The 72,089-nt window shown below is 43.3% G+C and overlaps 1 protein-coding gene across 7 annotated transcripts; it reads left to right on the top strand.

Annotated features, from left to right (window-relative positions):
* The first annotated feature begins 28,215 nt into the window (after positions 1-28,215).
* LOC125543231 lies at positions 28,216-36,301 on the top strand. 7 transcript variants are annotated; one of them, XM_048706504.1, is made up of 12 exons: positions 28,217-28,472; positions 29,157-29,336; positions 29,428-30,057; positions 30,162-30,314; positions 30,401-30,595; positions 30,676-32,269; positions 34,700-35,085; positions 35,162-35,248; positions 35,329-35,465; positions 35,588-35,691; positions 35,766-35,838; positions 35,942-36,301. In XM_048706504.1, exons 2-9 carry the CDS (start codon positions 29,157-29,159, stop codon positions 35,416-35,418), a joined length of 3,315 nt encoding a protein of 1,104 aa, XP_048562461.1. In that variant the 5' UTR covers positions 28,217-28,472; the 3' UTR covers positions 35,419-35,465; positions 35,588-35,691; positions 35,766-35,838; positions 35,942-36,301. The 7 variants fall into 7 exon arrangements, with proteins under 7 accessions (XP_048562466.1, XP_048562467.1, XP_048562464.1 ...); XM_048706509.1 differs by lacking the exons at positions 30,162-30,314; positions 30,401-30,595 and having other exon boundaries at positions 28,216-28,472; XM_048706511.1 differs by lacking the exons at positions 29,428-30,057; positions 30,162-30,314.
* The last annotated feature ends 35,788 nt before the right edge of the window (positions 36,302-72,089 follow it).

Below are 72,089 nucleotides of genomic sequence, written 5' to 3'. Positions count from 1 at the left end.
TCATCAGAAATAACACTGAAGTGGATGAGATGATAAAGCAGTTTAAAAGCAGTCAGACACTGTGTTTGTATGTTAAAGAGGGGAAATTAGATATAAAGCAAGCACCAGTTAACAAAAGTGCAGAAGATGAAGAAGTGGACCCAGATGAAACAATTGAAGATTTAACAGTGGACCCACCAGTTGTATTTGCTGTTAATGAGTCAGGTGTTGTGCACAAAACAAACACTGATCATGTTGGCTCATCATATTTTGTTGGTACACAAGAAAGTGTGAACTTCTCTGCCAATAAAATCAGTTCCTCCACCATGCCAGTTACTGCTTGGGACACAAGATCACCCAATTGAGCCAGAGATGGTAGATGCAGATGAGGAAAATAATGCATTGCAGCAGGTTAACACTCAAGTTAGTGTTAATTATGAGATTTAGTTTGATACAGGTGAGGAGGAGCATGCAGGAAATGAGGACACATCTGATGAAGATGATGACTCAGTATTTGATGAAGACTTTGTAGCTCATGAAGACCTCCCAGATGCAGTATTCAATTCCATGGACTATGAAGAAGAAGATAATGTAGCTAGAGAAGAAGAACAGAGGAGGAAGTGGACAGTGATCTAAGAAAGACACAATTGCTGACATTAAGAGGAGAGAGCTCAATACATGAGCAGTACACACTGTGAAGGAGACACAGACCCTGAAGATTTATATGACATAGACTTGGAGGAAGAGGATGATGATGTCAAGAGATAGCAGTTCCCGAGCCTGTTGAGAAGAAGATAAAGAGGCCTGGGCCTACTAGTAGGTCCCACTCTAGTGCTAACAGAAGCATGAATGAGGACTGGTATCCATCTTCAGAAGAGGATGATACATGCTTTGAAGCTGATGATGATGGCAATGAACCTATGTCTTTTATAATCCCCTCTGGTAGAAAGAGCAGAGCTAAGAAAAGACCACCTAGGGTCTAGGTATGATGAGCGGCAGGCCGCATCATCCTAGAGCAGCAATTCTAGCTTAGGCTTTGTTTCAGAGATGTGTACCAATTTAGAGAGGCTCTTGTGAATTTGTGTCGAAACAACTTAGAAGATACAAATATCACAGAAACTGCAGTGATAGGGTAATAGTGTGTTGTGATGGAGAGGGCTGTCAGTTCCACATGGTTGCAGCAAAGATCAGTAATGAGCCCACTTTCTGCATTAAGAAGATGGTATTGGAGCACACATGTCCCACCCAATCTGAGAAGACAAGGATCAGCTCCAAGTGGCTTGGCAACAAAATGCTTGAAACTATCAGATCAGACCCCAACACTACTCCGTAATCGACTATCGTCGACAAGTAAAAGGAGCAATTCTGGATCGCTCTGCGCGGATAGCTCTACAAACGATGATGATGCCATCGGCAGAGAGCGAAAAAATGACAAAAGAAGAGACCATGTGCCCATATTGGAGATACTTAAGAAGAGAGCACATCAACCACGATTGAGGCCATCGCCACAATATTCTTTCGCGACGACTGTGCAAGACTCACAATCTGCGAATCAAGACAGCATTCGTCTAGAATACTCACAAGCAGCTCGAGGATAAAACCAAGAAAAAAGCAGTAACCACTGGCCAGACACAAGGTTTCATGGTCTTTTTTTCTGTTTGAATGGCATGTGTTGAGGGATTTTTGAATGGATGCAGGCCATTCATAGGCCTAGATGGTTGTTTCATTAAGTTAACTAGTGGGGCACAAATACTAGCTGCTACTGGAAGGGATGCAAACAACAATATGTACCCCATAGCATTTGGAGTGGTTGGAGTTGAAGACACACCAAATTGGTCATGGTTTTTGACTCAACTCAAATATGCCCTAGGAGGGACTGAAGAGGGAAAATTTGGGAAGTACACATTCATGTCTGATAGACAGAAGGTGAGTTTATCTACATCTTCACTTGTCCCTAAATTAGTACTCTAATTAGTTCATTAATTTGTTTAATTAGTTATGCATTTAGTGTATTTAGTCTAATTAGTTCTGCATTTAGTGTATTTAGTTCATTAATTTGTTGAACACTTACCTAGTTGGCATGTGTATAGTGGTAATGCATCTTGTTCGACAATTAGGTCAAGAGGGCCTATGGGCCCAACCTAACACACCCTTTGGCATGTGCATTCGAGTGGTAACGCATCTTGTCGAACACTTCGGTCAAGTAGCCTAGGGTGACCCTTATGGGCCACCATAGCCCAACCAACCTCCCACCTACCCTAGTTGGCATGTGTCGAGTGGTAACGCATCTTGTCGATACTTCGGTCAAGATAGCCTAGGGTGACCCTTATGGGCCACCATAGCCCAACCAACCTCCCACCTACCCTAGTTGGCATGTGTCGAGTGGTAACGCATCTTGTCGACACTTCGGTCAAGAGGTAGCCTAGGGTGACCCTTATGGGCCACCATAGCCCAACCAACCTCCCACCTACCCTAGTTGGCATGTGTCGAGTGGTAACGCATCTTGTCGACACTTCGGTCAAGGTAGCCTAGGGTGACCCTTATGGGCCACCATAGCCCAACCAACCTCCCACCTACCCTAGTTGGCATGTGTCGAGTGGTAACGCATCTTGTCGACACTTCGGTCAAGGTAGCCTAGGGTGACCCTTATGGGCCACCATAGCCCAACCAACCTCCCACCTACCCTAGTTGGCATGTGTCGAGTGGTAACGCATCTTGTCGACACTTCGGTCAAGGTAGCCTAGGGTGACCCTTATGGGCCAACATAGGACAAGCTACAACAATTAAATTGAATTAAATCAATGTAATATTAAATCAATATAATATTACTACAACAATTAAATTGAATTAAAATTTGTTTTGATAATTTATTTCATTTTAACAAATTCAAAATCCTTTGCAGGGTCTGTTGAATGCAGTCACAACAGTCTTTCCCAACTGCCCTCATAGGTACTGCTTGAGGCACATTTATGCCAACTTTCAGAGAGCAGGATTCAGAGGAGAAGACTTGAAGAAATGCATGGATGCAGCTGCATATGCTTACACTGAACATGACTTTCAGTTGGCAATGGAGAGCATGAACTTGGCCCCCTAACAATTATTACAGACGCAACATCAAACCACATGAGAGGTGCAAAGCAACAATCATCCCGGAGAAGGATCACTGAGAAAGACATGTGATGCAGCACCGCACATTACGCTCTTATACACCTCGCACAACACAAACCATCACCAACAACTATTCAGTTGGCACACGGCCAAGCGAGACCCAACTACGAGGCGCTGCAGTATGCCAAGGCCGACTAGCTGTGCGGCACAGTCGAGATTATAGTACAACGGACCTCTCAAAACGTACTCGGTCAACGAACAAAGTTCTACATGCAGTATGTCAATAACTACAAAACTTGAATCTATGTTAGTTCAGATAGGCACATCGTTCACGTGTACGTCTTCTAATTAACTCACATATACTTGACTAGAGAGGTAACCAAACCTCATTCTCGTCTGCACTCGACTGCTCAGCGACAGGGATCCATAGCGACAGACTTCTCGGTAGGTATCAACAAGAGAGCATGAGGGTAGGACATCGCTTTCCAGATGAAATGTCACACCAATCTTATTGATGATGAAAGATCTAGCATGATGCACCAAGAGATATCCATGGACTGACATCATTGAGAGAGTGGCATCCACAGATCTATTTCCAAAGATGAGATACGGACGGACAAGAAACTACCAGAATTCAACACTATAATCTGAAACATGTGGTTGTAGAAGTAGATCACTCGTGATGAACTACCTTAGCAACCACATCGCGATTTGTTTCCATGCACATTCTACGGCTGCAAAAACAACTACACTAGATTTGGTAACCACATTCATACGGAGCACATCAGATAAAGATCATTCTGGTCTTCAATTCGCGCCACGGCATTGGTAGTATACACAGTGTGGACGTAGTCAACTACAAACACTCCATCTTATTTACCACCCCAGTTCCTACGGTCTAGACTCTGTATTCGAGCGATGCCAGTCGGGTCAGGTTGGTGGAGGATTAGATATGGACACTCGTCGTCGGAACTCTGCCACCCTGAACATTGACCGACCCATCTACACATAGCTCAACTACCCTAGCTCAGCCAAGTGCTACGCGAGAATGAAAGAGTGGACCGAGATCAAGAACATGAGGAAAATACCGGAGACAAGGCAGTCACCTGAGCCATATCCCTCAGCCAAAACGCAACCGCAAACATCAGAGCAATCATCTCAACCAGAGGTAGTGGCACTTTCGTGCTAGTACACTGCTCCAGCCCACAGTATGCGCAGTGCTACGAGAGAATACAACAGCAGCTCTGTAAGAACACACTGAACAGACCTCTACAGATAGGACCTTTCAGAGCATTCTCTCGCCCCCATATCCTTAGCCGATCGCACGCATTGACACGAACACATGGTATTCACCGTTACAACCAGCATCTTGCAGACACACATCTGCCCACTTACACTCTACCTGAATCAGTCGTCAGGAAGAGTGCTATTTACTGCGCTCTAAGGGCACTTGAGGCGCACAAATAACGGTATGATAACACTAGACGGTCATTAAATTGAACGACTCGACTGAGATACATATCACTGCGAACCAGACGACCACTCAGCTCAAAACATCCATAGCGCACACACTGCAGCACCACAGAATAGGGTACGAGAGCATATCATTTGCGTGCGCATCTAGAGAGAGAGCTAATGACGCTCCAAACATCATATACGGTATCAACCCATACGCCTTAACCGGGGGTGCACTAGAACGGCACTCAACACATCTACTGCGGAAGGGGATCTGTTGAAGATTCGGCACTTCAACCTCGCCCAGCAACCCATCAGAGGGTAGGGCAAATCTCGACTGAGAGCTCGCTCACAGGCTATCGATTCTCAGACTTCGCAGCTTGACAAGCTGGTCACCTATACTCGTTCAAGCAGCCAAATTCATTATTACGTCCCTTAGTTGTCTCAGGATGATCTCCGGCCCAGCGATGCTTGCTTCCATACCGATAAGAAGCAATTCCACGCGCACGAAGCGCAAGAGGCGTGACCCAACCTATGATAGCATGGCCGTGCAAAGAACCATCAATATCAATACCTCCCAAGTATATCTGAGGACTTAGAACGAGCTATGAAGTGGGCTTACCTCCAATTCTCAGCCCGCATCAACAGCCGAATCAAGGCTGAGTCCGCGAAAAGGGTCAAGATACCACACATTGAAGCAAGACGCGCACTTGGACGAGGGTACCTCTCCATTCGTCTACTATTCCAGTGACGGAACTATCTGCAGAGCTCACCACATCTACTTAATCTTTTGAGATATGCGAAACTTAAATGTACGTACTATACAAGTGTGCCACTGTGTTGCTACCATCAGTGGACCAACTTGGAGATAGCTACAATATTTCATTCTATGCCAACCATGTAATATGAATTTCATTGAAAACATGAGTGTCTACTACTTACATAGATTTTCTTTCTCTCTTCTGATACGTAAGCGTGAGCCCAACTATTCCGCCTGCAACTGTTTCAATGATTAGCCATGTCAACCGGATTACGGCACGTGACACCATATGTATCCATGGCACTACTGCTTATATTCCGATTAATGCTACTGCACCGCGCACTACTATCTATTATCACTCTTCGTGTACTGCTTATGTTGGAGACTTGCTTCAATCCATCAACCTATCTATAACATTATCCTACTGAGCACCTGCCGGCTACCTTTACTACCTGTACTTCTGGCTAATAGAGTTGTCTACTGCACTCACTACGCCTGATAATCACATTATGTGCATTAAAGATTAATCGCCAGAAGTAATGCACTATGCATATACAGCATCATCCATAAGGTTACTAGTTTATCAATTTTGCGTGCACACGAATATTGTGACTAATCACACCAGCTTCTTCACACTGCGCAGTCGAGATAACTATTCATATAGATTCAATACACCATGATACTTATAGAATCATCACAATTAGTTCCAAATATTACTATGCACAATATAAGTATTCAACAATATTCTAGCCTCCTGCCACGAGATCAACGCAATAATTCAGTCTAAAAATCTTAAGCCATACAACAGTCACACATTGCAGCTTATAGTAAGGGCTGAATTATCAGTGCAACACGAATGCACACCTACACGCGACGTTACGATGCCACTTATAATTAAATTTCATCACATGATTCTCTTCTTAACTTCTTGATACGTGTGCTGTAGACATGCTTCTGTTTCAGCAAATCAGAGATGATGTACTCTAGCTTTTTCTTCTCTCTTTCAGTTGGTCCCTCTCTGTCACACTTGGTCTCTCTCTACCACAAGCTTGTCCCTCTCCTTCTCTGCCTTTGCCCTAAGTACCTGATGAAGATTGGTACAACCATGGTCTGCCAGCTTCTTCTTCTCCATCTCCTCTTTGAGATCACTTAGAGCCAACCTAGCATTGCCCAGCTCTGTGAATAGCATCCTCCTTGTCAGCCACCATTTTTGCAAAATCAAGTTTGAAAAATCTCAGCTCTTCTTCCATCTTCCTCTTTTCTCCAACTAATTTGTAATTCTGATCACCAAGCTGAACATGTGTCTCAGCCTATCATTGATTTCTTTGTCATACATGCCCCACAATTCAGTTAGGCAGAACTGCATAGCCACTGACCACTCAGGGTCTATCCACTCCAGATAGTTGCACTTTAGTTCAGCCTATAATTCAGAAAAAATATTGTCAATCATACTACACAAGAGATGTTCTCAGTAAGAAATTGTGTTCATTTAAATGCACAAACAATTAAGAAAGCCTATCAAATTAATATGTGTTGTCAATAAGAAATTTTTGTCACTTTTAACAGCATATAAACTAAATATATGTTGTCATTAATAAGTACAAAATTTAGTGCTGGCACTAACAATGTTGTACACTACTTAATTATTTGAGCAAATTACACTGCCATAGCATAATTTCCTACTGGCACTAACAATGTCGTACACTACTCAAAAAAAACAATGTTGTACACTACTTAATTATTTGGAGCAAATTACACTGGCATAGCATAATTTACTACTGTCAGAGCATAATTAAATCCAACTGTGGGCAATGACAATTGTTCACACTAATAAGCAGAGCAAAATTTCCTTCTGGCATTTGAATGGAGCAAAAACTAACTAAGGTTAACTAAATACAGTACTAACCAACATACCTTCTCCTTAGTGCAAGCAAGAAAACGTCGGCCAGTGTCCGTAGATTCAAATGGTACTAGCCTGAGGCAAGGCTCGCGATGCAGACAACGAGAGGAGAGCTCATGAGCAATGCCACTCCATTCATAGCATGGGATAGTCCTAGGAAGCTTAAAACCAAAGAGATTGAAGAAATCAGCGACTTGGTAAGAAATCCCCAACTCAAGAACCCTAACCCTAAAATGTGGAATCCCCAAATGAACGTACCTGGCTAGTCACTGACTCGTCGTCCGAAGAAGAAGAGCTTGACCCCTCGCTCCAGGAAACCATGGCGGACCGGCGGACGGCGGCGAGACGATGGTGGCGGCGGCGGCGGTCGTCGAGGTCGAGACAGAGGGGTCGGATGTGCTCTGGTGCGGTCTGGTCCGACGAGCGACCCGCACGGCCCACTAATACACGGTCGCGGAAATGGCCGTCCCCCTCCGTCTAACGGCGTCCGTCAGCCCGCGCACGTCGACCCGACAGGTGGGCCCGACCTGTCGGTTTCTGTTTCCGCGGCTAAAACGGCTAGTCAGTGCTCCGCGGTACCGATTAGTCCCAGAGTTGGTGGTTTTTTGTGACATGGCTTAAATGTGGTACTGACCGGTTACCCTAGCCCCAAGTGTGATGGTTTTGGGTAAATAACTCCTGGACAAGCATTTATCTGCACAAAAGGTCTCTCAGCGCATGATTTGGAGGTGCATTTATCGAGAGCCTTTCTGGCAATAGGTATCTGTGCGCCAGCTGCAATATTAGGTGGCGTGTTCCGCAGACGATGCTCGAATAAGCGGAGAAAGAGCGCGTAGCCCTTAGAAGGTTGGGGGAAATGAATTAAATTATTCATGCAGAGCGATTAGCGTACTACAGGATTGAAATGCGGCTATGCTGGCTCTGAAGAGTCTAGGGAATTGAGAGGTTTCTTATGCACTGCGTGGATGCACCGAGTACTTTATATTACGGCACTTTGTTGTAACTGTGGATGACAAATCATGTTTTTGAGAAATTAATGTGCAGACCAGTGGAAAACGAGAAATCCCGAAGCAACCCTTTTAGGGCAGAGGCTGCTATAGGAGAGGCCGCATCGATAATTAACGTGTCATCTGCGTACTAGAGTGTTGTGGGTGGTAGATCCTCAAAGAGGGGGTGATGAAGGAGAGCAATGTGAAGATGTTGAGGGATGAGCTGCTATAACAAGTCGGCCACGATGATAAATAGATAAGGCGAGAGTGGGTCGCCCTGACGTAAACCATTTTTACATGTGATCCAAGGCCCTAGGATGCTGTTGAATAGAATTGTAGTTTTGCCAGTTGAAAGGATGTTTTGTATCCATAACCTAAATTTATCAGGGAATCTTCTAAGAAGAAGGATTTTACCCAGGAGGCCCAGAAAATCGAGTCAAAGGCTTTCCTAAAATCTAACTTGAGCACGGTAGTGGATAAATTTTCTATTATGATAGGTATTAATTAGATCAGCAACATATACGAAGTTTTCAGCAATGTTCCTATCGGAGATGAATCCGGTATGATCTCCATGGACAAAGTTAGGAAAAGGTCTTTAACCTATCTGTAAGAAGTTTGGCAATGTTATGCTGTGATCCAAATTCAAATATAAAGATAAATGCTAACTTCTAACGAGAGAGCGGAGCGAGACCCATCGCCAGCAGGCTTGGGCCGAAGCGGAGCGTAGCGAGGCGAGAGGGCGTGGGGCCGGAGAGATCAGCGATGGTGGTGGCATGGAGGGGCGTCACAGAAGTGGCGGAAGTTTCCCTCCAGCCAAATCGCACATGAAATAGAGGGAGTGGCAAAACAGAGGGTAAAAACCGAATATTTGACGGATGTGGGCCAAAATATGCAGCTCACTGCAATTTTTTTTACAGATCATACCATTTTAAAGGATCTAGTTGGAACGAGTTCTTCTTTCGGTCCGTAAAATGTCAGTTATTTTAGAGGAAAGTGGGGATATAGCGCATCCTAGAGTTGCTCTAGGTAGGTAAGGTATAAACATTCTTTAGGAAATCTTTGCAAAAACCGGTGGCGGCCCGGAATTGCATTTGTTTGCAGTTAACAACACCATACAAGCCCCCGCAAAAAAAAGAAAAGAAAAAAAGAAACAGCATACAAGGAACTGCCCTCGAGATACCAAACCGTCGCGCCATTTCCGTCTTGCATCGCCAACTTCCTCGCGTCTCCTCTCGCACGCGTGCAGGAGATACGCAGCCATGGGCCGCGCTTCCACCGACCACTCCACCTCCGGCCAGGACGCGCCGCCCCAGCGGCCGCGTCGCGGCGGCCGCCTCCGACTTCGGCGCCGCCGCCGCCGCCGCCGCTCCCCCACGCCAACCTCCGACGACCCAAGTGCAAGCTCCCAAGAACGCACCCCTTCGTTCTCCGAGGCATCAGTGTCCGCGCCACCCTCTTACATCCCTTCCCCGGACATCCCTGCCGGCACCTACGTCGCCGTCGCCCCTCTCCCCGTCTTCCGCGGCGACCCTGGCGAGTGCCCCGACGCCCACCTCGCCCGCTTCGACCGCGTCTGCCGCGCCAACAACGCCACGTCCACGGCCGACGCCGCCCGTATCTTCCCGGCCTCCCTCGACGCCGATGCCGCGCTGTGGTACGAGCTCGCGGCCCCCGCTTCCTCGCCTCCGCCGTGGCACGCCGTCCGCGCGGCCTTCGTCGACTTCTTCCGCCCTCCAGGCGCCGCCAACCGCGCGCGCGCCGAACTCATGGCGCTGAGGCAGCGCCCCGGCGAGGCTGTCAACAGGTACCACCTCCGCATGCAGGGGATCCTCCGGCGGTTCCCGGACGCCAGCACGGACATCCCCGACGCGTTCCTCACGTCCGCGTTCGTCCACGGCCTACGCGCCGAGTTCCAGGACTGGGTGGCGCCGCAGCATCCGGAGGCGCTGGACGAGGCCGTGGCGCTGGCACTGAGCTGGGAGCGCGCCGAGGGCTTGCGGGAGGCGCGGCGCGCGGCGAAGGCGTCGGTGGCCGGCAACGGTGGCGTCAGGTGCGGCTTCTGCGGCGCGGAAGGGCACGAGGAGCCGGGCTGCGAGGTGAGGAAGAGAATGATGGAGTTGTGGCTGAGGAGCAGTAGCGGTGGGAGGGGAAGCACCATGCTGGGGACGATGGGGGAGGAGGCCGAGGAGGGAGGCGGGAGCGCGAGGCTCGGGCGGCTCAGGAGCGCGGTGAGCGCGCGCTCGGCGCAGTGCCAGTGCCGCAAGCATCAGTGCGGGAAAAAGGCCGCGCCGGCGAGCGAGGTCGCTGGAGGCGGCGAAGCGAATGGCGCGGCCGCGGACAAGTGAATTCAAGTGTTCTTCGCAGTTCGTAGTACTTTGTAATACTCTGTATACGTATGTAGTCCGTGCACGTTACCCATATCTAATGGCATACACAATAACTATATGTGAGTCGCCTGAATTTATATTTTGGGTCAGTTGATATTTGAAAGAAGAAGGAGGCTGGCCGGAGGAAAGGAAGAAGCAGCTGCCGGTGATCTATATTTGGGTGGCAGGCTCGCCGGCAATCTATCTTAGGGTGGTAGTGTGGCAGGCTCGCTGACAATCTATCATAGAGTGGCAGGCTCGCTGGCGCTATATCTTAGAGCATCTTCAACAGCCGCGTAAAGCGCCACGCGCTAAAAGTCACGATACAGCGCCGGGTTAGTCAGCTTTAGTGCGCGGTGGTGCGTTGACTTCAGTGGCCGCCACAAATTAAAGTGCGCCCATGCCGTTCCAACAGGCGCGCTATATTTCAGTTTTTTCCTACTATAATTCGATACATATTTAGCTTCGTGGGTAGTTCTACTAATATTACTCGTCCGACTCGGACTCTGTCTCGGTGATGTCCTCCTCTGACGTCGGAGCGTAGGCGTCAAGAAACCGCTCGTCGCCGGAGTTCCAAGAAGACGCATCTCCTAGCGCTTGGTTGTATTTAGCGACCTCCTTCCACGTTCGCTTGTCCTTGTGATAGTCGGCTCGCTCCTCCCTCCTCTTCTCCCTCTTTGCCCTCCTCTGAGCGAAGAACTGTTCCTTGTTGGTGTCGTCTGAGAAGCGATGGCTCCACATCGCCATGGCTTGCTCGTCCATCTCGGCCAGCCTGAGACGATGTTCTCGCTTCCGGTGCTTGCAACGATCCTCGTTGGTGAGAAGCCACGGGAAAGGCGCCAACTCCTGTGCACGCTCCCGCGTCGCCACGTCGGCGAAGTTCATGTCCTGACGGGACCGCAGGAAGCGCCACGCCGCAGCGTCGTACGCACGGGTGCCCTTCTGGGCGGTGTCGAAGGTTCCGAGACGGAGCCGCATGTCACCGCCCAATCGAATCTCGGCGGAGTAGGTGCCGGACGGACGCACGCGAACGCCGCGGTAGCCCGTACCTCCCCGGCGGCGAGGCGGCATGGTGGCGCGGTGGTGGCGTGTTGGCGGCAGAGCGCGACAGAGGGCGATGGAGAGATGGAGAGAGCGGCAGAGGGCGCTGCAATTTATAGACGCGCTGGACGCGGCGCGCCAAATATAGCGCGCGAGCTGTCGCCTTTTCCGGCGCGCGCCAGTTTCCCGCCACCGCTGAAGCGCGCGAAAACGTCCCGCATGCGCTAAAACGTCAATTTATCTCGCACGCGCGTCTTTTGACGCGGCTGTTGGAGATGCTTTTGGCAGTTCGTGGAATATAGGTTCGCTTGAAAAAATCTGCTAATTCTAAGTTTAGCAGGATGGCCAGGGGCGGCAACAACACATCGGTGGGCGGCGGTTGGGGGAGGACGTGGCGGTGAGGCTAACGCGGGAATGCCGACGGCCACGGACGGGCGACGGTGGTTAGGTATCTGGTGGCTTGGTCGGTCTGGTGGTTGAAGAAGGGTCTGATCATCCATTTTTGATCAAACGGTTGGAAACCAATTGACTAACTCAAATAAAATTTCCGGTCGAGTGGTCTCTAGCCAATCCTAGTGGCATACGCTAATTCCACATTGTAGTAAACCTGAAGTACTCCCTTCGTTCCGAATTACCTGTCTTAAATTTGTCTAGATATGAAAGTATCTAATACTAAAATGAGTCTAGATATATCTGTATGTAGACAAATTCAAGACAAGTAATTCGGTACGGAGAGAGTAGATCATATCAGAATGTTGATATCGGTTCTAGTCAATTCTCTCGATATTCAGCTTGGCCCTATTGTAGTGTGATTACGAGCGCGAGCGCTCATACCGCACCCTGTCCTTATCTGTTGTATAAGGTGGTTGTTCAGCTGAATTTTGGTACGACCGCTAGTATGAACGAAAACGGTCGTATTGCACATCTCTTCTCTTCTAGAATGGTCGCTGGCCGCCATCGGTACGAGTGTCTCTCCTCATACCGCAACTCGTCTTCTCCTTTGGACAACTTTCTTCTTGTGGCTAGAGTTAGTACGACCATGAGTGGTCGTGTCGCACCCCATCGTCCCCGAAGCCACCAAACTTCACCATATTTTTTGGGCTTTCTCCTTATGTCGTGTAAATAACATTTGCAACCAAACTACAAGGAAGTGTGCATCAAAATAGAATAATCGAGTCAGCTGATACGTTAAAATTTTATCTTTCGAAGATTAGTCGAAAACCAACTCTAATAGTAAGTCATGCAAAATGAAAGTGTCAATGCAAAAAGGAACGCAACTAAACTCAAAGACCAAAATCTAAGAAAGACATTTAATGACTTTCAGGTTGCCCCGTAGCCAGCACTTTCTTTTTTAGTCACGTAGCTAGGCTTCGGTGCTCCATTTATCCATCTGAATCTCAAGGGATATCAATCCGAGATAAAATTATTCTCACCTCCGGTCGTGGTTTGGAGCACCTTTGTAGCAAATTTTGGTCGAAGTCGTATGTGCTTCCAGTGCATCAGCATCATATAGAAAATTAAAACTCACACTTTGGTGAGTACAAGTCGTGCGATGGTGTCTGGAAGGTTAGTAGCTGCAACTTTTTGAGATTTTTGTAACAGAGAGTAATTTGAGCAATACGGTAACCATAACCTTCTTCACCTTCTTCACTGTACCTGAGAATATTAGTATCCAAATTTGCAAATTCTGTTTCAAGGCTACTGTTATCTATAAGGCATTGCAACTTACTCTCCAAAGAGTGTTATGAAGAGCTTGTACAAAATCAGCAATCACGTCATTATGATCAACACCCGAACATGTAATTTTGGGTTTATCTAGTATTGACAATTCCAAAGGCATGGGGGAATCATCGTTCAGCATTGTGGTGGTTGCATCATTTTTTTATATCTCATGTAATGTAAGCAACTCACCTTCTTTTTGTGTTATCTTGTCCCTAAGGTGAATGACAAGTGGTGTTTTGTCAAGATGAGTCATTAGAGGTGCATCTGAAAAAACGCAAATATCTAATATTTATGCTTACCGAACAACAAATATGAAATGTTATCTCTAATTCATGCTTACCAATCTAATTCGTGCTTACCAATCTAAGACTGCAAATATCTAATTTATGGTTCCCAACAAGCAAATGTTAGCTCTAATTCATGCTTAGTTGCTTACCAATCTGAAATGCCAATATCTAATTTATGCTTACCAACCAGCAAATCCTAATCTGTGCCCGCGGTCTTCACCCGCATGGGGGTTTCGCTGGGCCACACATGTTCGGGCTTCTGCTGGTTTTCTTTTATGTTTTTTCTTTATGGTTTTTTGATTTGCTGTTGTTTATTTTTCGTCTCTGTTTTCTCTCAGTTTAGCTCTTCTTTCCTTTCATTTTTTATGTTCATTATTTCTTTATTTTTATTTTTCCTTTGCTGTGTACATGAACTTCTTATAAAAACGTTAATTAACCTTTTTTTTACAAAAGCACAATGAATATTTTCTTAGTACGCAGTGAACACTTACAAAACATTATAAATACTTCTACAAGAAACGGTAAATGTTTTCTAAATATGTGACGAATTTTGTTTAACATTTTTCAAATATTGGATGGACATTTTGACACGACGAGAATTCTTCAAACAGGGGAAGCACACATTTATACACATGAACATAACTTTTCTTATTTTCCACAATAACTTTTCCCATTTTTAAGACGCTCCTGCCATTTTTATTCTTTAAATCTATGAAATAAAAAATTGCAAAACAGGACATGGCCCCAGTCAATTCCTGCTTGGGCGAAGCATCAACTATTCATCAACTATCTCATGTAATGTAAGCAACTCACCTTCTTTTTGTGTTATCTTGTCCCTAAGGTGAATGACAAGTGGTGTTTTGTCAAGATGAGTCATTAGAGGTGCATCTGAAAAAACGCAAATATCTAATATTTATGCTTACCGAACAACAAATATGAAATGTTATCTCTAATTCATGCTTACCAATCTAATTCGTGCTTACCAATCTAAGACTGCAAATATCTAATTTATGGTTCCCAACAAGCAAATGTTAGCTCTAATTCATGCTTAGTTGCTTACCAATCTGAAATGCCAATATCTAATTTATGCTTACCAACCAGCAAATCCTAATCTGTGCCCGCGGTCTTCACCCGCATGGGGGTTTCGCTGGGCCACACATGTTCGGGCTTCTGCTGGTTTTCTTTTATGTTTTTTCTTTATGGTTTTTTGATTTGCTGTTGTTTATTTTTCGTCTCTGTTTTCTCTCAGTTTAGCTCTTCTTTCCTTTCATTTTTTATGTTCATTATTTCTTTATTTTTATTTTTCCTTTGCTGTGTACATGAACTTCTTATAAAAACGTTAATTAACCTTTTTTTTACAAAAGCACAATGAATATTTTCTTAGTACGCAGTGAACACTTACAAAACATTATAAATACTTCTACAAGAAACGGTAAATGTTTTCTAAATATGTGACGAATTTTGTTTAACATTTTTCAAATATTGGATGGACATTTTGACACGACGAGAATTCTTCAAACAGGGGAAGCACACATTTATACACATGAACATAACTTTTCTTATTTTCCACAATAACTTTTCCCATTTTTAAGACGCTCCTGCCATTTTTATTCTTTAAATCTATGAAATAAAAAATTGCAAAACAGGACATGGCCCCAGTCAATTCCTGCTTGGGCGAAGCATCAACTATTCATTCATCACTACAAGCAAGAATATGACGTGCCTAGCCAATGGGCTAGCGACGGGTGGAGGCGCGGGGGTGGAGTGAGCGAGCCATGATTCGGCGCAGCTACTATTTGTCGCAATAAGCTTACCAGGGATCGATCCTTGGTTGCGCACGAACAAACGCAGCACACTAGCCACCGCACCACACCAGGAGATCTTGATAATTGCTAGGGCACGACCAACTTCAAGACAACGTGCCGGTTTTCTCCTCTCTTTTTTTCTTTTTTTTTTCTTCTCCATCTTTTTTTTCATTTCTTTGCTTTTGTTCCTTCAGTTTTTTCTTCTCCGTTTTTCTTCATTTTTTCATTGTCCAAATGCTTATTCGACACTTTTCAAATACTTGTTGCACATTTTAACACTTGTTCAACACTTTTCAAACACTCGTTCAACACTTTTCAAATTCTCATTCAACATTCTTTTCAAACTTATTCAACATTTTTGTTTTTGTTTTTCTTCTCTGTTTTTTGCATCCTTTCTTCTTAGACCAGATTTGTTTCATTCTTGTCTGTTTCCTTTATTTCTCCATTTTTTGTTTGGTTTTCTTTTTTCTTCTTTATTTTTTGTTTTTCTTGTGTGTTTTCTTATGTTTGTTTCTGTTTTCTCTATAAATTTTTGTACATTTCAATCTTTTTCTATAACAAGCGATCAACATTTTTTGTATACACGTTCAACATTGTCCGAACGCTTTTTCAACATCTTTCAAATACTAGTTCAACATTTTAACAGTTATTTAACAAAATTAAATACTTGTTCAACATTTTTAATACTTATTCAATATTTTTAAATACTCCTTAACATTTTTTAATACCTATTCAACATTTTTCAAATAGTTATTCAACATTTTTAATAGTTATTCAACATTTTCAAATAGTTGTTGAACATTTTTCAAATTCTTGTTAAACATTTTGTAAATACTTGGTCAACATTTTTCATATACCCGTTCAACATTTTTTTAATACCTATTCAACAATGTTTCAAATAATTGTTCAACATTTTTAATATTTATTCAATATTTTTTAAATACTTGTTCAACATTTTTCAAATTCTTGTTCAACATTTCTTAATACTTATTCAATATTTTTCAAATGTGTTTTTGAAGAGTGTTTTTTGTAATATATAAATATATATATATATATGTGTGTGTGTGTGTGTAGAATATATTAAAGTATAAAAGAAACATACAAAAATAACAAAAAATGAGAAAAGAAAACACAAAGAAAAAACAGGTTGTGGCTCCCGTGCGGCTGGGCCTCCTGTCTGTGGCCCAGTCGGGCGATTCCTTCAGCGAGGGAATGTTGGGAGCCACTAGTTAACGAGCGCTCCTTCGGGAGCCTCGCAACGATCATCATCACTTGGTGCGCTCTCTGCCATTCGCCACATGTCGCACTCTGGGTGCTCCCTCCGGATTTTTTTTAAAATTTTTCCGCATGCGTTTTCGGCTATTTAAACGATTTTTTGGTTTTTATTTGACATTTTGGTTTTCCACCGATCTTCCTTAGCTTTTCGACCCAAAAAATTACGGACAAAATTTTTTGCGCGAAAAAACACGTTCTCTTTTTTTTTTCTCCTTTTGCGAGAGTCACGTTTTTGCTTCCGCGAGAGACACGGTTTTGCATTCGCGAGAGTCATGGCCGTGCCTCTCGGAACCGAAAAAATGCGTTTTCTGTTTATTTTTCTTTCCGCGAGAGTCACGATTTTGCTCCCGCGAGAGACACGATTGTGCTTTCGCGAGAGTCATGGACGTGTCTTTTGGAAACAAAAAAAAACATGTTTTCTGTTTTTTTCCTTTCGCGAGAGTCGCGGTTTTGCTTCCGCGCGAGGTACGATTGTACTTTCGCGAGAGTCACGGCCGTGCCTCTCGGAAATGAAAAAAAACATACTTTTTATTTTTTCCTTTCGCGAGAGTCACGGTTTTGTTTCCGCGAGAGGCACGGGTGTGCTTTCGCGAGAGTCACGGCTGTGCCTCTCGAAAACGCAAAAAAAAGCGCTCTCTGTTTTTTTTCTTTCGTGAGAGTCACGTTTTTGCTTCCGTGAGAGGTATGAGTGTGCTTTCGCGAGAATCACGGCGCGTGCTTCCTTGGAAACGAAAAAAACGCGTTTTCTCTTTTTTTGCGAGAGTCACGGTTTTGCTTTCACGAGAGGCACAGTTGTGATTTCGTGAGAAGCACGGGCATGCCTTTTTGGGAAAGGGAAAAACCTGTGCTCCCGGTTCGGTTTTTGTTTGTGAAAAAAAGTTTTTCAAAACCTATCAACATGGGATCTAATTTTGAAGATCTTGACGTGAAGAATCTAATAGTGAAAGCGGTTTGAGATTTGGACGTACGATTTGAGAGATAAAACGTTTTGAATAAATAGGTCTACGAAAAAAGGAAAAACTCCCAAATTACGACAAGTAGCATGCTGCATGTGCGTCACTTATCGCAATTTGAAAAATTGAAGTGATCTTTGCAACAAGTACTCCACAACTAGTGATTTCGGGGAATGCTCGTGGCTCGCGTAACGCGACAAATAGTCGCACCCATGCGTGGAGGCTGTGGGACAACGCGAGCAATTGTGCCGGCCCATTAGAGCACTTCTAAAACAAAAGGGTGAGAAAAAGAAGAACGTGCAGGGATCGATACCGGGGAGCTCCTAACCGGTGCTCTTAGCGCCGGTTCGGCAGCGCCAGTTCGGCTTACTGGCGCCTGGAGGCGACGCGATTGGGCCGGCCCAACAAAATTTTGATCGACAAAGCTAGCTCATGGGTAGCGCGAAAAAAAGCAACCCAAAGAGTGGTTCCCGACGAGGATCAAACTCGCGCTACGGCAGTGGCGTACGAGCTTCTCTAACCACCAGACCCGCTGCTTTCTACTGAAATATTGCAGAGTGAACACCTTAAAGAACATTCGTAGGCGCGTAATTTATTGCACACATGTCATTTACTGCAGCGTTATTATTTTTGAATTATTTGTAAGCATTTTGAAAAAATATCATGAATTACAAAACGTACATTGGTTTTAGAAAAAACCAAATTTTGAAAAAAGTTCAGCAATTTGAGAAAAGTTAATCCATTTTGAAAAATAGTTCACAAATCTTGAGAAAAAAAGTTCACGGATTTCAAAAAAAGTTCATCTAATTTTGGAAAAAGGTTCATTGATTTTGGAAAAAGTTAATCCATTTGAAGAATAGTTCACAAATCTTGAGAAAAAAGTTCACAGATTTTAAAAAGTTCATCAAATTTTGCAAAAAAGGTTCATCGATTTTGGAAAAAGTTAATCCATTTTGAAAATAGTTCACAAATCTTGAGAAAAAAGTTCATGGATTTCAAAAATAGTTCATCAAATTTTAAAAAAAGGTTCGTTGATTTTAAAAAAATCACCATTTTAAAAAAAATCATCAATTTTAAAAATAAGTTCATCGAAATTGAAAATACCTTCATGAAATCTGAAAAAAGTTCATCGAAATTCAAAAAATGTTCATCAATTTTGGAAAAGAGTTCATAGAATTTGAAAAAAGTTCACTGATTTTTGAAAACAGTTCATCAAATTTGGAAAAAGTTCACCGAATTCGAAAGAAGTCCATCGAATTTAAAAAAAGTTCATCAAATTTGAAAAAAGTTCACACTTTTGGAAAAATGTTCATCTAATTCAAAAAAATGTTCATCAAATCTGTAAGCAAAGTTCTTCGATTTTTAAAAAAGTTCATTGATTTTGGAAAAGTTCATCAATTTGTAAACGAGAAAGTTATTCTCCTGCCGACTGGCAGTTAGCGACAGATACATACGATCGCACCCGCCAGTTTTTTTTCTTCGATCTTTCTTTACGATCGCTCCCGCGCCCGATCGCTCTTTTTTTCCTTCGATCTTTCTTTCTGATCCTGTCGCTCCTGCCCGCCTTTTTTTCCTTCAGCGCTAAAAAAATATAAGTGCTACGTGTAGGATTCAAACCTAGCACCTATTGTGTTTATACAGATCATCCTTACCATTACAACAACTAGTACTGGTTGTTCTCTATCAAAAGATAACGAGGTATTTGTACCTTTTTTTACTACTATATGAGAAAAGAAATGAAAAAAAATTCTTGTTCTTTTTCTTTGGATTTCTCCAATAACTCACGTACAATCATCATGATATCTAGTTTCATGAGTCTCAAGTTGATAACACCCTATTAATTTTCGTGCGGGGGTGGGGGTGAGGGGGGAGTTGATGAAACATCCACTCGGTATCTTTTTGTGTGAACAGTTGGTAACTCACACATCATAGACCTGATAACTCGTATATCACAGATCTGATAACTTATATAACTTAGTCCTGATAACTTTTGGCGTAGGGCTGGGTGTTGATGAAACATCCCTCGGGAACTTTTGGTGTGAATAGCATGATAACTCATACATCGAAGACCTGGTAACTTATGCAACCCGGTCTTGATAACTTTTGGCCAATAGAGGTGATGAAATATACTCCGATAACTTTTATGTGAATATATGTATGTCATTTACATCCCCGGCGTATCGAGGCCGCTTGAAGGCCCCGCTCACCCGAAGTGATTTATAATTTTTTTTCTTTCTATCATGGTAACTCACACATCGCTGACCTGATAACTTATGTGCATAGGTCTTGGTAAATTTGGCGACCGGGTGGAGGGAGGCACGTTGATGAAATACCCCTTGGTTATTTTTTGTGCGAATAGCTTGATAACTCACACATCGCAGGCCTGATAATTTTGGAAGAAAAAGATGTTGGAAACAAATCTTGATGCTAGTAGTTTCCATATTGTAGTTTCGACCTTGTAGTTTTATAGCCTAAAAAATCATGATAAAGCTGATAATTGAACTCAAGACTTCAATATTGAGATCTTAACACACTAGCCAACTCACCCACTACTTGGCTCCTGTCAAGTTCAAATAAAATACCACTTTTTTACCATCTGAGGTGAACAAATTGTTAAAATATACCCCCGGTAGCTTTCTGTGTAAATAAGATGATAACTTACGTACAATTAACCTGATAACTTGCATATAAACGCATTGATAACTTTTCACCTTGGGCGAAAAGTTCTAGAAATATGCCATGCTAACCTAGTGCAAATAGCATGGTAATTTACGCACCAGAGAACCAGTAACTTACATACAACACATTTGATAACTCTTTACCCATGTGAAAAACGTTACTGAAACATGTCCCGGTAATTTTTTGTTGTCAAAACATACCCCAGTGTGAAGTTACCACTACCCCATGCTAAAGTTATCGTGCTTCTCATCGTATAGTCATTAACCTTCTCATATTATAGTTATCAGGCTTATCATAGTATAGTTATCATGTTGCTCAAGTCATAGTTATCACGCTAGTCATGCCAAAGTTACCAAGCAAAAACAATTATTATCGCCGATATGACAGAAAAAAGAAAGGTTAAAGTAACCTTGTTTATATTCAATAGACAACAACTAAGGGTGGCTTAGTTGGTTATTGGGCTCAAACTCTAATGAATAGACCTGGGTTCAAGTCCCATTTCTAGCACTTTTATTTTCTTTTCATATTGTGTAGCCAAAAACCAGAAAAACCACTAGCGATTTACTATTGGCATATACGGTTTTCGAGAGAAGAAGAAAAATCGATGGAATCGAGCGTGCGGGTCGCGAGAGGAAGCTGGGTTACAGTCGTGCGGATCTATAGCTAACGACCAGTCCCAGTCGACTGGTCGTTAGCACAGCCCATTTGTAAAATAGTTCATTGAAATGAACAAAAGAAAAAAAAACATCAAACAAAACCCTTCTGAATAAAGAAGAAAAACGAAAAAATAGACATGGAAGAAAAGAGTGGAGAATATTTTTTGAAAACATGAGCTAGTAGTGGTGGGGTGGTTGGTGTATGGTGCGAACGAAGAGGAGGTCGCGTGTTCGATTTCCGCCCGACGTGTTTTTGTTTTTGTGCTTTACAACAGAAAAAGAAGGGACGATGGGCCGGCCCAAAGAAGACGCATGAAGGAGGGAGAGGTGTGCGCCCGTTTGCGCAGATGCCTATAGCGGGCGCAACGGGCGCTGTTTAGGGAATGCCTCGATAACGATACCTCCAAGGAAAAGTCCGACGCTGCTAGCCACTCTGCCCGCTTCATGTTCATGGCTAGTAGTAGGGGAGCGTCCTTCTTGCGGCAATTTGAGCCAGTTTTTTGAGGTTTTTTCTTCTTTTCTTTTGTGTTCTCCGATTTTTTAATTCTTTTTTCATTCTCTCATTTGTTTCTTTGGTTTGTTTGTTTTTTGGTTTTTATTTTTTTGGTTTTTTTGTTTCTTTTGGTTTTCATCCTACATTTTGCTTCTGTGTGAACAACATTTTTCTAATACCCGTTTAACACTTCTTCAATACAAAATTTACATTTTTTTGTATATAGTCAACATTTTTTATGTACATTTTAAACATTTTTAAATGCTTGATTTACATTTTTCATATACAAGATTAGCATTTTTTAATACATGGTCAACATTTTTCTATACATTTTGAAAATGCTTGATTAAGATTTTTAATACATGGTCAAAGTTTTTTCTATACATATTTAACATTTCCCAAATGCTTGATTAACATTTTTGAAATACTTGTTAAACATTTTTTTTCAAATGCTTGATTAACATTTTTACATACATGATGGAAAAATTTCATCATTTTCGTAATACATGATCAATAATTTTTCTATACACGTTCAACATTTTCCAAATGCTTTATTAACATTTTTTGAATACTTGTGTTCAACATATTTTAATATATGATCAACAATTTTTCTATACACGTTCAACATTTTCCAAATGCTCGATTAACATTGTTTAGATACTTGTTCAACAGTTTTCAAATGTTTTTTGTATAGTATTTTTTTGTAATATATATATTTAGAATATTTCAAAGTATAAACAAATGTACCAAAAATGAAGGGAAAAATGAAGACAAAAAACGTATAAAAAGATAATAAAAAGAAGTGGTGTAACACCCCCAGTGTCATGCTACAGTAATCCTCTGTTAATGGTGCCATGTCATCATGTTACTGTTGCTAATCTTCACTTGATCCAACTCACCATTCAAATTCAAATCCAATCTAAAGTCAAAAATTGAAATTTGTCCAACATGAAAACTAAAATGTTCAAAGTGTGGAAAATAATCCCTGGATATTTTTCATGTTGGAACGACCTCTTTTGGTTTCCCAAAGTGCCCCTGAAAATTATTTAGTGGTCCAGTAGCAATTTAAATTGTCCTTTTCAATTTCTAAAAATGTTTAGACAACTCCTTTTTGCCTCAAACTTTTTGTGACTCCTACAAATAATGTGTTTGATTTATGTGACAAGTCTCATATCGAACAAAACTCATTTAGTCTTGCAATTAAATAGAAAACAGTAGCTAAAATCGAAAACAGTAAATAAAATATAAATAAAAAGGAGAAAGGCCTAATCTACTAGAAGGTTTGGCCCACCTAACTAAACAGCCAGGTCAGCCCATCCTGGCGATCCCTCCCTTCTCCCCGTTCACGCGAGACGCGACCGGGTCGCTACAGGGGCAGGTTGCCCCGAACCACCTCGCCGGCGCCGACACCGGGAGGGGATAAGGGCGACGCCTCGAGCGCCCCTCCCACTCCCCTGCCACTCTCCTCTCGCTTCCTCTCCCTTTTCCCTCTCACACGAATACTCGTGCGCATCCGTTGCCGTGCCGACGCCATGGACGCGGCCACCGCGCTCTCCCTCGCCGGAAACCACGTCGGGGAGAACCTCCACCGTCCGCCACATCGCCTGAGCCATCGGGCTCGAGCACGGAGCCCTATTCAGGCCTTCTCCGAGCCCACTGCCCGACCCTTCATCCCCACTGTGAGCTTCGCCGTCGCTTCCCCTCTTGTCCCCCTTGTCCCGAACGCCGTAGACCACCGCACCGCGCCCGAGCTCCTATCGAGCTCGCGCTCGCCCCGCCTCTGACCGCACCCGCGCCACGCCTCGGCTGCCCCGTCCGCGCTCCTGACCCACGGCTGCCTCGCGCCCGCTCGCACCCACGCGCCGCGACGTTCCACCCGCGCCCGCCTGGCCACGCCAAGGCGTGCGCCCGCACGCTCGCAGCCTCGCCTCCTGCTGCCGCTGTGCGGCTGCTGCGGCTCCGCCGCCGTTGCTGTTGGACGCCCTAGCTGCAAACCGCGCCCGCACGCGCTCCGGCTGCTAGCCCCCCTCGCGCCGCCACTGCTAGTGCCGCTCGGTGCCTCCCGCCGCTAACTGCTCTGCTACTGCAGCGCCTTGACTCGTGCCCGCACCTCGCGCCTGGCAGCGCGACCGCCTCCGCCCGCCGGCGCCTGGCCGCGCCTACCAGGGCCGCCGCTTGGGGCCTTCCCCTGCTCCCCGCCCTTCGCCACTGCTGAGCGAGGCCGCCAGCGCCTTGCGCCCGCGCAAGCCTAGTCGGCCCCCTGCCTCGGTTAATCAGGGGTTAACCCCCCCCCCCCCCCCCCCCCCCCCACTAACCCCACTGAATCCACTAACCCCCCACTAACAACTTGGCCCCAGGTCACTAAGTAAAACCTGTTAGTTTTAAAAAAAAATATTTAGGCCATGAGTCGTTGACAGGCGGGTCCCATCGAACCAGTTCAACCGTGGACCAGTCAACTGCTGAGTCATCAGTTGACTGGAGCCACTGGTCAGTCACACTGGTGCATTTCTAGTGCACTGCACCAGGTGCACGTAGCCTTTTCACATTTTTTAATTAATTAGATTAAATTTCAGAAATTGTTTAAATCTCTGATAAATCATAGAAAATAATCTGTAACTCGGATGAAAATGTTTTCTACATGAAAGTTGCTCAGAAAAATCCAATGAATCCGAATGTGCGGTCCATTCATCTGTCACATGCCCATAGCATGCTGAACATGGAACTTTCCCCTCTCTTTCATGTGTCCGGAAAATTCCTAACACCAGGAAAACCCCTCCGGATGTTTTCCCTCTCCGTCTTCAACGTGTAGTACAGCGCTAGTTCACCTCTAGCACCGCGTATTGCCATGTTATGCCTTGTCTGCTCGATATTTACTGTTTCTTCCCTCTCTTCTCTCCGATAGACCCCGAGACTAATGCTGCCCCTGTGATCGACTACGTCGACGAAGACACTTCTTCCTTTTCAACAGAGCTTCCAGGCAAGCAAACCCCCTTGAGCATTCCGATATCGCCCATTTCTTTCCCTCTCATGCTTGCATTAGAACTGTTGTTGCTTTCTATATGATCCTACTCTGATGCATAGCCTGTTTTTGTTACCTGCTTATTGTTACCTTGCCTGCTTATTCTAAACTGCTTAGTATAGGTGGTTAGTGACCCATCAGTGACCCCCACCTTGTCCTTGTTACCCCTGCTTTATCATCGAAGACCCGATCAACGGGATTGAAGACCAGGCCCCAGCACCGCACATCACTTTCCCCTTTTGTTGCTTGACTCTGCAGAGTTACCATCGAGTGCCGAGGGTGGAACCTCTTACATCACTCCTGATGAGATCTCTGTAGTATAGCTATTCGGTCGTGGTCATCGAGGGTGATTTCCTCCTTAACCACTTCCGATACGGCTCTGTCGTGCAACCCATCAAGTGTGAACCTCGAGGGTGGATCCTCTTACGTTCACCTTGGTGATTACATCGAGTGGAATTCACCGGGGGTGATTCCTCAGGTTTTCCCCTTGGTGTTAGACACACAGTTACTATGGTTACTATGAATTTACACTGAACCATGTTACTAAAGACGGGTCGGCCCTGAGGGGTACCCGCGCGAGCTTAATAGTGAGTGATGTGGAGACGGGTTGACCTGGAGGGTGCCTGCGAGATAATTACGATACGTGGCCGGGCATTCTTAGCCCTTGCCGCAAGTACTCGAGATGGGGCGACGGGGTCACATCTTTCGTGAGTCTCTGCTCGTGACCGCACTGCCAACGCACTAACGGTTTGGATATTTGATCTGAGGGGCCTCTGGCCTGATAACACTAACCATCACGTGGGCATTGTATGGGCGTTCTGCGTCGTATACATCAGCCGAAGCTTATTAAACGTCAGCGACTGAGTGGTGCGCGCCGGTTTGGACTGGTAAGCTCCTGCCTTTTTAAGGAGGTAGCTAGGTCTGCTCACCGGCCGCCCACGCAATGTGCAGGAGTTCTCGGGGTGATGGCCCAAGACCCCTGGGGGCATAGGTTTAGTCCGACGTGCTGACCTCTCTATCAAGCCTAGGTCGGGTTGCGGCGTATCGTTTGGCCGAGGCCGGGTATGACCCAGGAAAGTCTGTCCGGCCAGAGTTAATCGAGCGTGGTGGGTAAGTTGGTGCACCCCTGCAGGGAAGAAAACATCTATCGATAGCATGTCCTACGGTAACGGACACTTGGAGTTGTATCCCGATCGATACAACTAGAACTGGATACTTGTGATGAGAAATGGATTGTGAATGAGAAATGTATAGTATGGCTCTGGGATTGCTTTCTCGCAGGGAGTCGAGAAAGGATCTCTGGCCGAGGTTGATACTCTACTACTTTACTTTATGCTACTCTTATCTCTCCTGATGCTGCAAGACGCTTGAAGATGCTAGTCTTTGATAGGACTAGCTCGTCCCCCTCTTATTCTGGCATTCTGCAGTTAGTCCACAGATACTACCCCTTTCATTGATACCGATGCATATGTAGTGTAGATCCTTGCTTGCGAGTACTTTGGATGAGTACTCACGATTGCTTTGCTTCCTCTTTTCCCCCTTTTTCCATTCTTCTCGGATGTCGCAACCAGATGGGGGTCCAAACGCCACCTTCGATGACGACTGCTACTACACTGAGGGTGCCTACTACTACGTGGAGGCCGCCGACGACCAGGAGTAGTTAGGAGGCTCCCAGGCAGGAGGCCCTGCCTTTTCGATCAATGTTGCTTTTGTGTTAGCCTTCTTAAGGCAAACTTGTTTAACTTATGTCTGTACTCAGATGTTGTTGCTTCCGCTGACTCTTGTGTATTCGAGCTTATGTATTCGAGCCCTCGAGGCCCCTGACTTGTAATATAAAGCTTGTATTATTTTAATTTTATGTCTAGAGTTGTGTTGTGATATCTTCCCGTGAGTCCTTAATCTTGATTGTACACATTTGCGTGTATGATTAGTGTACGGTCAAATCGGGGGCGTCACAAGTGGCCTCCCGTGCGCGTTGGCCAACCCATCTCGCTTGCCCCTTCAGCAAGTCGGAAGCTGGGCTCGTTGAAGGCGAGTTTTTTGGAGAATATGAAGGCGAGATATAGGGGCGCCCGTGGGACAACGGCAGATTATGTTTCTCCCGCAAAAAAACCCAGCAGATTATGTTTTTATGGTTTTTCCTTGGTTCTTGTATTCTTTGGCTTATTCTCTAGTTTCCTTTCCTTTTGTTTCCTTTTTCTTTCCTGTTTCTGTTTTTCATTGTTCTTTTGTGTTGCATAGTTTTTTTTAGAGAATCGTGTGCTCATAGTTTGTGCACATGTATTGCTTAGTGTGCACTTATTAACTCATGGGGAGTATAGGCGCACTATGGAGGGAGTACATGTTGAGCTACACGGGGAGTACAAGTTGTGCTATGTGGCGATTATAAACTGTCTTGCATAGGGAGTAGAAGTTGTGCTATGGTGGGGTGGCGAAGTACATGATGCGCTATATGAAGAGTACCAGTTGTTGCGTGGGTAGTACATACTGCACTGGTGTAGAGTACATGTTGGATGTACGAGGGTATATATTGCACCACACTGTGATTATAGGTCACACTAGACATTAGGCACAAGTGCCGTATATCATGCGAAGTACAAGGTGTATATTGCATATAGGAAAACAATAGGTCACACTACACATTAGGCACAAGTGCCGTATATCATGCAAAGTACAAGGTGCATATTGCATATAGGAAAACAATTTACCGAAACCTAGCATATCTAATTTTGAACATATCCTTATCTCTTGCTTAGACTGAGTTAGATATGTGTGATGTTGATCTTAATTAACTTATTATGCTCTGTCCTCCAGAGTCCAGCTTGTGGGATTTCTCAGGAGGGAGAGTGGTGTGTGTCTTCCGACTTAGTTTTCTTTTGGGCCGGAGGTTGCAATCCTGATGGGTAGCGGGGGATGCCCAGTTCTACATCGTTAGGGGCACGCATCATTTCGATCTGTCAATGTGGTCTAAGTTGGCAGTGTAGTTTATAGTATTGATCGTTCTGGTAGTTTGCAAGACATGGTGATTTCGGATAGGAAATCAGAGAGGGGGCTCTCTTTTCTAGAAGAAGAAATTGAACATATCGATGCAGGGAACTTTGAGCCTTGCGGTTCTCAAGTTTTCAGACGTTTTGTAACTGGGTAACTTTTCTCTTTAGCTCTCTTGATCATATTTCAGCCGTTTTGCAACTAGATTTGTCTATAGAACGCTTCGACGCCCTTCTGGTGAGCACTACGACATGCCATTTCGACGGCTGGACCCATGGCCATGGCGGTGTGCGCTCGTGGCCTGGTCCATACCATACGGCAAGGGAGAGGCGTCCGAGACAAAGGCCGGTCGAAGGAAGGACATGCGTGGTTGGAGGTGATAGCTGGACGTGATGAGGCTAGACATGAGGCAGACTACGTACTACGGAGTACTATCATTTCCCAGCGATGCCATAGTTGTTTCATGCGTGGAGGAGCAGTCCTTTCGTATCTCTCTCGGGTCACACCGCAACAACTTCCCTTCTTTGCACCGGTGGGATGCACGTACGAGATCCCCACAACAGAGTGGGCCCGCAAACTCCTTTTTACCGAAGGCGGGATGTACCGGAGTTGCATCCGCCGTTGGCGTTGTTTGCGATTCGTGCCACTCGATGGCCACATGTTTGTATATCAATGTATTCCATCTTCTGGGCCGCTGTATTCACCATTACATCCTATCAATTGTTGGCCTCACTTGTTTTTAACCCCTTGTGTTTACCCCCCTCAGTCCTCACCCACCCTAGCCCCCTTCCATTTTTACCGCAATCATATCTTCTTTTCTGGGGTGTCGATGATTCATCCGCCGCCGGGTCCCGTTCTTCACGGCTGACCGGGCTGATTTCTTCCCCGCCGGCTCCGCGGCCGGGCCGCTTTCTTCGCGGCTCACCGGGCTCATTTCCTCCCCGTCGACTGGCTGCCTTCCGCCGCCCTGTTCGTCTGCCCTCATTAGTCCATCAAGGTTAGCTATCCATCTTCATTTACTCATTACTTTGGCTACTCATCTTCGTTTGGAGTTTCTAGATTTAGTTAACTTGGGAAAGATATGTAGAAATCTGACTGGTCCAAACCTACATTCAGGATTTTATAAATGCTTTGCTTCTCTAACCCTAGATCCCCATGTGTATATTCGAAAATGGTGGAGCTCATTAGTACTGAGATGTTCGAACTGAAATAGTTTTTTGGTACAGAAACTGTGATTGAAATATGTTATTTATTACCCTTAACATGAATCTGATCGTGCTAGTGAAATTCCTATTCTACAAAATTTCTGTTTTCATTGAAACACAATTTTGAAGTTCAGAGTGTCAATTGTTATTGAAATAAGATGGCACATAATTCTTATTGAAATGTTAGATATAGTGTTTAGATTGTACTAATCAAATGTCAGTACCACAGCATTTCACATGGTACTTAAAAATGTTGTAAACACTATAATTGTATTCAGCACAGTAAACTAACCTAGTGACTAACAAGATCTGGCAGAAAGGATTCTGCATAGTAAACTAACATAGTAAACTAATCAACTACCCAAACTGCTACATCCGTACTGAAATGTTCAAGTTACTGTTAACTGAATCTTCTCTTTACCAATTTATTAATTCTACCTTAGCTGATTCTTTATTTCAAATTATAAAATTCACAGATGACTAATTCCGCACGCCGTCGCCGGAAATCTCCAAGCTTTCATAAAACCAACTCTGATGAAAGCTGTAGTGTGGACATGAGTGATAGTGATGTTTCCTCTCAATCAAAATCAACCAGGAATAGCCGTAGAACATCTTCAAAGAAACTTAAGAGAGCTGCTACCGCCGAAGTTAAGCAGGTATATACTTACTACACTTAATGTTTGCTTTGCGTTAAAAGATACGTTCTGATGGCACCACTAACCTGGTGCTACCCGCACATGCATGTAGACCATCAACTGGAAATGCGATCCAGTGAAGATATGCGACATTATAAAACAACTATGTCCAGAACAGCTAAAATGGATAGAAGAATTGGGATTTGGATCATTCATCGACATGATTGAGTGCAAGTTACCAAGAAAGCTAACTATATGGCTGATGAAAAGAGTTGACTGTGACAGCAAGTGTCTAGTATTCAGAAACAGGAAGGTTTCTATAGTACATGCTGTTGAAAACCTGTTGAAGTTACCTGCTCTTGATAAAGCAGTTCCAATGCCCCGTCCCGGTAGGGTTCGTGACAAGCCTTTTAGAGGTAAAACTAAATTCAAGTCTGCTACGGCCGGAAGAGGAGAATCACTAAAGGAAGCGACAGACATGATGCTAACGTACAAAGAGGAGAAAGACAAGGACAAGTTTTGCTCATGTTTCATGAAAGTCATCCTATGCGCCTACTTAGCTCCAACGACTGGTTACCAAATTAATAGAAGTTACCTGCTAGGAGCTTTGAAGGACTTGAGTGACATACCTCGTATGAATTGGTGTCGTTTTGCTGCTGACTACCTTATCGACGCAATTCGTGACTCAAGGGGAAACAAAGTGCACAACCTGAACGTCGGTGGATGCGTTCATATTCTACATGTAAGCTAAACCTTTAAAAAATTCCACATACTATGCTTCCACTACACATTCCACATCACTGGGGTACTAATAAATCCTCTTTATATTGTGTCTACTTGTTCCAGCTCATATATGCGGATCTACTTAAATCAGATTTAGTAACAATACCCGAGGGTTACCCAAGGATTAAATATGTGAGCTCGGTAGTACTGGAACAAATCGATAATACTGGAAAAAAGAAGACACAAGACCATTGCAAGTTCTTTGAGAGCTTACTAGTATACAATTCATGTACTTATTCATATTCTTCATTTTACCAAATTGCACTAACTTATGAACTGAATCTTCGTGTACTCTATTGAAGGACGATGAAAAGTTAGAAATTTTCCCAACTGTGGAAGACCATGATGATGATATTGATGATAACGCAAAATCTACACATTCCATGCCACTAGTTACAGCTACTATAAGTAATGTACCTTGCCAAGAGAAACATAAACTTCCGCAAAAGGTAGTACAAACTTCAAAGAAGCGCCCGTCAGATCAATCTATAGATGAGGTGATTTGTTAACTGTTTGTTACAGTACTTCATGCTTTTTCATTCATATCTTCATTAATTAGTCTCTGTCCGACTTGCAGAATTTGATCAAACGGATTAAGAAGCTTGAAGACCACTACACAGCCGAGCGACAAAAGTTGATAACTTTGTCTAAACGCAAGCTTCAAAACAATCTGCAACAGCTTGAAATAAAGAAAACAAAGGAAATGGCAGCCTTGGTCCAGGAAGAGATTCATAAGGCTATGTTACCAATGAATGATGATGCACGTGCAGGAAGTTCTCTGCATAATGATGATCCCACTTTGACCAAAGGAAGTATAGGAACAGAAAGTCCATGTCACTCCAATCTAGATGAAGTTGTTCTGCTTTCTGCCAAGTCTGCTCAATGTGGTCACCAAACTAGCACTCATGTTGATGCCATCCCACAATTGACAGCTGGCACACCTTCATCTCCAACGTTCATGAATGAAATAGTACAAATTGGTACTCATGAATCACCACCAGCAACTAATTTGGTGAACAAAGAAAATGTCAAACTGGACAATTTCCATCCCGCTTCGTCATTTGTTGGTCAGATTACTCAGTACGAGCCTTCTTCTTCTAAAGAAATTATTCCCACCGATCAGATTGTTCAGGCTGAACCTGCTGCTTGTAAAGATCCATTCATGGAAAGACAAGAGACCATAGAAAGACAAGATACTTTTGTTGCCAATGTTCTACCGGCGTCAAATATATGTGCGGTTCCACATCAGCCAGATTTAGTCCCTGCAGTCATCATTCCCACAAGTTCTTTTATCCTTCCAAACAAGGATGGCGACCAAGTCCATTCACATATTGTTGAAGCTGAGAAAAACAACATACCGAGTGAAGATTCATCAATGCTGAAGATTGTTGGTACTGATGTTCAAGCGGACACTGCTTCTGTTGTACCTGTTAGTACTAATATCACTGGGCCTGGACAGGGCTACCCAGGGGATCAACCAGAGAGTAATGTATTTGTTGTTGAACATGCAAAACATGATTCCATAATAAATGTTTTGCATGAAGTACGTAATACCGTTACTACGCCAACAACTGTTGATGTAATTCCGGATACTGACTTCATTGCTCCAAAATCAACAGAATCTGCATCTGAAATACTTGTTGCTGATGCACATAAAGCTACAAATATGGATAGTTTGGCACACAATGCTGCCTCAGATGTTATTCAACTACAACATACAGACAAGACGACACTTGAAGATGAATTTCAGAACCAATCAAATAAGCAATTTGGAAATCTTGATGTCAGCAAAAATGAAATTGAATCGAAGAAAGATATTGAAATTGCTGATAGTCATGCCACTTTAAAAGATGTTGCAGATATTTCTTCACCACCTTTATCCATAGAAATAGTTGGTGATGTATCAATTATGTCAGTCAGTCAAATGACCAGGGAATATGATAGGATGAATGTACCAGGAGCTGCTACTATTGATACTACTGAACATATTGCTGCATCTACGCTACACGAAGTCTCAAGACCTGAAGATACTGACAAGCTTATTCAGCCTCAACATATTGTTTTCGAAACTTCAGTTCTCCCCGACCACAGATCCTCCAGTTTGGATGTTTTGCAGATAGACCATTCAAATTTACTTTCTTCTATGCCCAAACCAAGCACTCAACCCCCAGGTATCACTTTGCAAATTGGTCAAACCTCACCAAAGGAATCTTCAGCAATGCAAGATTCTGATCAAAAATTACTAGACAAATGTGTGGAAATGATTCTAGGTATGACAACGAATCCACCACCTGCAAATGATAACAACCAATCACTAAGTCATGCTATCAATGAAGTGCTCAGTGAAACCTTAGAACAAACTCTTGCACTAGCAGAAATTGAGACTCAGTGCACTGCAGGAGACATAGAATCATCATCTTGTCAGTCTACACAACAAGAGGTTGCAAACGTTGCCCAAAATGATCTAACTGGACAAAAAGAAGAGGAATCCCAAGACCATCCTTCCAACAATTCAGTTGCAGAAGTAAGTTCTGTTGGAAATATGCCCTAGAGGCAATAATAAATTAGTTATTATTATATTTCCTTGTTCATGATAATCGTTTATTATCCATGCTAGAATTTTATTGATAGGAAACTCAGATACATGTGTGGATACATAGACAACACCATGTCCCTAGTGAGCCTCTAGTTGACTAGCTCGTTGATCAATAGATGGTTATGGTTTTCTAACCATGGACATTGGATGTCGTTGATAACGGGATCACATCATTAGGAGAATGATGTGATGGACAAGACCCAATCCTAAGCATAGCACTAGATCGTGTAGTTTGTATGCTGAAGCTTTTCTAATGTCAAGTATCATTTCCTTAGACCATGAGATTGTGCAACTCCCGGATACCGTAGGAGTACTTTGGGTGTGCCAAACGTCACAACGTAACTGGGTGACTATAAAGGTGCACTACGGGTATCTCCGAAAGTGTCTGTTGGGTTGGCACGAATCGAGACTGGGATTTGTCACTCCGTGTGACGGAGAGGTATCTCTGGGCCCACTCGGTAGGACATCATCATAATGTGCACAATGTGATCAAGGAGTTGATCATGGGATGATGTGTTACGGAACGAGTAAAGAGACTTGCCGGTAACGAGATTGAACAAGGTATCGGGATACCGACGATCGAATCTCGGGCAAGTATCGTACCGATAGACAAAGGGAATTGTATACGGGATTGATTAAGTCCTTGACATCGTGGTTCATCCGATGAGATCATCGTGGAACATGTGGGAGCCAACATGGGTATCCAGATCCCGCTGTTGGTTATTGACCGGAGAACGTCTCGGTCATGTCTACATGTCTCCCGAACCCGTAGGGTCTACACACTTAAGGTTCGATGACGCTAGGGTTATAAAGGAAGCTTGTATGTGGTTACCGAATGTTGTTCGGAGTCCCGGATGAGATCCCGGACGTCACGAGGAGTTCCGGAATGGTCCGGAGGTAAAGATTTATATATGGGAAGTCCTGTTTTGGTCACCGGAAGAGTTTCGGGGTTTATCGGTAATGTACCGGGACCACCGGGAGGGTCCCGGGGGTCCACCAAGTGGGGCCACCAACCCCGGAGGCTTGCATGGGCCAAGAGTGGTGAGGGACCAGCCCCTTAGTGGGCTGGTGCGCCTCCCACAAGGGCCCATGGCGCCTAAGAGGTGGGAAGGGGGCAAACCCTAATGGGATATGGGCCTTAGGGCCCATATTGGTGCGCCTCCCTCTCCTCTCCCCCTCTTGGCCGCCACCCTTGATCCCCATCTAGGGCTGCCGCCCCCCTAGGGGTGGGAACCCTAGAGGGGGCGCAGCCCCTCCCCTTCCCTATATATATGAGGCCTAGGGCTGCCCCATAACAGACGTGATTCGATCTCCCGTTGGTGCAGCCCTGCATCTCTCTCTCCCTCCTCTTCTGTGGTGCTTAGCGAAGCCCTGCAGGATTGCCACGCTCCTCCATCACCACCATGCCGTTGTGCTGCTGCTGGATGGAGTCTTCCTCAACCTCTCCCTCTCTCCTTGCTGGATCAAGGCGTGGGAGACGTCACCGGGCTGCACGTGTGTTGAACGCGGAGGTGCCGTGTGTTCGGCACTTGGTCATCGATGATTTGAATCACGACGAGTACGACTCCATCAACCCCGTTCACTTGAACGCTTCCGCTTAGCGATCTACAAGGGTATGTAGATGCACTCTCCTTCCCCTCATTGCTGGTCTCTCCATAGATAGATCTTGGTGACATGTAGGAAAATTTTGAATTTCTGCTACGTTACCCAACAAGTTCTGAGCGCACCGAAGATGATGATATATCTAAAGTGGGCAAGGAAGATTCAAACTCTCATACTTCTCATTTAGCCCCTAGTAAGTTAATACAACAAAGAAATGTTATCACATATATAATGTATTTATATTCTACATGACTTACTATAGAATTAATTATGTGACTTGTAAATATTGAGATATCAGGACACAATTTCAGAGATATAGAGATAGTTCACATAGCCGAGGAACCTTCATCTCCTAAAACAATTGATTGTAAGCACATCTCTAAGCTTGCTGAGCCTTTACCAGATGGAGAATGTTTTGATTATGCTGGTAGCATAAATCCTTCTATGAAGATGAGAAAACAGCGTTATCAGAAGAAAGATGAGATCACTGAAGGGATATCTGAGATCGTTAAGAAGAAGCAATATCCAATGAAGAAGTTGAACAACCTGTACAATACTCTTGTGGCTAGTAGCAAGTTCCGAGGTTTACGTAGGACACGACGACACGAGGACAATGACACCGGTGGTACCAAGATAAGGATAGGTCCAGCTTCTACAACAGAAAGAGAGTTAGTACAATGCCTAATGCCAAAAGGAAAGATGTGCAAAAATATGATGTGGTTACTGTCCGTGGCACTTATGTATGATTGGGGATCAAAGACCAAGGTTATATTGGACCAGACAATTATAGTAAGCACTCTTTACTGTTCTTACCCATACTTTTCATTCCAGTGTTGTTATCTAACCACTCTGCATTCTAATTTAGACCGAATTGCTAAAAAAACCAAAGAAATGCAACCATCCATATCTATGCAAGAAGCTTAGTAAGTTGGCACTTCAAAATGTTGAGCAGGTAATCTTTCACCATCTACATTATTACTTTCTTTTGTCAGTCCAGCTTACTAATAAACAAGTTTTTCCTTTTTTTTCAAGATATTTCTCCCTACACTATATGACTACCATTGGATTCTGGCGGTCATTAACCCATGGAAAACACAATTGAAATTTATGACTCTAACTTAGAAGTGAAAGAAGGTGAAGACCCGCACAAGGTTATCTTGGAGAACATGGTATGTCATTCCTTTACTACCTGTATTTCATATTTCCTAAATCTGAATTTTTATTTAAATATTGTACCTGATATGTCACACATAAATACTATTTATTCCCTAAGTTTCTCAACAAATTTCAGGCCAACAATCTCCAAAAAGCATTGAATGATTATCTCCAAAAGAGTGCTTTCGCATTTATGGATTTCCCAAGGAAGTATTGTTATGCTGGAAAACAAACAAACAAGTATGGATGCTAAATCTTTTGTTATATACTTCATGAACAATATAATGAAATACTAATACTTATTATTATGACAGTGATGACTGTGGTTTCTGGGTTATAAAAGTACTTCTGTGTCACAATGGCAAGGAGCTCATTGGAAATTACAAGGTTTATTATTTAACACACCTAAATGTTATGGCAATGTTCTATACAATCACAACTTTATATGTACAACTTCATCCCATTTTAACTGTTCGTTGCTTCCATACAGTGGGCAATGGATGTCTTCAGGAAGGAAATTTGCTCTGTCCTAGTTTACCACCGCTTCAATGATCTCAACCCAAGGAGGCCTGAGATTAAGAAGATATCATCCTCCATGAAGACAACAACAGACTGATTCCTCAACCGCGTCGTTACCTATCTAGCATCCTCTTTGTACTGCTAGTTATTTCATATGATGTACTAGTTTCATCTGAAATGAACAACGTTCATTCCGTGCAAGCGCTATGATGTAGGGTACTTATAAACTATTATGGTTATTCGCTGCTTTAAAAACAATGTAGTTATTGCCAGTATGTAAGGAAATGACAGTAGAACTTCTTGCTGTCTTGCAATCACATTATTTATCTCATATTTCCGCTAAAAACATTATATATTGCAATCAAATTCTCTATCATGCTTAAATTATCTATCATAGATATCTAAAATGTAATCTCAAGTCCAAAGATTTGTGTGACGCCCCGAGACCGATGCGCCAGGTGTCTTCCAGTTATTCGCTGTCTCTGCCATGTCATTCGCTTGCGTGTTGCATCTTGTCATGTCATCATGTGCATTGCATCATCATGTTTTCAAAACTTGCATCCGTCCCGGTCTCCTCGTTCTTTCCGCTGTCCGTTCTAAGCCCAGACACACTTGCACGCGCCCGCGGCACCTTCAAAATATTATTTTATAACTGGCCGGAAAATGTTCTCGGAATGGGATGAAAGTTGGCGTGCAGTGTTGTTTTGTTGCCGGTAGGCCGCCTGCCAAGTTTCATCATATTCGGAGTCCGTTTGACGCCCCAACGGATAACTATAGCGGCAATATAGTCGGTCTAACGTCGGACGTTTTCGGTCTCCGGAAATAGTTGCCGGGTCTCTCTCTTCTCTTCTCTCAGCCCAAGGCTTTTCGCACAGCCCACTACCACTCACCGCCAGGCCCAACTTAACCTCTCTCGTCAGCCCGCGGCCGTCCTCGCACGCGTGTCCGAAAGCTGTCCCGGACCCAACCCAGACAGTCGTCACCGTTGGGTCCGGATCATCCCCAAACATCCCTAAAATATCATTGTTTTCTTATTTGGACTCCCTAGCCTATTTTTTCCCGACCGTCCGATTTTGATCGGAGGGACGAGATAGCCCCTAATCTAACCCACATCTATAAATATGAGTATAACCCTAATTTTGAGGAGAGCTGTCCCATCCTCCGAATCCCTCCGCCGCCACCAGTCCACCGCATCTTCCTCGGGATCCTCCCAGATTCTTTCTCACCCAACCAGCGGGCCCCCTCCTCTGCTCGATCTCCCCTGTCCCCCAATCCATCTCCTCCCCTCGATCCACCCAATCCCCAACCTCGCAAGCCTCCTCGATCCTCTTCCGAGCAGGTGCTCACCCGGAGCCCCGCGCCCGCGTCCGGTAGAGGTCCGAGTTGCCGGACCAGCAGATGAGCTCCGTTCCCCATTGCGCCTTTCTCCTCTCCTCTTCCTTCCTCCTCCCTCTCTCTCTCATGCCCGATCCTTTCCTTCTCTGTCTCAGGTACCCTGGAGCCGCCATGGAAGCCCCTACCACTGGACCTAGCCCTGCCTCGTCGGAGAGATCCTCGCTGTCGCCGCGCCCGTTCCCGACCTCCACGACCATCTGCAGCCTCGCCTGATTCATCCCCGCAAGTCCCGCCGCCTTGCTGCTCGAGCGCCGCTCTGCACCTCTCCGCCGTCGAGACCCGTCGTCCCCGCGCTCCTGTCGCCTTACCGGACGGGGAGAAGCTGCCTCACCAGCAGACATGGCCTCGTATCCCGCCAGAAGAAGCCATCCCCGACCTCCTCTCGCCAGACCCAGTGGCGCCGTGGCCTCGCCTCTGCTTCGAGCAGGCGAAGGAGGCACGTCAGCTTTGATCCCTTGCCTCCTCTCATGGTTGCGTTGACCAAGGTCCAGCGTGCCCGCTCGATCCAGCCTGCCTCCTCTCCAGCGCCGCGCCAAGTCCCTCCTCGCGCCGCTGCAGGCTCCCTGCCCCGCCTCTGCTTCTGTAGTCGAGCAGGAGGAAGACGCCCCTGCCTCGAGCCACTCCAGCGCATCGGCCACGCGTTGACCAGGTCGACTGCACGCGCAGTGCTACAACCGACCTGCTGCTGGAAAGGCCCAGCGCCCTGCCGGCCTCCCTCCTCCACCGAACGGCCCATGGCCAATGTGAGCAGCCACCCCAAACCCTCTGTGCTCTGTTGGGCCAACAGATATGGCCCGTTTCATGTTTTTTCCCATAGAACGTTTTTCCTATTTTCCAGAGACAGCAGTTTTGCAGAAAACCCCCTGCTGTTCATGCATATAATAACTCTCAAACCGCGCTTCGGATTAAAATGTTTTAAATATGAAAAATGCTTATAATTTTGTGTAGATTAATATTTTGTCACTTTCATCTATGTTAAAAATGTTTAAACTGCTGTTTGCATTAATTTGCTCCTATGCCATGCTAAAATGCTTTATTTCATAACTAAATAACCGTAGCTCCAAACTTAACAAACTTTATATGTAAATGGGGTAGAAAAATGCCTAGTTTAACATGGTGACATTACTTTGCATGTTTAATAACTCTAAAATTGTGTTTAGGGCAGAACAGTACCAAATCCATAATATGCACATGAGGATTTTCCGGACTTGTTGCTTGTTGTTCCGACCTCATTTAAACTTGCCTAGATAGGTAGTTTTACTATGCCTCACCTATTGCCATGTTTAATAACATTTAATATTGTTGGGTACATAAACGAGAGAGAACTAAATAATTGATGTGGTGTTTCGTCAATATGCAACGAAGTTGCATATTGAGCTCCACTTAATTTGTAGGATTGTTTGTGCATTTTGCCATGCCATGCCTCATTAAAGCGGACATGCATCATACTTGGTTGTGCATCATGCCATGTTTATGTGATGGTTGTTTACCATGTTGTTTGCTTCTTTTCGGGTTACTTCTCTCGTTCGCTTCGGTTTCGTTCCAGAGTTGTGAGGATTCGTTCGACTACGTCTGTTTGTCTTCTTCATGGACTCGTTCTTCTTCCTTGCGGGATATCAGACAAGATGACCATACCCTCGAAATCACTTCTATCTTTGCTTGCTAGTTCTTCGCTCTATTCCTATGCCGCGCTGCCTACCACTTGCTATATCATGCCTCCCATATTGCCATGTCAAGCCTCTAACCCACCTTTCCTAGCAAACCATTGTTTGGCTATGTTACCGCTTTTGCTCAGCCCCTCTTATAGCGTTGCTAGTTGCAGGTGAAGATGAAGTTTGTTCCATGTTGGAACATGGACATTGTTGGGATATCATTATTATCTCATATTTACTTTAATGCATCTATATACTTGGTAAAGGGTGGAAGGCTCGGCCTTATGCCTGGTGTTTTGTTCCACTCTTGCTGCCCTAGTTTCCGTCATACCGGTGTTATGTTCCTTGATTTTGCGTCCCTTACGCGGTTGGGTGTTATGGGAACCCCTTGACAGTTCGCTTTGAATAAAACTCCTCCAGTAAGGCCCAACCTTGGTTTTACATTTGCCTAACAACCTATACCTTTTTCCCTTGGGAGTAATTAACCCGAGGGTCATCTTTATTTTAACCCCCCGGGCCAATGCTTCTCTAAGTGTTGGTCCGAACCGGGCAACCTGCAGGGCCACCTCGGGGCAACTTGAGGGCTGGTTTTACTCGTAGCTTGACCTATCCGGTGTGTCCTGAGAAGGAGATACGTGCGACTCCTATCGGGATGTCGACACGTCGGGCGGCTTTGCTGGTCTTGTTTTACCATTGTCGAAATGTCTTGTAACCGGGATTCCGAGGCTGATCGGGTCTTCCTGGGAGAAGGAATATCCTTCGTTGACCGTGAGAGCTTGTGATGGGCTAAGTTGGGACACCCCTGCAGGGTTTGAACTTTCAAAAGCCGTGCACATGGTTATGTGGCAGATGGGAATTTGTTAATGTCCGGTTGTAGAGAACTTGAAACTAAACTTAATTAAAATGAAACAATCGCGTGTGTATCCGTGATGGTCTCTTTTCGGCGGAGTCTGGGAAGTGAACACGGTTCTTGTGTTATGCTTGGACGTAAGTAGTTTCAGGATCACTTCCTGATCACTTCTAGCTTCACGACCGTTGCGTTGCTTCTCTTCTCGCTCTTATTTGCGTATGTTAGCCACCATATATGCTTAGTGCTTGCTGCAGCTCCACCTCACTACACTTCTCCTACCCATAAGCTTAAATAGTCTTGATCTCGCGGGTGTGAGATTGCTGCGTCCTCGTGACTCACAGATACTTCCAAATAGTTGCAGGTGCCGATGATGCCAGTACAGGTGACGCAACCGAGTTCAGTGGGAGCTCGATGAAGATCTTGATCGTTGTTTTGTTCCGTTTCCTATTGACTAGTAGTGGAGCCCAGTTGGGATGATCGGGGATCTAGCATTTGGGGTTGTCTTCTTTTACTTTGGTTCCGTAGTCGGACCTTGATTGCATTCTGGATAATGTATGTATAACTTGTATTTGTGTGAAGTGGCGATTGTAAGCCAACTCTTTATCCCTTTCTTATTCAGTACATGGGATGTGTGAAGATTACCCCTCTTGCGACAAGCCTACCATGCGACTATGCCTCTAAGTCGTGCCCCGACACGTGGGAGATATAGCCGCATTGTGGGTGTTACAAGTTGGTATCAGAGCCATCCCCGACTTAGGAGCCCCCTGCTTGACCGAATCGCTGACGTTGTTGAGTCTAGAACAAAATGTTTTGAGTCTTAGGATTATATATATCGGAGAGTAGGATTCTTTTACTCCTCAGTCCCTTCGTCGCTCTGGTGAGGCCTCCTAACGTAGAAGTTTTGACTCTCCTCTCCTCAAATTTCATGATTTTTTTTAGGATCACGCGGGTGTCTTGGAATCGTTCCGATAGTTTCGTGAAGAGAACATTTTTCTTGGTGCCTCCTGACATTTAGGGGTTGTGGCAGTGTCCCGGGGAGTTGAGCTCCGAGGTATTGTCGTCACAATTTTATCGTTGCAGTTCTGGAATACCTAAGTTTGCCGACATCAAAAATCTCTTTTATGCACTTGTTGGTGAGATAACCTCGACGCCACCCAGTACTGGGGCGGGAGTTCGGGAGTATTGCCATAACTCGTATAACGGATGCTTTTCGAAGGTTGAGGTAAACGATTTCCGAAGGTTTCTTGGTTATGTGTTGAAGGATGGATACAGCTGGATGTAGGAATTATTAGTTTGGGTGAGATATTATGCTTCCCCTGTATCCCCAACACCTGATTGCATAACCAGAAAGTTTCGGGAGTTTATAAGTGGGAATTCAAGTATCTCGTAGGATATCTTTCCAACAGACACATGATATGATATGGGGTCTATCATATGTTTGTTTTCGGCTTATTTTGCAAGCCAATCTTTGTTTTGTTTTGAGTTGTGGTATTCGAGTTGCTTCGAAGTCAAATGTTGATTCCATACCTTTCCTAAGCGGTGTTCTCATATTCCTATGTGAATACAAATCCTTCTTGATTTTCGAGTTTGCCATCTCAATTTCTTCTGAACCGGTGTGTTTCTCTTCAAGGGGATTCGATCATTTCAACATTCGCAAGATCAACTCTAAGTTTTCTCATCGGTGTTTGTTTCATCCGTCCCAAATTGCCTTTGTTTTCCCGCCCCCACCCTTTTTCTTCAAGGACTTAGATTTTCTTAATCAAGTATCCTTTTATTGATGGGAAGCCTCTCCATTCGTTTCCGTCAATATTTTTATCCAGTGATTCTCAGGAAGATACTAACGGAGCCTTAAGTTCATCATTATTCGTTCTCTTTCTTCTCCGGTGGATTCAAGTCAAGCTTTGTCGATCATATTTTTTCTTCGGTTCAAATGCTTTCTTATGCCGATGCACCTCTTAATCATTCACCTCTCATTTTCCATTTGTTCTGTTGTGCCAAAGATATCTCGGAAGATTAGTGCTTCTATTCTTAATCAATCCAAGCTAGTTTTTGAGGTCTTACCTTATTCAAGCCATTTAATTCAACTGGTGCAATCTCCCTTTCAAGTAATCGTTCAACGGTGTTTCTTTTGAGTGGGCCCTAACCCACAGGTCTTTTCCCAGGATCTTACCTGACTCTTCTTATTTTCTCGGAGTTATTATCAAATTCTCTCAAAGTTTGACATAAGAATGATTTATCATCAGTCAAATGTCTTTCTCCAAGATCTTTCAAAATTCTTTCATCATTGGCTCAACCTCTTCGCTTTTGATTCTCCTGGAGTGTCTAAACAATTCTCAGTGGTGGTTCTCGTCATCATTCTCAACATTTGAAGACTGAAGAAGAGTTTCTCTGCAATCAGATCCGTTCTCTTGAAGATTCTTGGTGCTAGCTTTATGCCATCCTCTCATAATTGTTTTCGATTGTGAGAATTATTTTCACCCATCCGGAGCAATTCAAGAGTCTTTTCAGTTTGATTCTCCGAAGGCCATCATTTCGGGTTTATTCATTCTTAGCTTTCAGCTCTCGTTCTCCAAATCCTACCGGTGCATCATTCAAATATTCTCTAATCAAGCATCTTCGTTCTTTTCTAATTCTTCCCGGTGTTTTGCTATCTTTTCATTAATCGTTTTTAATTCTTACGGTGGTTCGTTTGAGATTTTTCTCTTCCTTCGTTATCGTATCAATTTATTCGTTGTTTCAATCCTACCGGTGGTCCATTGAGTTTATGCTATATCTCTCTTAATCCTTTCAACGAGAATAAGTAGTATGCCAAATCCGTTGCTTGTCATCAATTTGAATTGGTGAAGGATACGCATAACGTAATTCTTATTATTGTTTCATCCAAGTGATATAATTTGTTCTTTCCAGAGTTGTTATCATATCACATTCTCGGTTCGAGATGCTTCGTCTTTTTTTTCCCGGAGTTCCAAGTTTTCCGCGTTATCTCGTCGCGAAGCTCCATTTAATCATTGCTAGGCTTCTCTCGGAGTCCTTTTCAACTTTCCTTTCGTTTGATCATTCTTTTATTACCGGAGTTCTTCACGGAGGCTCTACATGGTGGTTCGTCAAGGATTCCTTTCATTCTTCAATTGTTCTTCAAGATTTTCTCTCAGAGTTAATATCCGCCAAGCTATACTCTAAAATAAAGATGGTGTTAAACACATGTCTTGTTTTGAGGAGTTCAAGTATTCTTCGTCTTGCATTCCGAAGTGTAATTCGTTCTACCTTATCTTCTGATGTGGTGTTACGTCATTTTTGACAATTGCTTGGTGTTTCATGATTCACAAGTTGTCCGGAATGACATATTTTAAACTCATCATTTTCAATTTGTCCGTGAGTTCCTTTGCAACCCATCAATCTCTTCATTGGAGTTATCTTGGGTTATATTTCACCTAAAGCTTTCCCTAAGGATTGTTGCTATTTATGGTGCTCATAAATGACCCAAGTTCTTCATTTATCCTCCCGGTGAAATAAGCTTCTCGTCTCCTTGTTGATATAAATCCAATCTATTGTTTTTCGTTAGTGGAAGAATTTCACCTCAAGTTTTCGAGATGTTTTACATAAGCCCACAACAAGCTTACTCTTTTCGTTGTTAGTTTTCCAACAACTCCGTTCAACCCTTTTCTTTGTAAGCATGCTCTTTCAATTTTATTTGTTAGAGTTGTTATTCGTCTTCTCCGTTCTTTTTCTTTCCAACCATCTAGTTTTGCATTCATTTGTTCCGGAGGCATTGTGATGTTGCTCTCTTCGACCCATCATCTTGTTTTGTCAAGATCATGCTCAATTCCTTCCATTTACAGTCGGAGTGTTGTCCAAATTATATCACTCTTATTCCTTCTCTATCTTGTTTTAACCGGAGTTGCTTCAAAATCTAGCTTGTCCCCTAAGCTCTTGGTTCTCATCATGTTCTTTGCTAACGGAGTGTTTGCAATCTCGTTCACCTCCATTGTATTCTTTCTTTCGAAATGGTTTAACCTCTTAAGATTCTTTGGTATCACTCGTTTGTCAAAGAAGCAACTTAGTTTACCTCTTCTCTTCCTCTTTCGTTTCTCTCCGGTGCCATCCTAGATCTCATGACGAGATCCTCTTGTAGTGGTGGAGTGTTGTGACGCCCCGAGACCGATGCGCCAGGTGTCTTCCAGTTATTCGCTGTCTCTGCCATGTCATTCGCTTGCGTGTTGCATCTTGTCATGTCATCATGTGCATTGCATCATCATGTTTTCAAAACTTTCATCCGTCCCGGTATCCTCGTTCTTTCCGTTGTCCGTTTCTGAGCCGAGACACACTTGCATGTGCCCACGGCACCTCCAAAATATTATTTTATAAGTGGCCAGAAAATGTTCTCAGAATGGGATGAAAGTTGCCGTGCGGTGTTGTTTTGTTGCTAGCAGGCCGCCTGCCAAGTTTCATCGCATTCGGAGTCCGTTTGACGCCCCAACGGATAACTATAGCGGCAATATAGTCGGTCTAACGTCGGACGTTTTCGGTCTCCGGAAATAGTTGTCGGGTCTCTCTCTTCTCTTCTCTCAGCCCAAGGCTTTCCGCACAGCCCACTACCACTCACCGCCAGGCCCAACTTAACCTCTCTCGTCAGCCCGCGGCCCTCCTCGCGCGCGTGTCCGAAAGCTATCCTGGACCAAACCCGAACAGTCGTCACTGTTGGGTCCGGATCATCCCCAAACATCCCTAAAATATCACTGTTTTCTTATTTGGACTCCCTAGCCTATTTTTTCCCGACCGTCCGATTTTGATCGAGGGACGAGATAGCCCCTAATATAACCCACAACTATAAATATGTATAACCCTAATTTTGAGGAGAGCTGTCCCATCCTCCGAATCCCTCCGCCGCCACCAGTCCACTGCATCTTCCTCGGGATCCTCCCAGATTCTTTCTCACCCAACCAGCGAGCCCCCTCCTCTGCTCGATCTCCCTGTCCCCCAATCCATCTCCTCCCCTCGATCCACCCAATCCCCAACCTCGCAAGCCTCCTCGATCCTCTTCCGAGCAGGTGCTCGCCCGGAGCCCTGCACCCGCGTCCGGCAGAGGTCCGAGTTGCCGGACCAGCAGATGATCTCCGTTCCCCATTGCAACTTTCTCCTCTCCTCTTCCTTCCTTCCTCCTCCCTCTCTCTCTCTCATGACTGATCCTTTCCTTCTCTGTCTCAGGTACCCTGGAGCCGCCATGGAAGCTGAAAAGATCTAGATGACGACTAGAGGGGGGGGGGTGAATAGGAGTTTTAAAACTTTTACAGATTTGGCTTTATCCTAATGCGGAATTAAACTAATGGATAATATTCAAGCACAAATCCTAAATATGCTAGGCTCAACTAAGTGCACCAACAACCTATGCTAAACAAGATAGGCACTTAAGCAAACTAGCAAGCACAAACTATATCACAAGATATGGAAATGAAGGAACAACTAAGCAATTCAACTATCACAAGATATATCAATATGAGAAAGTATGAATTGCGGAAAGTAAAGGGTGTGGGTATGAGATAACCACAAGTGAGTCGGGGACGCGGATTTATCCCGAAGTTCACACTCGTGAGAGTTTTAATCTCCGTTAGAGTGGTGCCGAAGCCAAAGCTCCGGGGCGTCACCAAGTGACTCACCGTATTCTCCTTCCAAGTCACCCCCAACGGATGAGCCTCGGTTCACTCGGGGTTGGTCTTGAAGGCGACCACCACACCTTTACAAACTTCTCCGAAGCACACCACAAGCACGGAAGCTTCCGGAGGAACTTGACCACTTAGGCCACTTCAACACCCTTCCCCGGACCACACCACAAACGGAAGCTTCCAGGGGAACCTTGGCCACATAGGCCTCTTCACAATCTTATCAATGAATATCACCAAACCGTCTAGGAGGACGAAACCTCCAAGAGTAATAAACTCACGAACTCTCACTCGAACTAATCAATGTGGGGAGCTCAAACCAATGCAACAAATGCAATGCAATGTCAAGCAACAAATGCTTAACACACTCTCTCAATCTCACAAGATGCACTCTTGACAGTAGGAGATTGAGGAGAGGGGATGCAATGGATATGATCAACAAATGGCTCACAAATCCATCCACAAATCCCCCTTCACATAGAGGGGAGAAAGGGCTTTGGGAGAGGTGTAGAGAGGCTCTAAATGGTGTTTAGAAAGTGTAAGAACAGCCCCCAACCGGTGGGAGGAAGGAGCCCTTAAATAGCCAAAACCCAAAACTAGCCGTTGGGGCTCAACGGGCAGTTCCTGGACACCCTGTGCCCACGGGGTCCCATGCGCACGGTACGAGCCCGTGCACATGGGGGCCCCGTGCCCACGGGGGTCAAAAACCCCGTGCCCACGGGGTACCCAGGACCGCCTGCAGCAGCCCACTAAAACATGCATAACTTTGGCATACGAACTCCGAATTCGATGATCTTGGGCTTGTTTTGAAGCTAGGGAAAAGCCCAAGGTCCTCACATAGAGAACCACCCAAGATCAACAAGAAAGTATGATGCAAGTAATGCAAAGGTTTGAGCTCTCTACATGCGACGTGATCAAGCTACTTGCCCGAGAGTCCCTCTTGATAGTACGGCTATCAAACCTATATTTCGGTCTCCCACCAAGCACTATGAGATTGGCAAAACTAGAAAAACCTAGCTAAGTTATACCTTTGCCTTGCATATTCAATTTGAGCTTGATGATGACTTTAATGCTTGCCTCAAGTTGGAATCCCTTTCTTGTCCACAACCACTAGGTGAAGATACTCGAATTGCTTCTTCATATTGCAATGAGGGAAGCCTTAACTTAATCCCATCTTCATATGTGCATTATCATGATGTGGACCGCAAGCTTCAAAGCATATAACCTCCGGCTTCTCATCTTGCACTTGGACACCTCAAACCCGACGACCATCACCACTTGATGTCATCCTCACATAGGCTACTTGAAATATTTCCTTTTGATGCAAGCCCATGAGAAACATCTAACCCACATAGACATACCAAACACATAGCATGGGTTAGGTAAAAAAGCATAATTCACAATTACTTACCATACCACTAGATCACTTGGTCTCACGTGGTACAATGTTTGTGCTTTGAGAGTTGACCACTTAGATATAATCTTCGAGCTTCATCTTGGTCAACCAACATCTTTACTCCAAGCTCCATCTTGGTTTCTTGAAAGCCACAATGAACTCTTCATTTCCCTTCATTGCTTCAAGGCTATATCACCAAAGACTCTTCCATGACTGTATCAAGTTCCACTATGAATATCATCTTGGTCACCACTTGCCCTTCTAAAAACTCCATCACAATCTCTTGAGAGGCATAATGAATTCGTCACTCTAGTTGCTTGCTTCAAGACTTGATCAACCGAAACGCAACACATGAGCTCACCATGATCTTGTCTTGAGACCATAACTTGAATTCTTCTCTTTGATTATTCTCTCAAGCCCTTGATCCTTAAAAGCCCTCCATCATAATATCTTGAGAGGCACAATGAATTCTTCACTCTAGTTGTTTGCTTCAAGACTTGATCAACCTAAACCCAACACATGAGCTCACCATGATCTTGTCTTGAAACCATAACTTGAATTCTTCTCTATGATTACTCTCTCAAGCCTTGATCCTCAGAAGCCCAAATATATCAATCTTTGAGATCCTCCAATGAACTCCATCATGAACATAATTAGATTAGGCATTGAAACCAATCTTGATGGCCTCAATAGAAGTACCCGAAGACCAACTTGAAACCTCACTAGATATGGGATCTCGAGAGCCAACACCTAGGCCCCGTGAGCACGGGGTATCCAGAGAGTTGACACTCGACCCCGTGCGCACGGTACAAGCCCGTGTGCACGGGATATCCAGAGAAGGATACCATGAGGACTTATTCGGATGCTTTGATGGCAGACTTCACAAAACAACCCAATGCACTTCAAGCATCACTATGGAACATATCTTTATATAAGATTCAATGCACTTGACGCTCCATAGGAATTGTCATTTAATACCAAAGCATAGGGCAAATATATCTTCATATATATGGACTTCATCCTTGATTCCGTCCAATATCCTTGAGGCACTATCTTCATATATATATATATATATATGGACTTCATCCTTGATTCCATCCAATATCCTTGAGGCACTATCTTCACATATATGGACTTCATACTTGATTCCATCCAATATCCTTGAGGCACTATCTTCATATATATGGACTTCATCCATGATTCCATCCAATATCCTTGTGGCACCATCCATGGACAAAACCTTCAAATATATCTCACTGAAAACATTAGTCCATAGAGATTGTTGTAAGGACATATTTATCCCTAAGTGTTTTGGTGATTGATGACAACACATTTGCGTACTAATCGTGTGCCATGAGTTTTCCAGACACTTCTCTGCTAGGCACAAGACGATTGGGTGCCCCTCGAAGACTGACGCAGGCGACGTCTTTTCTACGTTTCTTTTTGGTGGATTTGAGTCGTAGGAAAGCCGTACTATTAAGAGAGGGTCCGCGTTGGAAAGGTTTGGGTGGAATCATCACGTACACGTCTCCTTTTATCCCCTCCTTCCTTGGAGCTTCCTCCGTTTTTCCTGCCTCCTTTGACTGGCTGCTGTTGTGGTTGCGGTAGTACTGCTCCTGGATCAACGGTAGTACCGTAGGCATCCATGGTAGTACAGCGCGGTGGCGCGGTAGTACCGCTGGTGCTCACGGTAGTACCGCTCCCCTGGAGCCGCACTACCGCTGCCCACCAGGCTAGTGCCGCCCCCTTGCGGTAGTAGGAGCGGATGTAATTTTTTACATCCGCACCTGCCGCGGTAGTACCGCTTTCGCCGTGCGGTAGTACTGCGCTATGTGGTCAGGCAGTAGTACCGCCCCTCGGTTGTACTACTGTGTCGGGTTTTTGCTACTTCCGTTTATTTGCGGAAGTAGGCATGGAAGTTCCCCTTCCCCCTGGCTGGGACTTTTGCCTTGCGGTAGTACCGCATGGGGGGCGCGGTAGTACCGCGCGTGCGGAAGTACCGCCCCCAGCTTGCGTCTATTTCTGTCCTGGGGTCGCGGCAGTACCGTGGGACGGTACGGTTGTACCGCACTACCGTGCGGTAGTACCGCTTGGTTGCAAGCAGTAGTACCGCGCGGCCTTGCGGTAGTACCGCTGGCCAGACGCGGTAGTACCGCTGGCCGCGGGCTGGTTGGTGGGTAACGGTTGGATCTTTTCCACACACTATGTAAAGGGTCTCCTTCTTCCCCGTTGACTCACCTCTTCCACCATTAAAGCTCCATTTGCTCCAAGCTCCATTTTCGCCCGATCTCACTCCCTAGCCAACCAAACTTGTTGATTTGCTCGGGAGTGGTTGAGAAGGACCCGATCTACACTTCCACCAAGAGATATTTGATTCCCCCCTACTAATCCCTTGCGGATCTTGTTACTCTTGGGTGTTTGAGCATCCTAGACGGTTGAGGTCACTGCGAAGCCATAGTCCATTGTGGTGAAGCTTCATGGTGTCGTTGGGAGCCTCCAATTGAGTTGTGGAGATTGCCCCAATCTCGTTTGTAAAGGTTCGGTCGCCGCCTCCAAGGGCACCAATAGTGGAATCACGACATATCGCATTGTGTGAGGGCGTGAGGAGATTACGGTGGCTCTAGTGGCTTCTTGGGAGCATTGTGCCTCCACACCGCTCCAACGGAGACGTACTTCCTCTCAAAGGGAAGGAACTTCGGCAACACATCCTCGTCTCCACCGTCTCCACTTTTGGTTATCTCGTGCCTTTACTTGTGTAGCTTATTTGTTTCATATATCTTGCTTGCTTGTGTTCCTATTCGTGTTGCATCATATAGGTTGCTCATCTAGTTGCATATCTAGACAACCTACTTTGATGCAAAGTTTAAATTGCTAAAGAAAAGCTAAAAATTGTTAGTTGCCTATTCACCCCCCCTCTAGTCAACCATATCGATCCTTTCAATTGGTATCAGAGCCTCGTCTCTTTATTAAGGACTTTACCGTCCAAAGAGTATGGTTGATACCGTAGACGGTGCGGAGGAACACTCCGGTGTGAATCCTATCTCGTCTACGGGCGATGGGGGAACTTCGGTCTCTCGTGAGGAGTTCAATGTGGCCTTGGAGACATTGAAAACCTCCATGACGACCGAAGTTGAAAGCATGTTTACTAAATTTCTTGAGGGGCTTAAACTATCCACTGCACCGTTGAAAGTGGGTGATCCCGCCATCAAGGTGTCGGATGCTATCCCCGACAAGGGGGAAGCTAGTAGTGAAAAGGCTCCTTCTTCTAGTGGCAAGAATGGCACCGGCATCTTTGCCCATGTGGAACCACCACTTGTTTATGGTGGACCGGTTCCTTCCACTCATTTGAATCATGCCGGTCCTCCCCCTAAGATTGTGAAAAATGAGGATTTTGATTCTTGGGTTTACCGCTCTAAACGTCATTTAAATCATGTGAACACTAACCTTTGGAGAATCATTGAAGAAGGTTTCTATCCACATGATCCAAGCAACTTCACTCCTCGAGAAGCCGTGGACAATCAATTCAATGAGAATGCTCTCTTCATCATTCAAGATGCAATTCCACCCGAAGACCTACCTCATTTCGTCCCTTCGCCTTGGCCAAAGATGCATGGCATTGTGTCGTGTCTCTCTACCAGGGAAGCGCAAGCATTCAACGCTCCAACTATGAAGTGGTACAAGATGAGGCTGATGAGTTTGCAATGAAGGAATATGAAGAACCTCGTGAGCTTTATTGGAGATTAACCAAACTCGCGGTCTCACTACGAGATCACGGGATCAAGGACACGGATGACAATTGGATCAAGCGCAAGTTCCTCAAGGCAATGATGCCCTACCACAAGGCCATGTCTTCCGTCATTCGTCAAAGACCGGACTTCCACACTTTGACCTCAAGCGAAGTGTTGGATGAGTTTGTGGCCATGAACATTTTGGACAAGACCGCCGACAATGCGGTGCTCCGTTCTCAACGGGCAAAGAAGCCTAACCTTGCAGTGAAGGCCAAGCTCACCGTGGAAGAAGAAGAAGAGGAAGAAGAGGAGAGCAACCCTGAAGATACGAAGTATGCATATCATGAACACATGGCACTTGCTTCAAGGCAATTTTGGAGCAAGAAAAACTCGAGGCCCAATTTTAGCAAAAACAACTCGAGTGGCACAAGGGGCAAGCAACGTGTAAGGACTTGCTACAATTGCGGCAACGTGAGTCATTTCGTTGCGGAATGCCCGTATGAGAAGAGGGAAGACAATGGTGGCAAACTCATCCGAAAGGACAAGGCCAAGTCGTTCCCCAACAAGAACAACTTCACCAAGAAGACTCCTCCCAAGGCTTTGGTTGTGCAAGAAAATTACAATGAGGATGATGATGATGATGAAGATGATGAGTCGGTTGCCATGGCCTCTGTTGCCATTGCAACAACGTCACGGGTGTCTCTCTTCGACTCACCCAACGAGAGCATCACCGCCAAGTGCCTCATGGCTAAAGCCACCAACAAGGTAACCTCCAACATCAAAACTACCATCATTAATCATCCTTCCCCAACGGATAGCATTAATGAACTTGAGGGAGCTAATGTGGAGGCTAACGAGTTTGAGGCCTTTATGGGCAAACTCAAGGGAAAATCCAAGAAGCACTTTGTTGCTCTCTTGGAACAACTGGGTGAGGCCAATGACATGATCGAGGCTCACGAAGACACCATCTCTAAGATGGAAGGGCATAGTCGTGACTATGCCGATGAGATTTCAGGTCTTTCCAATGCTCTTGAGGAAGAGCGTGGTCTTCGTTTGGCTCTTGAGGAGTCACACAACGTTGATCATGCTAAGTTAAAGAAAGATTATGATCATGCCTCATTGTTTCTCGTGTGCTAAATTCCGAGAAGGCCAAACTCGGGGTTGATCTTGCTAGACTCAAAGAGGAGTTTGATATACTTGACAAGGCCCACAAGGCCTTGAAGGGTATTCACGCTAGTCTCAAGGAGTCTCATGATCAACTCCAAGTGAAGCTAACTAAGGAGAAAGCAACTTTTCCTCATATGGTTTTAATTGATAATGCAAATGCTACTAACCCGTGTTGTGAGCATATACATCTTGTTGAGGGAAAATGCGAAGTTGAAGGAGCAACTTGAGAGAGGTCTTGCGACTTGCATACAAGGCAAGAAGAACCTCAACGATCTCTTGATCAACCAAAAGGGAGGTGTGGCCAAGGAAGGGGTTGGGTACGTGCCCGACTCCAAGAACAAGAAGAAGAATGACAAGACCAAATGACCTCCTCCCCTCATGCAAACCTTTGTGAGGGAGGGAGAGAGTGCCCCTGAGGAGAAGAAGAAGAACAATGTCAAGAAGGGCAATGCCATCCCTCTCAACAAAGCCGGCGATTTTAACCCTTCTTATGTGTTATGCCGTGCTAGTGATGGGCATGTTTATGCCAAATTTGTTGGTTCTCTTCATGAATACATTGAATGGTCTATTTGGGTTCCAAAAACCCTTGTTACTAACATCAAAGGACCCATTACAAAATGGGTACCTAAAACCAAGCATTGATCTCTTGTAGGTGTTTGCTTTCGGTGGGGGATCATGGTTGCTCGATAGCGGAGCTACAAATCATATGACCAGAAGCAAGGACTTGGTGGTGGACGTGCACAAGGTTCCATCTATGCCCACCAATGTCGAGTGGGGTGACGCCTCATCTTCTAAGGTATTGGGACTTGGCAAGGTGGTCATCTCTCATGATCTCACGATCGAGAAGGTCATGCTTGTTGAGTCCCTTTCATACAATTTACTTTCCGTTCGTCAACTTGCTATCATGGGCTTTGCCACTTTCTTTGATATCGATACCATGGCCCTCTTGTGGAGCAAGAATCTTAAAGTAGACTTTGTTGGGCATGTCGAGAACGGTCTATATGTGATTAACTTTTCGGAGCGACCCACTAAGACCGCAACATGCCTAATGGCTAAAGTTGATGTGGGATGGCTTTGGCATCGCCGTTTAGCCCATGTCAATATGAGATCTTTGCAAAGTCTCCTCAAGGGGGACCATGTCCGTGGACTAACGAATGTTAGTTTTGCTAAAGATCGTGCTTGCAGTGCCTGTATCGAAGGAAAGCTACATGAGAAGGCTCACCCTCCCACGACTATCATTTATTCAAAGAGGCCTTTGGAGCTCCTTCACATGGATCTCTTTGGGCCTCCATCCTTCGATAGTCTTGGAGGTAGGAAGTATTGCTTGGTGATTGTGGATGACTACTCAAGGTACACATGGGTGTATTTCTTCAAGAGGAAGAGCGAGACCCAACAAACCGTCATTGACTTTGCAAATGAAGCACAACGTCAACACAATGCAAAGATCTTGACAATAAGAAGTGACAACGGCACTGAGTTCAAGAACTACACCTTGGATGAGTTTCTTAGTGATGAGGGAATCAAGCATCAATATTCCGCACCCTACACCCCTCAACAAAACGGTGTTGCGGAGATGAAGAACCGGACGTTGATGGATGCAGCAAGGACCATGATGGCGGAGTTCAAGTCTCCGTACAACTTTTGGGCCGAAGCCATCAACACTGCGTGTCATGCATCAAATTGGCTCTACCTCCGCAAGGGCTTGAACAAGACTCCATATGAAATACTCACCGGTAACAAGCCCAACCTCAAGTACTTCCGGGTATTCGGGTGTAAGTGTTTCATTCTCAAGAAAGGTGTTCGGTTGTCTAAATTTGAGGCTAGAGCTTATGAGGGCATATTTGTTGGTTATGCTACAAACTCTCATGCTTACCGTGTCCTCAATAAATCCACGGGACTTATTGAGGAGACGTGTAACGCGGAGTTTGATGAGAATAACGGCTCCCAAGTGGAGCAAAGTGGCACTTGTGATGTAGGTGATGAAATTCCTCCTCAAGCCATAAGAAGAATGGGTGTTGGTTTCATCCTACCCATTGAGAAACCCCTTGTGGCCGAAGGAGAAGGACAATGCTCCACTCAAGTGGAGCCATCACCAACCAAAGGCCCACACGCTTCCGAAGAACAAAGTGAAGGCCCTCAACCTCATGAACAAGACCAAGGGCAAGATCATACTCAAGACGGTGTGGACACACCAAGTGATGCCCAAGGTCAAGTTCTCTCCCCCGAGCAAGTTCAAGATCAAGAACAAGTTCATGACGGCGCTTAATATGATCAAGTAACTGCTCCTCAACTCACCACCGAGGAGGAATTAGAGCGTCGTGCTGCCAAGGTTGCTTCCAAGCTCTCCACCAAGGATCATCTCATGACGAATGTGCTTGGAAGCTTAAGAAAGGGGGTAAGCACTCGTAGACAATTAGCAAATTATTGTGAGCATCACGCATTTGTCTCTTGTGTGGAACCCCACAAGGTCTATGAGGCGCTAGAAGATCCGGATTGGCTCAATGCCATGCACGAAGAACTCAACAACTTCGAGCGCAACAAAGTGTGGAGATTGGTGCCAAGGCCAACGGGGAACCACAATGTCATTGGAACCAAGTGGATATTCAAGAACAAGCAAGATGCCCATGGGATTATCATTCGCAACAAGGCTCGTTTGGTAGCACAAGGCTACTCCCAAGTCGAGGGTATCGACTACGGTGAAACCTTTGCTCCCGTTGCTCGTCTTGAATCCATTCGCATGTTGATTGCATATGCTTCTCATCATAACTTTAAGTTACAACAAATGGATGTGAAGAGTGCTTTTCTTAATGGTCCCATTAATGAATTGGTTTACGTCAAGAAACCCCCTGGGTTCGAGGATCCCTACTTTCCCGATCATGTGTATCAACTCGATAAGGCACTCTATGGCCTTAAACAAGCCCCACGTGCGTGGTATGACCACCTTACCGAGTTGTTACAAGACCGTGGTTTTGAAGTTGGGCTAATCGACCCCACTCTTTTACTAAGAAGGTCAAAGGGGAGTTGTTTGTGTGCCAATTATATGTTGATGATATTATCTTTGGTTCTCCTAACAAAGCTTTCAATGAGGAATTTGCCGCTCTCATGACCTCAAAGTTCGAGATGTCCTCCATGGGAGAGTTGAAGTTCTTTCTAGGGTTCAAAGTGAAGCAAAGAAGAGAAGGAACCTTCATCAATCAATCCAAATACACTCAAGACATGCTCAAGAGATTCAAGCTAAGTGACGTCAAGCCGGTTTCCACTCCAATGCCCACCAAGTGCCAACTTGACTTAGATCCCAATGGTAAAGTGGTGGATCAAAAGGTATATCGTTCCATGATTGGATCCTTGCTTTACCTTTGTGCATCTAGACCGGACATCATGTTGAGTGTGGGAATTTGTGCACGGTTTCAAGCCGCACCTAAGGAAAGTCACTATGTGGCGGTCAAACGAATCTTTCGATATTTGGCTCATACCCCAAACTTTGGCTTATGGTACCCAAGAGGATCAAACTTCAAGCTTGTAGGGTACTCGGATTCCGATTGGGCGGGAGACAAAGTGGATAGGAAGTCCACTTCCGGAGGGTGCCAATTCCTTGGTTGCTCTTTGGTAAGTTGGTCTTCCAAAAAGCAAAGTTGTGTGTCTCTCTCGTCCACCGAAGCGGAGTATGTGGCGGCCGGTAGTTGTTGTGCACAACTCTTATGGATGAGGCAAACTTTAAAGGATTACGGTGTCACTTGTGACAAAGTGCCTCTTTGGTGTGACAATGAAAGTGCCATCAAGATCTCTCTCAACCCGGTGCAACACTTCAAGACGAAGCATATTGAGATCCGGTATCACTTCATCCGGGATCACATTAGGCGAGGAGAGATCGAGCTCAACTACATCAACACTCATGATAACCTTGCAGATATCTTCACGAAGCCCTTGGATGAAGCAAGATTTCGCGAGTTAAGGCATGAGCTAAATATCATCGATTCGAGCAATGTTGCTTGAACCCTTGCACACCCCACCATACTCAACGTGTTGTCCTATTTAGATGTAGGCATGGACATAGGGGGAGTGATGTTCTCTCAATGAACTCTCCCTCCCCCCATTATGCATAAATCAATCAAGTCTTTCACATTAGCCATGTTTGATGGTACTTGTGCTTCAAAGACGAGTTTTGGTCATGGACCCAAGGATAATTCTTCGCGGTGCCATACCAATTGACTCAAACATAGGTGGCTACAACCACCACCCTCTCTTTTGGAGAGGTGGTGTCTCGTGGTTGGTTCGTTTGTCGTGTGCCTTTCTGGTTTTGTGTGTTGCGTGGTCTTGTGGTGTCGTGTTGGCTCGGAGTGGTTTGTGCAAAGATCCAGTTTTTCGCGCTCGAAACGTGCATCTTCTTGAGCCCACGGTACTACCGCTTTGGGAGGCACGGTACTACCGCGCCACAGCACGGTACTACCGCTCTGGTGCGGTACTTCGGAAGTACCGCACCGTGCGGTACTACCGTGTCTGGGCACAATACTACCGCGCCGTCAAGGGCGTGTGGGGGTTATGACTCGGGCAGGGGAGTTCCAACTCCCCATACCCATTCATTGTCTCTCTCTCTCCACGTCTCTCCCTCTCAAGAACGGCGCCGGAGGCCCTCACCGGATCTCCGTCTCCGGCCACTCTCCTCGGATTCCGACCGGTGGGATCGTTCCCCACCACTTCCTCTTGCCATGGACCAAGATTTTTCCCCAAATCCCTCTTTTTCTTGGCTGTTCTCTTGCTTCTAGGCTTTTGGGGAGAAACTTGTCGTTCTTGAGATTTTAGGCCAAATCTATGCAAGAGTAGGATGTAGGAGAGTCGTGATGCATAGGAAACATACTTGATATGCTGTCTTGTGGTAGCTTTGTCCAACCATAGTACCGCCGTGGTTTCACGGGCTTTCTCAGATTTGAACCAGTTCAGATCTGACGCGGTGCGGTACTACCGTGCCCGTTGTGCGGTACTACCGCTCTTGCGGTACTACCGCCCGTCAGGTGCGGTACTACCGCACCGTGCGGTACTACCGCTCTGCAGACGTGGTACTACCGCGCCGGCCGCGACGCTAAGGTCGTACTACCACTCCTACACCCGGTACTATCGTGATCTTGCACGGTACTACCGCGTCTAAGAGCCGTACTACTCTCTTAGCTCCGCAGCTCTTGGTAGTACTACCGTAGGGATCAAATCTCTCTCTAGGCATTTATCATGTGTGCTTTCTACTTGTTTCACTTGCTTTGTTGTGGTCTTTGCATTAATCTCTCTTGGTTGTTGTGGGTGTTTTTGCGTTCTGTGTCTCAGGTGGTGGCTCTTGCCGTTCCAATCCCAGTCGTGACACTAGCTCCAAGCGTCTGTGCAACCCCCAAGATGAAGCCCCAGAGGGCTCCAATGCCCCCAAGCGCAATGTCAAGACCACTGCCAGCAAGCAAAAGGAACCGGCTAAGGGCATGGACGAGATTTCAACCACTGAGTATGTCGAGCGCCGGAAGATCAATCCCTATGTGAATCCTCGGGCTATCCTCAGAGGCACCGAGTTGTTCTGGACCAAGCAACAGGCTCTCATCTATCTGGATGTGATCAAGAACAAGCAGAATACCTTCGTGGATGTCAAGTGGATAGACATGCATCACCTGCGGAAAGACAAGTTTCGTGACTATTTTGGAGAGGCTCTGGACTTGGTGGAGCAGTTTGCTATTGAGCCGGTGATCTCCTTTCACCTTGACTATGACCCTGAGCTTATCTGTCAGTTCTTTGCCTCAGTGTACTTTCATCCCGGGGAGGAGCGGAGGATGACCTGGATGACCAATGGCCGTCAGCTGTCTGCTACATGGAAAGAGTTCATGGATCTGCTGCACATTCCTGATGACGGGCTTCACATCCCCGTTGGCGTTCGCCCCCATGCCAACTCTGAGTCTGCCAACAAGAACCAGCTTCAGCCCTTCCTTGTTGAGAAGGTACTCCCCAATGGGAAGTCATCTTGGGTGTTGAACTCCTTTCTGGATATCATGCATCGCATCTTCCGCAACACTCTGTTCCCACGCATTGGCGACAAGGACAAGGTTCATGCATATCTAGTGGACATGTTGCTCTTGTGTGCAGAGGCATGTACTTCTCAGACTCAGCCACTTGATGTCTCTCACATCATGTGGTGTGAGCTTCGGTTTGCAGTGTTCACTCGCAAGGTACCTATCTATGGACCGTACCTGTTTCTGCTGCTCTCCACCACTTGGGAGAAGACGTATCCAGGTGATGAGTTCCTTGCTCCAGACTGGATTCGCCATGAGTCCATCAGCCTCTGCGTCAAGCCCAACTGGGCCAACACCACTACTCATGCTAAGGCATCTTCTGCTAGGAGGGCTGCTGGTGAGGGGGAGGCTGCTGCTGCTGGGGACCGTGCTGCTAGGTCCACCACTTCTTCCTCTGAGCCGTCATGGGACAAGAAGCTGAAGGACAAGATGAAGACTCTCTTCTGCATGCAGGCGAAGGGACAGTACAGGGCTCACGTGACTGAGAAGGAGAGTCGCCGCCGTGACAAGAAGGTGATGAGGCTCTTTGGAGAGGATGTGTCTGGCGGGTCTGAGGACGTCATCACACCTGAGGCTGCCTGGATGTCAAAGCAGGGCTACAAGTGGACCAGTTCAGAGGATGACATCGAGGAGATTATCCCCGCCGCTGAGTCTGACGAGGAGCACGAGGAGCAGTGGGCTGCCTGAGCCACCCCGTGTGTGTAGGTGTCCTCTCTGCCTTTTTGGCGTCTCGATGCCAAAGGGGGAGACAGTGTAGGGATTTGCGTTGTGTCGTGCTTGGTGTGTTTGTTTGCTTTGTCGTTTGGACCTCGTTTGCCTCGTTTGCTTTTGTTCGGTTTGTGCCTTCGAGACCTATCCTCCATATGGTGTAAGACAGATGCACTCTATCTATCTTAGTTATCTTATGTTTGTACTATCTTGTCTAGTGATAAATTTGTCTTGTCTCTATAATATAGGGGGAGCTCTGTTCCTAGTTTTCGTGCTCATCTAGGTGGCACACATTTAGGGGGAGCCCGTCTATATTATAGAGAGGAGGGGTTTGCTTTTACTTAATAGTATTTTTCCTTGTGCAAATCCCGTTTTGTCATCAATCCACCAAAAAGGGGGAGATTGTAAGGACATATTTATCCCTAAGTGTTTTGATGATTGATGACAACGCATTTGCGGACTAATCGTGTGCCATGAGTTTTCCAGACACTTCTCTGCTAGGCACAAGACGATTGGGTGCCCCTCGAAGACTGACGAAGACGACGTCTTTTCTACGTTTCTTTTTGGTGGATTTGAGTCGTAGGAAAGCCGTACTATTAAGAGGGGGTCCGCATTGGAAAGGTTTGGGTGGAATCATCACGTACATGTCTCCTTTTATCCCCTCCTTCTTCCTTGGAGCTTCCTCCGTTTTTCCTGCCTCCTTTGACTGGCTGCTGTTGTGGTTGCGGTAGTACTGCTCCTGGATCAACGGTAGTACTGCGCGGTGGCACGGTAGTACCGCTGGTGCTCACGGTAGTACCGCTCCCCTAGAGCCGCACTACCGCTGCCCACCAGGCTAGTGCCCCCCTTGCGGTAGTAGGAGCGGATGTAATTTTTTACATCCGCACCTGCCGCGGTAGTACTGCTTTCGTCGTGCGGTAGTACCGCGCTATGCGGTCAGGCAGTAGTACCGCCCCTCCGCTGTACTACTGTGTCGGGTTTTTGCTACTTCTGTTTATTTGCGGAAGTAGGCACGGAAGTTCCCCTTCCCCCTGGCTGGGACTTTTGCCTTGCGGTAGTACCGCATGGGGGGCGCGGTAGTACCGCGCATGCGGAAGTACCGCCCCCAGCTTGCGTCTGTTTCTGTGCTGGGGTCACGGCAGTACCGTGGGACGGTACGGTTGTACCGCACTGCCGTGCGGTAGTACCGCTTGGTTGCAAGCAGTAGTACCGCGCGGCCTTGTGGTAGTACCGCTGGCCAGGCACGGTAGTACCGCTGGCCGCAGGCTGGTTGGTGGGTAACGGTTGGATCTTTTTGACACACTATATAAAGGGTCTCCTTCTTCCCCGTTGACTCACCTCTTCCACCATTAAAGCTCCATTATTGCTCCAAGCTCCATTTTCGCCCGATCTCACTCCCTAGCCAACCAAACTTGTTGATTTGCTCGGGAGTGGTTGAGAAGGCCCCGATCTACACTTCCACCAAGAGATATTTGATTCCCCCTACTAATCCCTTGCGGATCTTGTTACTCTTGGGTGTTTGAGCATCCTAGACGGTTGAGGTCACCGCGAAGCCATAGTCCATTGTGGTGAAGCTTCGTGGTGTCGTTGGGAGCCTCCAATTGAGTTGTGGAGATTGCCCCAACCTTGTTTGTAAAGGTTCGATCGCCGCCTCCAAGGGCACCAATAGTGGAATCATGACATCTCGCATTGTGTGAGGGCGTGAGGAGATTACGGTGGCTCTAGTGGCTTCTTGGGGAGCATTGTGCCTCCACACCGCTCCAACGGAGACGTACTTCCTCTCAAAGGGAAGGAACTTCGGCAACACATCCTCGTCTCCACCGTCTCCACTTTTGGTTATCTCGTGCCTTTACTTGTGTAGCTTATTTGTTTCATATATCTTGCTTGCTTGTGTTCCTATTCGTGTTGCATCATATAGGTTGCTCATCTAGTTGCATATCTAGACAACCTACTTTGATGAAAGTTTAAATTGCTAAAGAAAAGCTAAAAATTGTTAGTTGCCTATTCACCCCCCTCTAGTCAACCATATAGATCCTTTCAATTGTCAGTTAATTACCAAAACCACACTTAGGGGCTACATGCCCTTTCAGAAGCCCCTACCACTGGACCTGGCCCTGCCTCGTCGGAGAGATCCTCACCGTCGCCGCGCCCGTTCCCGACCTCCACGACCATCTACAGCCTCGCCTGATTCATCCCCGCAAGTCCTGCTGCCTTGCTGCTCGAGCGCCGCTCTGCACCTCTCCACCGTCGAGACCCGTCGTCCCCGTGCTCCTATCGCCTTGCCGGACGGGGAGAAGCTGCCTTGCCAGCAGCCATGGCCTCGTATCTCGCCAAAAGAAGCCATCCCCGACCTCCGCTCGCCAGACCCGGCGGCGCTGTCGCCTCGCCTCTGCTTCGAGCAGGCGAAGGAGGCGCATCAGCTTTGATCCCCTGCCTCCTCTCGTGGTTGCGTTGACCAAGGTCCAGCGTGCCCGCTCGATCCAGCCTGCATCTTCTCCAGCGCCGCGCCAAGTCCCTCCTCGTGCCGCTGCAGGCTCCCTGCCCCGCCTTTGCTTTCAAAGTCAAGCAGGAGGAAGACGCCCCTGCCTCGAGCCACTCCAGTGCGTCGGCCGTGCGTTGACCAGGTCGACCGCACGTGCAGTGCTACAGCCGGCCTGCTGCTGGAAAGGCCCAGCGCCCTGCCGGTCTCCCTCCTCCACCGAACGGCCCATGGCCAATGTGAGCAGCCACCCCAAACCCTCTGTGCTCTGTTGGGCCAACAGATACAACCCGTTTCATGTTTTTTTCCCATAGAACATTTTCCCTATTTTCAAGAGAGAGCAGTTTTGCAGAAAACCCCCTGCTGTTCATGCATATAATAACTTTCAAACCGTGCTTTGGATTAAAATGTTTTAAATATGAAAAATGCTTAGAATTTTGTGTAGATTAATATTTTTTCACTTTCATCTATGTTAAAAATGTTTAAACTACTGTTTGCATTAATTTGCTCCTATGCCATGCTAAAATGCTTTATTTCATAACTAAATAACCGTAGCTCCAAACTTAACAAACTTTATATGTAAATGGGGTAGAAAAATGCCTAGTTTAACATGGTGCCATACTTTGCATGTTTAATAACTTTAAAATTGTGTTTAGGGCAGAACAGTACCAAATCTATAAATATGCACATGAGGATTTTTCGGACTTGTTGCTTGTTGTTCCGACCTCATTTAAACTTGCCTAGATAGGTAGTTTTACTATGCCTCACCTCTTGCCATGTTTATTAACATTTAATATTGTTGGGTACATAAACGAGAGAGAACTAAATAATTGACGTGGTGTTTCGTCAATATGCAACGGAGTTGCATATTGAGCTCCACTTAATTTGTAGGATTGTTTGTGCATTTTGCCATGCCATGACTCATTAAAGAGGACATGCATCATACTTGGTTGTGCATCACGCCATGTTTATGTAATGGTTGTTTACCATGTTGTTTGCTTCTTCCCGGGTTGCTTCTGTCGTTCGCTTCGGTTTCGTTTCGGAGTTGTGAGGATTCGTTCGACTACGTCCGTTTGTCTTCTTCGTGGACTCGTTCTTCCTCCTTGCGGGATCTCAGGCAAGACGACCATACCCTCGAAATCACTTCTATCTTTGCTTGCTAGTTGTTTGCTCTATTTCTATGCCGCGCTACCTACCACTTGCTATATCATGCCTCCCATATTGCCATGTCAAGCCTCTAACCCACCTTTCCTAGCAAACCGTTGTTTGGCTATTTTACCGCTTTTGCTCAGCCCCTCTTATAGCATTGCTAGTTGCAGGTGAAGATGAAGTTTGTTCCATGTTGGAACATGGACATTGTTGGGATATCATTATTAGCTCACATTTACTTTAATGCATCTATATACTTGGTAAAGGATGGAAGGCTCGGCCTTATGCCTGGTGTTTTGTTCCACTCTTGCTGCCCTAGTTTCCGTCATACCGGTGTTATGTTCCTTGATTTTGCGTCCCTTACGCGGTTGGGTGTTATGGGAACCCCTTGACAGTTCGCTTTGAATAAAACTCCTCCAGCAAGGCCCAACCTTGGTTTTACATTTTCCTAACAACCTATACCTTTTTCCCTTGGGAGTAATTAACTCGAGGGTCATCTTTATTTTAACCCCCCGGGGCCAGTGCTTCTCTAAGTGTTGGTCCGAATCGGGCAACCTGCGGGGCCACCTCGGGGCAACTTGAGGGCTGGTTTTACTCGTAGCTTGACCTATCCAGCGTGCCCTGAGAACGAGATACGTGCGACTCCTATCGGGATGTTGACACATTAGGCGGCTTTGCTGGTCTTGTTTTACCATTGTCGAAATGTCTTGTAACTGGGATTCCGAGGCTGATCGGGTCTTCATGGGAGAAGGAATATCCTTCGTTGACCGTGAGAGCTTGTGATGGGCTAAGTTGGGACACCCCTGCAGGGTTTGAACTTTTGATAGCCGTGCCCGCGGTTATGTGGTTGATGGGAATTTGTTAATGTCCGGTTGTAGAGAACTTGAAACTAAACTTAATTAAAATGAAACAATCGCGTGTGTAGCCGTGATGGTCTCTTTTCGGCGGAGTCCGGAAAGTGAACACGGTTCTTTTGTTATGCTTGGACGTAAGTAGTTTCAGGATCACTTCCTGATCACTTCTAGCTTCAAGACTGTTGTGTTGCTTCTCTTCTCGCTCTTATTTGCGTATGTTAGCCACCATATATGCTTAGTGCTTGCTGCAGCTCCACCTCACTACACTTCTCCTACCCATAAGCTTAAATAGTCTTGATCTCGCGGGTGTGAGATTGCTGAGTCCTCATGACTCACAGATACTTCCAAATAGTTGCAGGTGCCGATGATGCCAGTACAGGTGACGCAACCGAGCTCAGTGGGAGCTCGATGAAGATCTTGATCCTTGTTTTGTTCCGTTTCCTATTGATCATTAGTGGAGCCCAGTTGGGACGATCAAGGATCTAGCATTTGGGTTTGTCTTATTTTACTTTGGTTCTGTAGTCGGACCTTGATTGTATTCTGGATAATGTATGTATAACTTGTATTTGTGTGAAGTGGGGATTGTAAGCCAACTCTTTATCCCTTTCTTATTCAGTACATGGGATGTGTGAAGATTACCCCTCTTGCGACAAGCCTACCATGCGGCTATGCCTCTAAGTCGTGCCCCAACACGTGGGAGATATAGACGCATCGTGGGTGCTACAATTTGATCCCCATCATATGAAGAAAATGACTCGTATGCTTCTTCTTGGTGCTGACAACAAACATTTGTCTCACAACTAAACTTCTTGTTGTCTTTCAGTGACTTTATATTTCCTCTATTAAGAACTACATATTGCACCCAAATTGTGTATCATGCTTAAATTCTCTATAATATATTCGAACACATAGTCTCAACTCCAAAGATTGATCCCAATCATATGAACAAATTACTTGTATGCTCACAACAAACTTTTGTCTCAACGTATGTCTCAATGTCACACTCTGTTTCTTATTCAATTTGGTTCTGCTATGTGAAATCATACATCACATACTCCTGTTGGCATACCAATTATGTATGTTACTCATTTCACTGACAATGAAACTTGTGTTGTACCTTTCTTGTTACATATTTCATTCCATACATGTATTTGCAAATTTGATTTCAATTCATACCAAAGATATAGCAATACAAAAATCTCTCACACTACGTTGGCCAGTTGCATAATGGCATGACAAAAGCAAGCTAAACTACTTAATCATACATCATTATAGAATAATATTACATATTTGGTTCACACGGATAGGTGTTCAAAGTTATCCCGCAGCAAGATAAATTAACATTATAGCTAGCAGTATAGTCACCAGACTTGAAGCAGATCCTCCAATTGCTAACCAAGTTGATATCAAAAGGATACTTCCCCATATGAACATCTTCAACCTTCTGACTGATCCTTATACAACCTCTGACCTCCGCAACTTGCTGCTCTCTATCACTACAATCTTGTTCAATCTTCAACCTCAGAGAATAAATTAATCTACCTTGATCAGCAAGCTTTCTGTTTGCATCTTCCAGCATCTCCTTAAGTGGAGCTCCACAATAATCCAGCATTTCCTCAACGTACTCCATTAATATATCTCTCCCGATCCAAATGCTACATCTTCCTGGCTACTCATAAATAAAGGTGGTCGGCTAGGATAATTAGATTTCTGGCAAGATGCAACAATTAGTAAAGATGAACAAACAACTTACAGTGCTTCCACATGAAAGGTATTCTCGATCTGGATTTCATGGGGTGCAAGACATCATCTTCCTCGCCTCAACCTTGCAAGCACACCTCAGCTCTGGTGGATCCAAGCTTCTACCATCTCTAACTGACTTGTACACCCTTCTAACAGACCTAGAGCTTGAAGATCCAGATGAATTACCCGGTGGCAACATTTTGCTATGTGAAATCTGTGTGTTCCTCCCGTAGTCTTATATCCCCCTATGGTCATTGGATTCTAACAAGTGGGTCATTTGTACAGCTTTCTCATTTACTCACATGCGTCTGTAACACGCATCCTTGTGATGTCAGTTTCTACTTTTCACAGTACCACCTGGGCTTTGATTTAACCTATCATAATATAAAATCTTTACACAATGCCACACTACTAGGTTTCGAAATGTAACTATTCCTCTAATGAAAAACTGCAATTTACACTTTACCCGGTTTCCTTTCATTTCACATATCCTAATATGCATTTTTTACAAGACGACAGTATACAATTTTTCACATATTCAATTTTACACTTTACCCGTTTTCCTTTCATTTTTCACTAATACATACGAGGAAACATCATAAGACATTTTATATTAATATGAATTTTTGTATTTATTTTATTTTATTTTCACAAAAATTACACATTTGTGTTTCCTCATATTTCATTCTATCTAAAAGATGAACCGTAACAATTAATTAATTATATTACTCATGTGACTCCAATGTGAAATATGATTTTTGATATTTTCTATGTAATTATTGCATTTCATATTATGCAAATGAAATGTCATATCTAGAACAGCTCACATTTCAATCTTTCCACAATTGTTGAATTTCATATTATCATAATATGATGTGATAGTTACAACATTTCATTTTCATTCTATCCACAATAGGAACCATATGTAATTTCATACATGTGGAATATGATATCTCTGAGAGTACAAATTTCAGTACTACAAAATAAATACTATTCCTCATGTTTCTCCAATGTGAAATATGATATTTCATCATTGCTATGTAATTATTCCATTTCATATTTTAAAAAGGAAATGTGTTTTGTAGATCAGATCATGTTTCATTCTTTTCACAATTGTTCGATTTCATGTTATACTATAAAAGTTAATATTCATATTTATAACATCTAATATTTCAATGTTTCCACATTTGTCGAATTTCATATTATCATAATGAAATGTGATAGTTACAACATCTCATATTTCATTCTATCCACAGTAGGAACCATATGTAATTTTATACATGTGGAATATGATATCTCTGAGAGTACAAATTTCAGTACTACAAAATAAATAATATTCCTAATGTTACTCCAGTGTGAAATATGATATTTCATAATTGCTACGTAATTATACCATTTCATATTTTAAAAATGAAATGTGTTATGTAGATCAAATCATATTTCATTCTTTCCATAATTGTTCAATTTCATTTCATACTATAAAAGTTAATATTCATATTTATAACATCTAATATTTCATTGTTTCCACATTTGTTGAATTTTATATTATCTAGATGAAATGTGATACTTACAACATCTCATTATTCATTCTATTCACAATAGGAACCATATGTAATTTTATACATGTGGAATATGATATCTGTGAGAGTACAAATTTCAATACTACAAAATAAATAATATTCCTCATGTTTCTCCAATGTGAAATATGATATTTCATAATTGCTATGTAATTATTCCATTTCATATTTGAAAAAGGAAACATGTTATGCAGATCAAATCATATTTAATTCTTTCAACAATTATTCAATTTGATATTATACTATAAAAGTTAATATTCATATTTATAACATCTAATATTTCATTGTTTCCACATTTGTTGAATTTCATATTATCATAATGACATGTGTTAGTTACAACATCTCATATTTCATTCTATCCACAATAGGAACCATATGTAATTTTATACATGTGGAATATGATATTTCTGAGAGTACAAATTCTAGTACTACAAAATAAATAATATTCCTCTGGCTACTCCATTGTGAAATATGATATTTCAAAATTTCTATGTAATTATTTCATTACATGTTTCAAAAATGAAATGTGTTATGTAGATCAAATCATTTTTCATTCTTTCCACAATTGTTCAATTCCATTTCATACTATAAAAGTTAATATTCAGATTTAGAACAACTCACATTTCATTCTTTCCACAATTGTTGAATTTCATATTATCATAATGAAATGTGATAGTTAGAACATCTCATTTTTCATTCTATCCACAATAGGAACCACATGTAATTTTATACATGTTGAATATGATATCTCTGAGAGTACAAATTTTAGTACTACAAAATAATTAGTATTCCTCATGTTTCCCCAATGTGAAATATGATATTTCATAATTGCTATCTAATTATTCCATTTCATATTAAAAAAAGGAAATGTGTTATGTAGATCAAATCATATTTCATTCTTTCCACAATAAATCAATTTCATATGATACTATAAAATTTAATATTCATATTTATAACATCTAATATTTATTGTTTCCACATTTTTTGAATTTCATATTATCATAATGAAATGTGATAGTTACGACATCTCATATTTCATTCTATCCACAGTAGGAACCACATGTAATTTTATACATGTGGAATATGATATCTCTGAGAGTACAAATTTCAGTACTACAAAATAAATTATATTCCTAATGTTACTCCAATGTGAAATATGGTATTTCATAATTGCTATTTAATTATTCCATTTCATATTTTAAAATGAAATGTCTTATGTAGATCAAATCATATTTCATTCTTTGCATAATTGTTCAATTTCATTTCATACTATAAAAGTTAATATTCAGATTTATAACATCTAAAATTTCATTGTTTCCACATTTGTTGAATTACATATTATCACAATGAAATGTGATAGTTACAACATCTCATATTTCATTCTATCCACAATAGGAACCATATGTAATTTTATACATGTGGAATATGATATCTCTAAGAGTACAAATTTCAGTACTACAAAATAAATAATATTCCTCATGTTTCTCCAATGTGAAATATGATATTTCATAATTGCTATGTAATTATTCCATTTCATATTTGAAAAAGGAAATGTGTTATGTAGATCAAATCATGTTTCATTGTTTCCACAATTGTTCATTTTCATCTTATACTATAAAAGTTAATATTTATATTTATAACATCTAATATTTCATTGTTTCCACATTCGTTGAATTTCATATTATCACAATGAAATGTGATAGTTACAACATCCCATATTTCATCATGTCCACAATAGGAACCATATGTAATTTTCTACATGTGGAATATGATATCTCTGAGAGTACAAATTTCAATACTACAAAATAAATAATATTCCTCATGTTACTCCAATGTGAAATATGATATTTCATAATTGCTATGTAATTATTCCATTTCATATTTGAAAAATGAAATGTGTTATGTGCATCAAATCATATTTCAATCTTTCCAGAATTGTTCAATTTCATATTATACTATATAAGTGAAAAGTCATATATATAACATCTAATATTTCTTTGTTTCCACACTTGTTGAATTTCATATAAACATATTCAAATGTGATAATTACAACATCTGATATTTCATTCTATCTAGAATAGGAACCATACCAAATAAATAATTATATTACTCATGTCACTCCAATGCGATATATGATATTTCACATTTGGCATATAATTATTACATTCTAAATTTTGGAATTTAAATGTGTTATGTTGATCAAATCATATTTCATTCCTTCTAAAATTGTTCAATTTCATATTATACTATAAAAGTTAATTTTCATATTTATAACATCTAATATTTCATTGTTACCACATTTGTTGAATTTCTTATTTATTATCATAATGAAATGTGTTAGTTACAACATCTCATATTTCATTCTATCCACAATAGGAACCATATGTAATTTTATACATGTGGAATATGATATTTCTGAGAGTACAAATTCTAGTACTACAAAATAAATAATATTCCTCTGGTTACTCCATTGTGAAATATGACATTTCATAATTGCTATGTAATTATTACATTTCATATTTTAAAAATTAAATGTGTCATGTAGATTAAATCATATTTCATTCTTTCCACATTTGTTCAATTTCATTTCATACTATAGTAGTTAATATTCAGATTTAGAACAACTCACACTTAATTCTTTCCACAGTTGTTGAATTTCATATTATCATAATTGAATGTGATAGTTACAACATCTCATTTTTCATTCTATCCACAATAGGAACCATATGTAATTTTATACATGTGGAATATGATATCTCTGAGAGTACAAATTTCAGTACTACAAAATAAATAATATTCCTCATGTTTGTCCAATGTGAAATATCATATTTCATAATTACTATGTAATTATTCCACATCATTTTTAAAAAGGAAATGTGTTATGTACATTAAATCTTATTTCATTCTTTCCATAATTTTTCAATTTTATATGATACTATGAAATTTAATATTCATATTTATAACAATCTAATATTTCATTGTTTTCACATTTGTTGAATTTCATATTATCATAATGAAATGTGATAGTTACAACATCTCATATTTCATTCTATCCACAATAGGAACCATATGTAATTTTATACATGTGGAATATGATATCTCTGAGAGTACAAATTTCAGTACTACAAAAAAATTAATATTCCTAATGTTACTTCAATGTGAAATATGATATTTCATAATTGCTATGTAATTATTCCATTTCATATTTTAAAATGAAATGTCTTATGTAGATCAAATCATATTTCATTCTTTCCACAATTGTTGAATTTCATTTCATACTATAAAAGTTAATAATTAGATTTATAACATCTAATATTTCATTGTTTCCACATTTGTTGAATTTCATATTATCACAATGAAATGTGATAGTTAGAACATCTCATATTTCATTCTATCCAGAATAGGAACCATATGTAATTTTATATATGTGGAATAAGATATCTCTAAGAGTACAAATTTTAGTACTACAAAATAAATAATATTCCTCATGTTTCTCCAATGTGAAATATGATATTTCATAATTTCTATGTGATTATTCCATTTCATATTTGAAAAAGGAAATGTGCTATGTAGATCAATTCATATTTCATTCTTTCCCCCACTGTTCAATTTCATATTATACTATAAAATTGAAAAGTCATATTTATAACATCTAATATTTCGTTGTTTCCACATTTGTTGAATTTCATATAAACATATTCAAATATGATAATTACAACTTCTGATATTTTATTCTATCCAGAATAGGAACCATACCAAATAAATAATTATATTACTCATGTCACTCTAATGTGATATATGATATTTTACATTTGGCATGTAATTATTACATTCTAAATTTTGGAACCGAAATGTGTTATGTTGATCTAATCATATTTCATTCTTTCTAGAATTGTTCAACTTCAGATTATTAGAATTAAATGTGATAATTACAACATCTCATATTTGATATTTCACATTTGGCATGTAATTATTACATTCTAAATTTTGGAATTGAAATGTTTTATGTTGATCGAATCATATATCATTCTTTCCAGAATTGTTCAATTTCAGATTATTAGAATTAAATGTGATAATTACAACATCTCATATTTGATATTTCACATTTGGCATGTAATTATTGCATTCTAAATTTTGGAATTGAAATGTTTTATGTTGATCGAATCATATTTCATTCTTTCCAGAATTGTTCAATTTTAGATTATTAAAATGAAATGTGATAATTACAACATCTCATATTTCATTTCATACTATTAGTGATAGATATTGTACCGAAATATGAAGTTTTAAATGTGAAACCTTAAGACATAATTTAATTCATACTATAGATCTGAAATATGGGATTTGCTATTTGGTATTCAATTATTTCATTTCACACTATTAGTCATATTAATATCATCTCATATTTCATTCATTCCACAATTGTTGAATTCCATATAACGAGATTGAATTGTGATAATTACAACCTCTAATATGTCAAACATAATATATGAAAACCAATACAAATTATTGCGATCTATTTGAAAATATCATATTATCTACTTATTCAACCGAAATATGATATTTAAAATGTGAAACGTTAAGACATCAATTAATTCAGACTACACACCTGATATATGATATTTTCTATTCAATTATATCATTTCATACTATAAAAGTGAAATCTCATATTTATAACATCTCATATTTCATTGTTTCCACATTTGTTGAATTTCATATAAACAAATTCCAATGTGATATTTACAACTTCTCATATTTCATTCTATCCAGAATAGGAACCATACAAAATAAATTATTATATTCCTCATGTCACCCCAATATTTCATATTTGCCATGTAATTATTCCATTTTATATTTTGGAACGGAAAATGTGTTATGTAGATCAAATCATATTTCATTATTTCCAGAATTGTTCAGTTTCAGGTTATGAGAATGAAATGTGATTACAACCTCTCATATTTCATACTATCCGAAAATACAAACCATGCCAAATAAATTATTATATTACTCATGTGACACCAATGTGAAATATGATTTTTTATATTTGCTATGTAATTATTGCCTTTCATATTACGCAAATGAAATGTCTTATGTAGAAGAAGGTACATTTCATTCTTTCCACAATTGTTAAATTTCATATTATGATAGTGAAATGTGATAGTTACAACATCTCATATTTCATTATATCCACAATAGGAACCATATGTCATTTTATACATGTGAAATATGATATCTCTAATAGTAGATATTTCAGTACTACCAACGAGGACATATCATATGTCATCTTGTATATGTGAAACCTCATAGTTGTTCATGAAATATATGAAACCAATAGAAAAGATCGCAACCTATTTCAAAATATCACATTATCTAGTTATTGAACCCAAATATGATATTTCAAATGTGAAACGTTAAGACATCACTTAATTCATACTATACATCTGAAATATGATATTTGATATTTCGTATTCAATTATTTCATTTCATAATAAAAAATTAAAAGTCATATTTATAACATCTCATATTTCATTCTTAACACATTTGTTGAATTTGATATAGCGAGATTGAATTTTGATAATTACAATGTCTCATATTTCATTCTTTCCACAATAGCATCCATACCAAATAAATAATTAAACCACTCATGTGACTCCAAAGTGAAATATGTTATTTGCTATTTGCTATGTAATTCTCCCATTTGATATTATGAAAGTGAAATGTTATAT

Source organism: Triticum urartu, chromosome 3 (assembly GCF_003073215.2).
Source record: "Triticum urartu cultivar G1812 chromosome 3, Tu2.1, whole genome shotgun sequence".
NCBI lineage: Eukaryota > Viridiplantae > Streptophyta > Magnoliopsida > Poales > Poaceae > Triticum > Triticum urartu.
This window is presented reverse-complemented; position numbering and strand designations above follow the sequence as displayed.

Excerpts from the sequence above, each read along its gene's own strand:
- LOC125543231 (XM_048706504.1), top strand. The coding sequence starts at position 29,157 with ATGACTAATTCCGCACGCCGTCGCCGGAAATCTCCAAGCTTTCATAAA. Across the intron at positions 29,337-29,427 it reads CTACCGCCGAAGTTAAGCAG|ACCATCAACTGGAAATGCGA; the intron begins GTATATACTTAC and ends ACATGCATGTAG. Across the intron at positions 32,270-34,699 it reads ACCAAGCACTCAACCCCCAG|ATGGAGAATGTTTTGATTAT; the intron begins GTATCACTTTGC and ends AGCCTTTACCAG.